Consider the following 72,089-nt stretch of genomic DNA (forward strand, 5'->3'; position numbering starts at 1 on the left):
CTACCATGCTTTCTCCTGATGATGATGGAATAGATATCTGTAAGTAAACCTCAACTAAATGCTGCCTTGGTCATGGCGTCTCTTCACAGTGATAAAATGCTAAGACATCCAGTGTCAGAGTAAAAGATATAATCATGGCACACACATTATTTGGGCTGGCTTTCTTTAGTGGCAAGAGGTCCAGGAACATCATCTTTACTTAGTTTCTTTGTTATCTGGAGAAATAATTTGCAAATGATGATGATGATGGCTGGTGGTGGTGGTGATGGTAATAATGGGTGAAGATGGTCATGGTTGTGGTGATGATGGCAGTGGTGGTAGTGGTGATGATGGTGATGGTGATGGTGGTGGTGATGATGGTGATGATGATGATGATGATGATGATGACCCTAGAACATGTAAACTCACACAGACAGAAAGAATGATGGATTACAGAGTCTTGGTGTGATAAGAGGAGGGAATGAGGAATTGTTTGATAAGCACAGAGTTCAATGTGAGAAAAGGGAATGTTCTGGAAAGAAACGGTAATGGGGTACCAAAACAATGAAAAGGTACTTAAGGCCACAAAACTGTATCCTTTCATGGTTAAAATGGTTTGTATTTTGTGTATTTCACCGCAGTCAAAACTAACAAGAGTTACTGTTATGGAGAGCGTGTGAGGCTCCAAGCAGTATGCTATGGCAGGGCATGTCTCTTGTAATTTTCTTAGTAACACTGTGACATCATTAGGATGGGTACCAGTGTCCCTCGCGGGCAGCAGAGGTCCAGGAGTCTTCACATGCTAATGGAAAAGGAAGACAGAGGTCTGTCTGTCTCTAACACTCCTCAGATGTGCATCCTTCGATCCCTTCAGAATCTGCTAATGCTTCTAGGATTTGGTCTGTGTGACCTGGGACAAAAACCAGAGAAGAGAAGAGAATATGATGACATACTTCTAGGAAAACAGCACTACACATCCCCTTAGGAAGAACCTGATACTCTCTGTGTAGGGACTGGCCTCCATAAGTGCATTATTCTTGCCATTTAACATGGTTACCAAAGGCAGAAGATACTCAGTGGAGCACAAGGTGACCGCCCTGAGACTAACTATGTGCACCAGTCAGGGGTTAGTCAGAGAAGCAGGGCTTGATGACTAATAAAGAAGAAAGGACCTATTACAACGGTTAGACCATGTGCTGAATAGGTGATAGCTACCATACTGTGTTTCCCTAGCATGGGTCATTAGTTTTGAAGCTTTACCAGAAAATTTCTATTCCATATGCAAATGCCAGGAAGTCTCTCTGGGTATCCTTGCTTTGGTATTTCCCTCATCTGCAACAGAACCTATGATATCCTAGATCATTCGTGTCTATCTTGTCTTTGGATGCTATCCACTCCTTCAGATCAGCTCTATTTTACCTCTGTATGTCCAGTTCCTGCCCTGATACCTGTTAGTTAGCAAATGAAACTGCCCCCCACCCCCAATTTATCATCATTGACACACAAATACAAGGACAAATGGAAATTCCATGCTGGGGAGATAGCTCAGTTGTTCAAGTACTTACCTCAGAAGTATGTGGGCCTGAGTTCAATCCCAAGAATCTATGTTTAAAAAAACTCTGGGCATCATGGCACATAATTATAATCCCAGAGCTGGGAAACTCAGTGGCGAGTCAACAAGGCAACCTGGCCTATTTAGTGAACTTCGAGCTAACAGGAAACCTTGTCTCAAAAATGTAAGGTGAGAATTTACCAGAGTAATAACAGCCAAGGCTGAGGTTGTCCTCTGACATAAACGCATGCGTGCACAGAGGTAATGAGCTCTTAGCATTCCAGTTGAGGATTAGACTTCTTCAGGTTGTTCTGTAGCCTAAGTTCCTTATCACATGCCTTAGCCACCCATGCACTTTTCCATTTGAGAGTGCCGTGATTGATCGCCAGCAGGTCAGGCTGCATAGCGTCTGCACCACAGTCCCGTGTCTGAGGTTGTCCATGTCTCCGTGCTGATGAGGAGTGAGGCAGTAGGTCAAATGCAGAGTCTCCTGCACTGCTTTCATGGTCTCTGGGGCTGGCAGTGTCTCCGCGTGGCTGACAAATGGCGGGCTCTGACAGGGAGGAGATGAAGTTCCAGGATAGCAAGTGTGCGGGATGGCTCTGAAGCAGGGGCACTCGGCTTGGCCCAGTCCCAGCATCATGGGGCAGCAGAGAGTCACGGAAGTCGTGTATTTCAACCATCTGTCACTTGGAACTGGTCATTAGCAACTTCTCAAACGTCAAGGAGAGCTTTAAATATTAAGAGCAAGCGAGAAAGGAAGGAAGCAGCCGGTTGCGGCCCCTGTACCTCTTGGTAGTTGTGCCTGCCAAGCACTGCTGTAGATTCTCTGTCCTCTATACAAGGTCTGCAATGAAGAGTGAGGATCGGCAGGCCCCGCTAGCCAAACACGCCCAGAGCATCATTTGAACTGGTTGGGAGGCCTGAGTTGGTGAGAAACACGATTCAGAACCTTCCAGAAGGGCACAAGTCAAGAGGCATTTCACCCAGGTCCCAGCCTGGCACTTACTGGGTTCTGATCCACCTTTCCCGCTGCTTAGGCCTAACTTCCCTCTGCCCTCTGCCGATCAAATCTGATGGCCTAGTTCCTGGAGGTCCACACTCAGCCCTGTCTGTCAGGCTTACCCACCTGAAACAGGGAAGATAAGTAAAGGAGAACTACTGCTACAGCCTGCCTCACTCCAACCTCATGCCAAGCTGCTGTTAAGTGTTAATGATGAAAAACCAGCAACTCAGAGAAAGAGGCATCTGCCCCTAGTCATAAAACCTGACAGAGGAACCAAAACCCAGGTATTACACTCCGCAGTAACACGTATCATGTATGATACATTCTGCAGTAGCACCTATCATGTATGATACATTCCGCAGTAACATGTATCATGTATGATACATTCTGCAGTAACATGTATCATGCCACACCTGTGCTGCCTTCCTGCCTTCCTCTGACTTATTTGCATACCTCAACTCCTTAATATTTTTTCTGGCTCCTTCCTCAACCCACATCCCCTCCTCAACCCAAATACCTCCACAGGTCCTAAGTGGGTTGTGAGTTCTCTCTTCTTAGTCTTTCTGGCCCCACCTGGCCTTCCGTTCTTCCTTCCTTTCACTAGGCTTCAGACATAATTAGTCTCCTACCTGAAAAAGCTACCACGGGAATAAACACCCAACAGATTGGTCCATACCACAGTTACTGTATCAGAGACATCTCTATCATCTTCTCTTCTGATGCTAGATTTTTCTTTTGATACATTAACGGTGCATTAGTTAGGTTTCTACTGCAGTAATAAACACCTTGACAAAAATCACCTTGGGAAGGCTTTATTTCAGCTTATGGTTTATAGTCCATCTTGGAGGGAAGCCAAGGCAGGAATGCGAGCAGGAAGTAGAACGCATGGAAGAATGCTTCTTACTGGATTGTTCCCCAACACTTGCTCAGTTTGATTTCTTATACATTCCAGGACTGTTTGCCTAGGGATGACACTGTCCACAGTGTACTGGGCCCTCCATATCATTTACTTAAAAAAAAAAGCCCCATAGCCGTGCCTACAGGCTAATCTGATAGAGGCATTTTTTTTTTCAATTAGTCTACTCTCTTCTGAGGTGTTCCTAGTTTGTGTCAAGTTGTCATAAAACTATCCAACACAGGGAGAAATTTCTTAGAAACTCCCATCGGTACAGAAATAAAAGTCCTAATAGTTCCAAATTTTCAGGGGCACAAACTATATATATATATACATATATATATATACATATATATATATATACACACACATATGCACGGAGATAGTGTTTGGAATTGAAGATGGCTATTATTAACCCATGTGTACATCAATGGATGATGGATTAAAAATTAAAATTAAATCTAAAAAAATTAAAATCTAAATATACATCATATTTGAGGATATTTTCACTGATAAAAATAGAATGAAATACTGTCATAGTCTATAAGATAAAGAAACCTTGAAACCACAATAAGAAATAAAATAAGCCAATTGCAAAATGCCACATATTGAATGACTCCATTGAAATGGAGCATTCTGAATAATCAAATACAGGGTCGCAAAGTAAAATAATTGGTGCCAAAGGCTGAGGAAGTGAGAAAGGGCAGTGGTTGCTCCTGGCCACAGAGGGTCGGTTTTCAGTATCCACATCAGGCAGTTCACAAATGCCTGCAACTCCAGCTCCAGATCTGATACCTTCTTCTAGCCTCTGCGGTCAGCTTTACTTACATGTAAATACCCACACAGAGACATTTAGAACCTCAGACAAAGACACGCACGTGTGTGTGTGTGTGTGTGTGTGTGTGTGTGTGTGTGTGTGTATTTGATTAAAAATAAGATAAATCTAAAAGTAGGAAAAGAAAAATATTTTAAAAGACCTATTTGATAAACAAGAATAGTGAGGGGGAATCAGAGGTACCATCATCAAACCTAGCCTGATTCAGAATCAGGGGCTTTTTTACAAAGAATTGGATCTGGACACTGCAAGTGTCCACTGTACCCACTGAAGGTAATTGCAATAGGAAAGCCGGTTGGGAAACTGCAAATCCAGACATCCAATGTACTAGCTTTGCAAAAGTGCCTTTTTCCATGTGTCATCTCAGGTAACCCTCTCAACAACTCCTTGAAGTAAGGAGAGGGAATTCTTAGAGTGTTCATGGTACACTTGAGGCTACCAATATACAGAACTTAAGTGATTGGCTTAAGGTGTCATAGCAACTGGGAAACTGACTGAGCATGCTCCAGAGATAGAGACTTCCATTGTAATACTCTTTTCATGCCTACAATTAGCTAAAGTCCAGCTTCTGTCACCTCCCAAACCCAGTGTCCAGAGTGGTGACCAACCTAGGTGTCAAGAGAAGCATCAGCTCAGAAATCTAAATGTTTGCCCTAGGAGGTCACAGCCATCTGAGGATAGACTTTTTAGAGGAAGTACTTCATTAGGGAGTATGGCTTTCAGCCAACAACCAGATTGAAGAAAACTATCTCAAGTACACCCCAGAAATGTAAGAACCTGTGTTCATGTGGCCTTGATAAAGTCCATTCACACAACTATAGAGAGTAAGTGATAACCTTTATATTTTTTTAAGTCTACTTGTGATCCCAAAAGAAGTTTTTGATGTCAACAATATAGAGGAGCTGACTATTTGGAGAGCTTCATATTATAAAGGACCTTCATACAGCAGAGAATGGCAGTCAGCTCCGGAGTTCCTCTTCTTGAAAATAACTTTTTAAGCCACTACTACGTTGTGACATCAAGAGTACTCAAGAGCAGTGCACATTGTTCTGGAACTGAGCCATGACATTATCCCTGGCATTGATTTGGCTTGTGCAATTTTCCATGATAAGTCAAGGCTGCTCAGATAGAAAAACAATGTGTTTGAAAAACTGGGATTAAGCCAACTTCAAAGGATTTGTTACTCTGTTACATCCCAAAAGGGGGGTGGCTTACTCGGCAATGTGAAGAATGGCAAGTGAGACCATCAAATAGAGTTGGTATTGCTCATGGCCACAGAAAGAAGTTTATCATGCTAAACAGCTAGTCCAGGTGTGACAAACACATGCATGCTTATCTTGATTTCTTCCTCTTTCCACAAATAGCCTCATAACCTTTAAAACACACACACATACATACACACAGAGAGAGAGAGAGAGCAATTCAACAAACTACTACTAATACATTATTAGATTTTAAACAAAACAGCATGGATGGATGAATAACTAGCGAAGCAGCAAATGAAGAGTGTTCAGACCAGAAAGACCTCCTACCTATCTTCCAGAGGAGGGATTAGGGCTGACCACCAGATTCCATTTGTCACTGTATCCTCAGCACCTTGCATAGCACTTGATAAGTGACAGACTCTATTTGCCAATGAGTTAAGCGCCCTCATCACATGGTAGTAATATTTTTCCAGTCTTGTGTTTAGGTGTGTGATATTAAGAAAAATATATGTAATTGTTCTATATGTTGGGCTTATGTTTTGTCCTAGCTTTGTAACAACTCTAATAATGAACCTATATGGAGAATCCCACTTTAACGACCTTGGCTTGAATCTCAACTTTACACTTATTTGCTGTGGAGCCCAGTGAAATGACTTCACCTCTCCAAGCTCTGGTGTCTTCTAAAAGAATTCTAGGACCAGGCCACTGTTTGAATTTTAATATCACCCCCCAAATTCCTATGCTAAAACTACTCATCAATGTGTTGGTACTAAGAGGTAGGACGTTTGGAAAGTGAGTTGATAATGAGGGCCAAGCCCTGAGGGATAGATTAATATCTCATTAAACAAGACAGGTAAGTATTTGCATCTTCTGCTGTGGTTGGACACTGTAAGTACTATCATCTTTGAAGTCACCAACTAGAGATCATAGAGTAAGTATAATGCAAAACCTCAAAGGTTAAACAGTGCAGCATACACACATGAGCAGAGAAACCAACAAAACAGAAGAGAATGCCTAAAAGAGACCTCGAGATCTAATAATGCTGTGTACTGTGTGCGTATAATAGATGATTAGTCTCGCAGAAAATAAGCTATGAGAATTTGAAAACGAGAGATAAAAATATTGAAAGCAACCAGAGAGACGTTGAGTGACTTGCCAAGTTTGAATCATGGAGCTGGCATTTGAATGCAGATATCCTGATTCTAAAGTCTCTTGTCTCTATATAACATTATGTTTTGAAAACACACCAAGTGCATACCAGAAAGAACAACATGCTACCGCCTTTGTAGAGAAAGAAAAAAGTGTCTTTGCTCGCATATCCATGTAGAACTTCTAGAAATTACATAAGAAAATAGACAATCAATTTTGGAGAACATGAGATAGGTAAAATAGCAATGGGGGTTATGGGGTTTTTGTGAAATATAATACACATATATATTTGGGGGATGGTTTTGTGTACTGTGTACTCAGATGCCCAGATATCTGATTGCATTCCAGATGTTGACATAGTCAACATCTCCAGTCCCAATGTCATGTAAAATGTGTTTTGCATCACCTCTGATTGGTTAATAAAGTGCTGATCAGCTAAGTACTGGGCGGAAGGGAATAGAACAGGACTTCCAATTCCAGTAAGGGGGTTCCAAGAGAGAAGGACTACAAGGAAGAGAAGGTATGGAGAGACCATACGAATGGACCAAGAGGATTTGCCATGAGGTCTCAATGAGAGAGCAACCATGAAGGCACATGGACCAGAGCAAGCCAGGCCAAGACCTGGTGGCAAGGAACGAAAGGGGCATGTGGCTGGGAATGGGCAGGCAGCCTAGTGGGATTAGAATAGCTCAGAACCTGCCCAGCTTAGGGCTTGCAGCTTGTTAGTAAAAATACCAGGTCTCTGTATCATTTATTTGGAAGTTGAAATGGGCTAGAATGGGTATGGAAATAGCCTGTCAAATAATGCCATAAAACATTAGTTTTACAACAACTAATTTGTTTTAGACCCCAAAATGAAATAAATGCAAGTACAGAAAGCGAATGCCCTTTCTAGGCAAGTGTTCCCTCGCTACCCCGAACAGACCTATCCTCTTTGAAGTATCCATATTAGCCGAACCTACATTTTTGTTTTGCTCAGACATTGAATGAACAGTGTTCATTTATCTTCCACTCCGCAGTTCACCTAGGCACCAGCTAATCTGTGAGCTCTTCAAAGGCAAGGCTCTGTTTCTTTCATTCTTGTCCACCCAGCACATCACGCAGAGCCTGGCATGTGGCAAGAGTCCAATGCATGGAAAACAGCAGTTGGGGGAAGTAAGGTCACCCAACCAAGTGTATGGTCTCAGCACTCTGGAAAGAGGAATTGACTGGAACTCCCATATAACCCTGGGAGTATAAAGAGGAAGTGAGGAGGAAGAAAATAACAGTAAGAGTTGCAAAAAAGATGCACCTGATCCAGTAAGGGCAAAGGGGTGAAAAGCCTCTGTGGGCCAGTGTTGACCAGGAGAAAATGTGAAAGGCAGGCTGAAGAAATAGCAAAAGTTGAACACAAAGCTAAGATCTTTAAAGACAGGGCTCAGCACTGCAGATTCAGGTCTAGAACCAAGTGAGGAGAGTAGAGGGCGTCGGAAAGACCTGCACTGGAAGAGACCCTGGCTTGCTATGAGCCATTCCCATGTTAGATATGTTGCTTTCTGCTCTGCAGTACTCTTTGTATTCACTCATACATAGGCTGTAGACAGATCCACATCAGTTCAGGTTATATTTTCCCCAGCAAAATTAATTCCAGATTCTCTGAGCAGTGAGCCTGACCCAGTAGCCAGACCATTCCCTCCCTCAGCAAGGCTGGGACTCTCTGTGAGTGGCTTTGCATGCCCTTATTGTGATTCATGAGATTATATTCCCTTGTTTAGTTGTGTTGATCACCAAAGCCACACAATAGACTTTACTCTAAAGGTTAACACTCATCTAGGTAAATACGAAGCAAAACGAGTCAGGGCTTGCCTCAGACTATCTTACAGGAAAGAAGCTTTGGCATGAGTTAGTGAATCAGATGGGCTCTGTACTGTTGATTTTTTAAAGCGAGGTGGAACCACACAGAGCCAGTTTATCACCTTCTCTGCATTTTTTTTGCACATGCTTAAAATATTCTATAATAAAATGTTAATAAAAACAGCATGTTCTGTTTTAAGTGCTGACCTAGAATTTTAGGTAGCCAAGGATCAGATCTTAATGGGCTTGCATTTATCTATGAATAGGTCTTTTAGCATTTTCCCATCATCAACTTGATAAGATGAATTATTCTGGGGCATCATAACCTCTTTTTAATTGGTCTCTCTGAATAATAGGATTACCATCTATCTTTCCTTTCGTATTCCTTTCTGAATTTTCAGAATTTTTCACATGAGTGACTATATTCTTTATCATTAGGAAAATCAACAAATTTATTATCAGTAAATAAGAATTATTAACAAATATTTGTTATCCATGTGGACTCGTGGATTTTCAACTATAAAATGGATTTATCTCATGTTTATTGTTAAAAAATTATTTGAAATTTCACAGATGGTGGGAAGGTATTTATTTCTGTTCCCTAATGAATAACAAAATAAAGGGTAAAACTTGGAAGTTTGAAAGGTCTGAGGAATAGTCATCCAGAATGGAATGTACTTTGAGTTAAAGAGGCTTCTTCTTAAGAGGTGACCCAGCTGAATAAAAAATGTTAAAAACCTGGATAGATGCAAGGACTGCGAGGACGTGTTTGCAGAGCGAAATGTTTATATCATTACCTCAGCCCTGAATGTCACTAGCAAATACTGCAAAGTAATGAAGGAGGCCATTAAAGTAGGAATGGAGAAACATCCTCCAGTGTTTCAGGAGACACTGGCATCTTAATTATATTCTGCCACCTAGTGACTAAGGAGGATTAACATACTTGCTTAGCCAGGCTCCAAGTGTATGCAGAGCAGTCCTGCATCCTTGGTTTCAAGAATCCTGGCCTGACCCATGGGGGGTGAGAGTGATTCTATTAGCACTGGTGTGTCCACTGTGGTTGGCCCACTACTCCTGTTACAACTGTAATGGAACCTACATACATGATCCACGCCACGAAGCTCTCTATTGCTCCCAGACCAAGAAGCTGGAAGTTCTCTCCTCTCCATCACAGCACAGCTCCTCAAGCTCTTTGTTGACAGCTGTCAGGTACAACAAACCGAGCCATTGGATGCTTTTAATTCCAAAGTTCCGTCATCAGGAGAAGGTAAATGTAGTGACCACTTCCAGTAAGATGGACCAAAGGTTATTCTCAAGTCTTTGGAACCTCACAAGTCTGGACATAAGAACTGGCGTGAATCTCCCCCCCCCCCATACCATATTAAAAATAAAGCAATGGATGCTTTGAAGTCACGTCCTCTGGCATACCACAATTTCTCTTTCATTGAATGCTGACCCCTTTGATGACGAGGTCCATAATGCACTGCAGTGCTATTTTCTAGGCTTGACCTTAGTGTTTTTAGGCAAGAACCACAGAATTGTGGGATTCTTCCAAAGCTCTGCAGTTGTTCCTCTGTCATTCGTTGGTCAGCCTCCTTGGTGCATTTGCTAATGGACAGACATTGTGTTACAGCTGCGGTATTTACTAAGGCTCTCCATTCTGTGCAGGAACTGAGGACAGGATCTCAGAACACAAATCTGAAGGACCAGCATCATTAAGAGGACTGTGATGCTGACCCTGAATACCAATAACAGCTTTCAGTAGCTTTCTGAACATAAGAGGAAGGCGCATGGCACCAGAATAAAGCTTTGGTTGAGAAAGTGTCTGGGACAGACTGAGCTGTTGTTCCAAATATGCAAACTATCACCCTGCTTTGGAAATAAAGTTTTATTGGAAGACAGATATATGTTCCTTCCTTTAAAATTGAGATGTGCCCCATTTATATGGTGGTTCTCACAGAGACCAGGTGGTCTACCAAGTTTAAACTATTAATTCTCCTTCCCTGTGCAGTAAGCCTGTCAACCCACAGTCTGGATGAATTACTGAGGGGAGAATCTTCTTTCTGGCTTCCAAAATCATCTCTTTTTCCAGTTCCAGTTGGCTTCTGAAAAGAATTAGGGGTTTTACTTGACATAGATGTAAGAAATCATTTTCTGAGTCAGCTGGTAACTGGTACCCTAAAACAGAGAGATAAAAGGAAAGATGATGAGGGCAGGACAGGGCTGGGAGCAGGCTGGCCATGTTTATGCCTGCCATCTTCTTTGGTATAATTCAAAATCAGCCTCAACACTAAGGGCATTTGAGGCTAGATAATTTTTGCTATGGAGATGGGGGATCTGTCCTCCAGATAACAGGGATATTAAGTGGTACGCCTGGCTCCACTAGATGTCAGCAGCAACCCCAAAATCGTGACAAAATATATCCCTAATGATTACCAAATGTCCTCTAAGGAGGCAAAATGCCCTTTGTTAAGAATGCAGAAGTTTGCCTTTAATACCAGCACTCAGCAGACAGAAGCAAGTGAATCTTTCTGAGTTCACGACCAGTCTCTAGTCAGCATTGTGAGTTCCAGGGTAGCTGGGGCTCCGCACTAAGACCCTATCTCAATAAGGAAGTAGGCATGCTATATGTATGTATAAAAATGTCACCGTGAAACCTTTTGTTTTATACAATAAATACTAACAAACATAAAAAAAAAGACCCTATCTCAAAGCAACAAGAAGGAAACCCCATTGTGCTTAAGTACTTCCCCAATGGCCAATTTCAAGCTACCAGCTCAACAACACAGAACGTGGCTACATGTAGGGAAAAGGTTATTGCTTAAGCCAAGAAGAGCCATCTCCAGCATACTGCTGTGTGAGAGCATTCTCGCATGGTGGTAATGATAGTGTCCCATTTTATAGACTGAAATGTTCCTTGCCAGGTTCTATGCAACTCTATAAACTATGGTTGGTAGGAAACATCCAAAGCACAAGTTAACAGTAATGTTTATGGTTATTGAAAACATTCAAGGGCTGGGAGATGAATTAGTGGGTAAAATGTTTGCTAGACAAGTGTGAGGACCTCTGTTCAGAATCCCAGTATTTATGTTAAGGTAGGCACAATGGCACACATCCTAATCCCAGGACTCATACAGCAACATGAGAGGTGGAGACAGGAGAACCTCGGCAAGCCGCAGGGCCAGCTAGCCTTGTGTGTACATCAGGAAGCAAGAGACTGTCTCAAGCCAGGTAGACAATGAGAATTAACAAGCAGGGTAGTCCTCTGACCTCCATATGTATCCTGTAGCCCACATGTGCCTGCACCCTCCCCCACACACACTCATATTCAATAGCATATTGGTGAAACGTGCTTTTTAGTAGATTTGATGAGATGAATTGGTCCCCCAAAACATTTGTAGCAGTTATATGGATTTGGGTTCCATTTAATGTGATGGTTGTGCTCTGTAGTTTATTTAAATAAGTTGAATTTGGGGTATGTCTGTCACAGACATCATGACATTAGCCTCAGAATAATTTGCATTAAGAGCAGTGACCATGGTTAATTACTCAGAACCAATTACCAAGGCCATTCTCAGGCCACGACATTAAAGACATTCTTCAGCACCCAGGAGGACACTTACCCTATTGTTCCAGGAGGTAAGTCATCTATTTTTATCTCCAGTTTCGGATCATTAGGATATAAGACTATTTCTATCAACCCTGAGTTCATGAGGGGTATTAAAATGCAGGTTTTGTAGAAACATCAATAATGGAGTGTCTATATTGAGTTCGTGTTACTTGAAGTCACAGGCCAATGGAAGACGAATAAAAGCTGCAGTCATATTCTGCTTCCTATATTTCTACACAAGATAATTCGGCACAGTGATCAATGGTGTTAACATTTTTGGGATTTCCTTTCCTCTTACTAGTTGTGACATTCTGGTCTCCCTGGATAATGAGAACAAAGATAGTTGGATTCAGAATCATTAGAATTTTACCAATGACGAAACATGGTGTTATATGTGCTTATAGTTCCAGATACTAATGAGGTGGAAGTTGGAGCCTCATTTGAGTGAAGTTAAAAAAGAAAAAAAAAACTTTGTGATGGCCTCTGGTATCATATGATTACAAATGACCTCTAAAATTCAGCCTTGGACACACACACACACACACACACACACACGTACATTTGAGCTTCAGTTCCAGGTCAAAGCCACTCATTTTCAAGGATTTCCTTTGACTGTTTAATTGTCTTGTGGGACATTGGCATCTTATAAAATGTTTAATAAATACCTACTCAACAAGCATTTCAAGAGTACTCACATGGACAGAGAGGTCTCCCCAACATCCTGGCATTAAGACACACTTAAATATACAGTAGCTGAGGGCACAGTTGAATGTTAGACTGTATGGTTGCATATCCAAGGGCATGGGCTCAATAGCCACCACCGAAATAAGAAAGAAAGAAATATATAAATAGGTAAAGCAGGCCCTCTCACACAATGAGCAACAATCCATAAAGTAAATATTAAAATCAATATTTTATATTTTGGGATGAAATAAAGAATATTAGTGTTTTAGTCTCTTTTCTGTTGCTATAATAAAGTAGACTGACAAAAGCTGAGTTGAGGAAGGCTTTATTTTTACTTATAGTTCCAGCAGGATGAAGTCCATCATGGTGAGGAAGGCCTGGCAACACTTAACTAAACATGGTAAGAGGACCAGGAATCTGGCCTATCACACGTTCATCAGCATTTAGGAAGAGGGAGAAAGAGCAAGAAGTGGAGCAGGGCTCTGACATCTCCACCTGCTTCCAGTGACATACGTTCCCAGCAAAGCTCCACCTTCCCAAACACTGCCACTGCCCAAGGACTGAGTATTCAAAACTACGAGCCCATGGGGAACATATCTTATTCTAATGACCATGCATACGCTCGGTATAATCGTATAACTACCAGAGGTAGATGTAGTGTAAGAAAGCCTTATGTGGTGATTTTACATGCAAACAAATAGAATATAAAAAATGTACATAAACTTTAAATCATTATATCATGACAAATCTGTCCTTTAAGCGAGATGTTAGAGATCTTACCCGAATAGCTCACCTCCCACAAATCATGTAGTAGGTAAAACTAGAGCCTATTTGTTCTACAAGTAAAATTCTCCTTCTTCTTCTTCTCCTTCTTCTTCTTCTTCTTCTTCTCCTTCTTCTTCTTCTCCTTCTTCTTCTTCTTCTTCTTCTTCTCCTTCTTCTTCTTCTCCTTCTTCTTCTTCTTCTTCTTCTTCTTCTTCTTCTTCTTCTTCTTCTTCTTCTTCTTCTTCTTCTTCTTCTTCTTCTTCTCCTCCTCCTCCTCCTCCTCCTCCTCCTCCTCCTCCTCCTCCTCCTCCTCCTCCTCCTCCTTCATCCCTCTTCTCCTTTTTTTTTCTTTTCTTTTTTCGGACCTGGGGACTGAACCCAGGGCCTTGCGCTTGCTAGGCAAGCGCTCTACCACTGAGCTAAATCCCCAACCCTTCTTCTCCTTCTTCTTCTTCTTCTTCTTCTTCTTCTTCTTCTTCTTCTTCTTCTTCTTCTTCTTCTTCTTCTTCTTCTTCTTCTTCTCCTCCTCCTCCTTCTTCTCCTTCTTCTTTTCCTCCTCCTCCTCCTTCTCCTCTTCCTCCTCCTCCTTCTCTTCCTCTTTCTCTTCTTCCTCTTCTCCTTCTTCTTTTTCCCTTCCTCTACTTCTTTCCTTCCTCCTCCCCCATACTCCTTCTTTGTGTGTTTGTTTGTTTGTTGTTCTTTTTGGAGTCTTTGAGACAGGGTCTATCTACCTATAGCTCTAGTTGTCCTGGAACTTACTATGTAGTCCAGGCTGGCCTCAAACTCACAGAGATCCCTGTACCTCTGCGCCCAGACTGCTGAGATTGAGCGCATGTGCCACTACACCTAGTTAGGCAGTTTTCTTAAGACTGGCACAAAGATTGAAGAAAAATCCAGAAAGCTGCCATAAATAATTGTCACCTTGAGAGATGGAAATTTTTCTTTATAAAAATCAAGTGGCTCATATTTAAAATGTACCTGAATTGGAGTGTGCCTGAGGAAATAGTAAAGAAAGAAAGTTCAAAATGGATCAGAGGTCATTAACAATAGTGGATTTTGAAGATCAATAAAGAAAGAGAAGATCTTACAAGGGCTTTAAGATGAGTTTTGAAGGAATAATTACTAGACTGTGCCAATAAGGCACTGTAGGGTCTCCAAAATTGGAGGTAGTTGGGGAAAATGATTCTCCATAAAGCAGTTGAATCTTCACTGCCACACTTGCTATAATTCTGTTTATTATAGATTCTCAATCCAAAGGCAGAGGCTCTCACAATTTACAGTACTCAACTTTCCTAGGTGGTCATATCAATCAAGCTAAGATAGGCATATGCACTCATGATGAACAGTTCTTAACAAATGTTTATTTCTCACCCATATGGTAAAAGCAGGTTGGCAGGGGTTCTCAGCCCATGCTCTAAACCATTGTAGGATGGAGGCTTCCCTTCAAACAGTGCTCTAACCTGTCCAGGTCAGTGAGAAGGGAGCACACAAATACATTTCAGCTTGAGAAGACGCCATCCAGAAGCAGCACACACTCTTTCCACATGCAACCTATTTGTCAAAGTAAACGGCATGGCTATGAATGGCATCATGGAGAAAGAAAGTGGAAAGAAAACTAGGACGGCGGGAAGCAGCTGTAATGCCCATGTGGAGACAACTAAGTCATAAAGACTCTAAGCGACGACAGTGTGGGTCATCTCCTACATGAAAATGAACCCCTTAGTTCACAAGGTAGATGGAGTCTGGCCATGCCCATCGTGTCATGTTTACCTTTTCTCCTGTGTGAACAATACATCGGACACCTAGTTAGTTCTTTACATTTTGCCCCATTGGCAGACATCATTTTTTAAATCTTACAGACACAGAGCTATTTTGAAGTCCTGTGAGCCTTTTTGCAGTTGCAGTCCCTTCCTGCTACATCAGTTATGGAGGAATGCTCAATTTTCTAAAGCAGAGACCACTGAGTTTCGAGTTAATAAAATTACATAAACCTCACCACTACTGACCTAAAGTCCTGTGCTGCCATCAGAAAATGTGTGTGCCAACTAGAGGTCCCAGAAAATCCAACACAGAGTAGGAGATTTCTATTCTTCGTGTACCAAATGGGATAAATTGAGCTCCACCTACCACGGTGGGCGTGAGGTGGGGAAGGGGAGACACTGGGACAGAATTCAGAAGGAGCTGGGGCAGAACAAGACTCAAAGACAGACTAGATGAAGGGATTTAAATGTAGCATCATTGTCTTTTGTCACACCTCCCTCTCTATGTTCATCTCCACTGGTTTTGGGTTTGTCAGCATGGTTTCTTCCAGAGAGAACAGAAAAGAATATGGGACACTAGAGAGACCTATACAACCTAGGGATCCCTAGGTTTATAACCAGAGGGGAACTGAGGTTCTTCATCCTTAGCTCTACTTAGAAAAACCCCAAGGAAGCCACCAATGCAATGATACTGCAAGGCGTGTGCTTGTTAATGAATCATTTAATTTATTTATTGTTTGACTTCCTCCTGCACTGCTGGGGATCACAACCATGGCTTCATACACACGTATGAATATATAATAAATGCATGCTCTAGCACTGAGCTACATCCCCAGGACCTAAGCTTATCCCCTGGCTACCTGCTTGGAGAATAGATGGGACAGAAGCAAAAGTGGAAACGTTCCCTGTCCGTGCTTCCCAGATCCTTGCTAAATCCTCTCCTCCATCGCCTTTTGTAAGAGAGAAATGTTACAGGTGTCTGGAGAGGCTAAGAACAAGCAGCCCTCTGTGTTCATCTCTGTTGCTATCAGAAAACATGTCTTGGGTAGGCTACAAGCTTTGGGACAGAAATCCCCGTAGACTTATCCTACTGAGTCTGGGGATCTAGTGGAAACTGCTCACACTGATCTTGTTTGGTTATTGCGTCTTTCCATATGTAAAGCCACGTCATCATACTTTTGTCCTGAGCTTGCTATTGTTGGAGAACAACAATTAAGACCCTCAGTCTCCCATTACTGGAAGGCTTTCCAAGCTGCGTGCAGAATGGAGGGCTTCCTTTCTCAGCCAGCGGGGCTTCCCTTTCTCTGCCTGGTTTGTCTGGAGAGTGTCCCTGATGCCTGGCCTGATCTGAGGAAGGACCTTGTGCAGAGCTACTTACCTCAGCACACAAGCCCCGCTCTGACTTCCCACCGGAATGACAATTAGGTACTGTATTATGACTAATTAACCCTTTCCACCCAAACCCCAAAAGGCCTTATACATCCCATAAGTAGGTTATAGAAAGTAGACTCGTCACACCGCTGTGGTCTCTGGAAGTCCACCCACTGGGACTCATGGCTGTTGGAAACCTCAAGCCCCCCAAAAAAATCTGGTTTTCTGTACCCCTCAACCTCGTCTTTCCCTCTACCTCTCAAACTCACTTTTATTATTTTCAGAAGAAAACCCTGGGCCTTGCACACGATGGGTAAGCATTCTACCACTGAGGTACACCCCATCTTCTCCCCCCCCCCCTTTTTAATTTTGAAACAGGATCTCACTAAGTCATCTCAGATGGTCTTGAACTCATTATTTAGTCCAGGCAGGACTTGAACTTGGAATCTTCCTGCCTCCGCCTCCTGAGTAGATGGAATGGCAGCCCTGTGTATGTCAACAGGCCTATATCGCAGTTCTATTTTGGCTGACTTTTCTCATGTTTTTTCTATTTTGATTACTCAGATTATGTGTGATCATATTTCTATAGAAGACTCAAGGGGGTTGGGGATTTAGCTCAGCGGTAGAGCGCTTGACTAGCAAGTGCAAGGCCCTGGGTTTGGTCCTCAGCTCCGGACAAAAAAAAAAAAAAAAAAAGAAGACTCAACTCAGAAATATCCAAAGCAATCGTGTCAGGTCCCTCTTAGCCTACACCATTCTCTTCTTCAGAACTGACAACTCCCAATATTCTGTTTCCTTCCAGACCACTCGTGATACAATACACATGCACGAAAATATTTTTGACAGTTTTCCTTGGTTTATTTCAAGAGAACAAAGAATCAGCCATCAAATTCTGTTCAAAAACATGGTGTCAGAGTGTATTCGGGGTCACCACCTGGGTCAGCCAGCCTCTTTCCCTTGCCTGAGCCCACAGCTTCCCCTTATTTATCAAAAACCAGGACAACCCTCCCTTCCCCTCCCCCACACACAAAAAGCTAACAAATTCTGGGGGGAAAAGATCATGAAAAATTAGGAGACCCTTAACTCTTCCTTCTTACCACTGATCCAGAAACTTGTAGGGAGCACCGTGGTCACAGCAAAGGTGGGCAGGCAGAATTGGCAGACATAGTATTTGGCAACCATGGGACTGGGATGGGACCTTGGAGAAGGGGGTAGGCCTCCACCAGCCCTGACCCAGAGAACATTCAAAACACAGTTTATAAAAAATCAGGGCCAGGTAGAAAAGAAAAAAGTCACCAGAATCAAAAACTAAATAGTGGAAAGATTTGTTTTTCCTTCTCTAAAAGGCTACAAACTGCTCAGGTCCTGAGCTCCCCAGGAGAGGGGTCTCCCATGGACCCCAAAACCCAACTGGAGGGGACAGGAGCCAGGAGAGATGAGCTCTTCACAAAGTTGACTCTGGATGGGAAGGCTCTTGGTCTCCATAGCCTTTCTTTTCTAGGCCTCCTGCCCAGCCTTGGAGAAGGCTGCTGAGGCCAAGGTTATGCTGGCAAGCTCAGCTTCTCCCCCTTTAGGACTCTGGTGATATAGAGGTAGAAGAAATCGCAGTAAAGGACTGTCTGGACTGTGCGAGCAACGAGGGCAATGAGGTCAAAGAAGCCCTTGAAGTGGTGGTGCCAGATCCAGTTGAAGAGATAGAATGTACGGTAGATACACATTAATTGTAAAGAAATCACTTAATATATTTCATTGAATGAGTTCTCGAAACTCTAACATGTAACTCTTCACCATTCAACAATATGCCTGCATTATGCATTTTCTGCTGAAGTAATGAAATATCATGACCCAAAACAACGTATAGAATAAAGGATGTATTTAGGCTTTCAGTCTCAGAGGGATAAGAGTTCACCATGGCAATGAGGAATGGCAACAAGCATCAGGTGTGGCAGCAGGAACAGAAAGCTGAGAGCTCACATCTTCAGGGTTTTGGTTTTTTGGGGGTTTTTTTGTTTTTGTTTTTGTTTTTTAAATATTGGTGTTCTGCCTCCACTATGTTTGTGTGAAGGTGACAGAGCCCCTGGAACTATAGTTACAGATAGTTGTGAGCTGCCATGTGGGTGCTGGGATTTGAACCATGGTCCTTTAGAAGAGAAGCCAGCGTTCTTAACCACTGAGCCATCTCTCCAGCCCCGAGTGCTCCCATCTTGAACTTCAAGCACAAACCAAAAGGAGCAAACTCGATAGAAGCAAGGGTTTTAGCTCTCTAAAACCTAACCTTAGCGATGTACCTCCTCCAGCAAGGTCACAGCTCCAGACAGTGCCACCAACTGAGCCTATGGGGGGAGATTCTCATTCAAATCACAATATCTTAATTTTCATTTCAATATTGTATTAGTTACAATTTTATATTGCTGTGATAAAAGACCATGATCAAGGTGACTTATAAAAGAAACTGTTTAATTGGGCTCATGGTTCCAGAGGGTGAGTGTCTACGTTGGCAGTGCAAAGGCATGAGGCAAAGGAGCTTGCATCTCTAAGGAGAAGCAAATAGCACAGTGGGAATGACATGTGGCTTTTGAAACCTCAAAGCCTACCTCCAGTGACCTCCTTCAAGGCCCTACCTCCTAATCCTTTCCAGTTTCACCAACTGGGGACCAAGTACTCAAACGTAGGAGCTGTTCTAATGTGAGCCACCACAGGTATGTATAGCTCTACTGTGCTCTCTTTAAAGACAAAGGGATATTTGTAGATGTTTTACAGTAAGATTTACATGCAATTTTCATAACCTAAAACCCTCTGAAAACTCTGGGGGAATTTGCAGCCGTTGGCAGTAAAACCTGACTTGAAACTTTCAAAAGTCTTCATTCAGTCCCCTTAGTGAATATAGCTATTTTTTCAATGAAAAATTATAATGCGTCTCATTAAGGTTATAGTCTTATTTTAGATTTAACTAATTGTAATATATAATTAACAACCAAAAATTCTAACTGTGAAACATTTTACCCCCAAAAGTTTGGGGGAAACAAACATCTTTTGATTTTTTTTTTTCCGGAGCTGAGGACCAAACCTAGAGCCTTGAGCTTGCTAGGCAAGCGCTCTACCACTGAGCTAAATCCCCAACCCATCTTTTGATTTCTTAAGAAAACTTCATGAAATATCTAAAATTTTATTAATAATTAAACTTCAAGTATTTATCCATAGCAAAGATTGTTCTAGTGTTTTCTATGAACTAATCAGTGTAATCTTTCCAAAAATTCTAATGGAGTATTACTAGGATTACCATTTTACAGATTTGAAAAAACGGTGACACCAAAGACTGGTTTCCGCAATCAAGAATGAAAAGGCCAGAACTGAACCTGGCCAGCTAGTCATTAATGCGATGTTTGCCTGGTTGCATCTGCGAATGCTATATTCAGTATCACGTTAGCTCTTAAGCCAATTGCTTGACATTGTTTTTAAAAGTAAAACCTTATTGGGGCTGGGGATTTAGCTCAGTGGTAGAGCGCTTACCTAGGAAGCAAAGGCCCTGGGTTCGGTCCCCAGCTCCGAAAAAAAGAACCAAAAAAAAAAAAAAAAAAAAAGTAAAACCTTACAAATAGAGCTGAGCCACAACATGCACCTATCCTGCCAGTGTTTGGAAGGAGGAGGCAGAAGGTTGAGGGATTCAAAGCCAGGCTTGGTTACACAGTGACTTCGAGCCAAGCATGGGTTACATTGAGATCCCATGTCTAAAGGCCAAAAACAAAGTAGCAACCAAATCTCCACACCCGAGATTCATCTGGTGTGGTCCTTGATCACTCTCCACTTTATTTACTGAAACCGCATCTCTTGCCTAACCCGAAGCCTGCCTGCTTGGCTCATCTAGCTACCCAGCCTGCTCTGGGGCTCTCTGCCTCGGTCCCGAGCTCTAGTACAACAGGCAGCCTGTTTCACGCGCCCACCCAACAGTTGTGAAGGTGCCATGGATCCGAAGTCTGGCCCTGCCTTACACAGCAAGCCTTTATTCTCCAAGTCATTTCCTTGGCACTAAAATAAAGATCGTAAGGTTTAAAAAGCTAAAATCTCCTTGAGAACTTTAAAAGTCTTGCTTTGCCTTCCTTGAATGGGTGTTGTCTTCATCGGGCTTTCTATTATTGTAACCCAAAGGGACTTGGGGAGGAAAGAGTAGTTTATTTTGTTCAGGCTCCCACAGAACAGTCCAGCACTGAAGGAAGTCAGGGCAGGAACTCACGGCAGGAACCTAGAGGCACTGAAGACTGAAGCAGAGGCCATGGAGGAATGTTGTTTACTGGCTTGCTCGGCCTGCTTTCTTATATACCCCAGGACCAGGTGTTCAGGGGTGGCATCATCCACAGTGGGCTGGGCCTCTCCACACTAATAAATGCCCTAATAAATAAATGTACTAATAAATAAAGACTGTGTCAGGTTGATTATAAAACAAAGTTTTCAAACAAACAAAACTAACTGGCACAGGTATCAGATCAATTAGTGAACCCACAGGGTTGGAGAAAAAAAGATTAACAAGAACAGTGTTTCTATTTTTGTGACCAATAAATGGGATCTACTAATGAAAGAAATAAATTTGGACAATGTTTGACAAAACCATATACAAATCCCCCAACTCTGGTCATAGTGAGAACCAGAAGTGCTACAAGAGCATTGGAGTAGAAAATATGATGTAGCCTCTTTCCTATAGGTGCTGTCCCATATTACCCAGATGGACCACTTTCCATCTGTCACCTAAATTCGTGTGTGTGTGTGTGTGTGTGTGTGTGTGTGTGTTAAGTATGTAAGTATATGCACGTGTAGGTATGCATATGGAAGCTTCAACATTATTTTTTGAGACAATTTCTCTCACTGAAACTGGAACTTTGCCAATTTGTCTAGACTGGCTGGTGACCAAACCCCAGGAACCAGTTCGCTTCCCGCTTCTTAACACCAGGATTGTAGACGTCCATGGATGTTGGGATCTGAACTCAGGTCCTCAGCCTTGTGCAGTAACAATGTGACCTACTGAACCATTTCCCCAACGCCCAACAGTTATTTTTAAAATCAAGGGTAAAGTTAAAGTTTAGAGTGTAACAGTCTATACAAAGCTATTCTGGAAGAGTGAAGAGTGAAATTGCCTTCACACCCCCAACCACCCCCACCTCTGCTTCAGCCAAAACCTAGCAGAATGAGAAAATGGAGCTCTGTTTAACTGTTCCCTACAGGTTAATAAAAGGCTGTGACCTAGTCTTTGAACAATCTCGATAGTTTTCATCAAACAGAAGGATGTGGTTTTCTAATGAGCCCAGTTTATGATTTCTAGTAAGTATGAGAAGATATAAAATGGAAATCAGGGAAGACTGATGGAAGACACTAAAAACCACCCTGTGGCACAACAAGAAAAGGCAGCTGTATTGTGAGCTGAAGCCAGCTAGCAAACTGTGAGGCAGCTGCTGGTACAGGACGTGCCTTCCCATCACGTGGTTGAATTACACATTCTCTGGAAATTAACATTCTCTTTGTGAAGAATATGCGTGTTTATGCTTATATGTATGTATGCGTGTACATGTGTGTGTGGTGTGTGTGTGTCTGTATGGTGTGTGCGTGGGGGGTGTATGCCTGTTTGGTGTATGTGTGGTGTGTGTAGTGTGTGTATATGTGTGTGGTGTGCCTGTGTGGTATGTGATGTGTATGTGTAGTGTGTGTAGGCATGTGGTTATTTGTCAGTGTACATGTATATATATGTATATATGGTGTGTGTATGTGTGGTATGTGTGTGTGGGGAGGTGTATGTGGTTTGTCTGTGTGGTGTGGAGAGATATATATGTGGGTAGGTATAGATGTGTGATATGTGTACATGTGCAGTGTGTGTGTTTGGTATGTGTATATGTGTAGTATGAGTGTATGTGTAATGTGTGTGTATAAGTGTGGTGTCTGTGTCTATATGAAATGTGTGTGTATGTGTGTATATTACATGTATAGTGTAGGGGTATATGAATGAAGTATGTGTATGTGTGGTATGTATAGGAAACATGTGTGTATGTGTATGGTATGTGTATAGTGTAGTGTGTGTAGTGTGTGTGTGTCTCTATGTGCACACGCGCACTCGCCTGCACATGTACATGCATTACCCTACAGAAAAGTTCAGAAATCTGAAATGGAGTTTTCACCTTCTAGCTTCACTGTATGCAATTTCATTTCAAATTAGTTTTCTTAATAGTTCCTTTATGTTAAGTATATTGATATTTTGAAATTATCTATGTAAAGTGATATTGCCTCTAAGTTATAATATTTGAGGATAATAAAAGTGGCATTGCAAAGACATTATGCATATGGGAACATTGGAACCTCTGAGCTGGACCTTCAGGGCAGGGGAGAAGGCAAATGGCTGCCTGCTCTACATGGAAAATAAAAGGAAAACTAAACAAAACCACCAAAACTGACCATTTTATATCACTTAAATCAAGTTAGGCAGGTAGTCAATAACACAAAAAGCAGCTGCTCATTTAAAAAGGAAAGAAAAGAAGAGGAGGAAGGGTGGGGGAGAAGGGTAAGAAAATGAGGAAGAAGAGGAGGAGGGGTAGAGGAGGAGGGTGAAGAGGAGAGGAAGGGAGAAAGGAGACAAGGTCAGGCAAGAGTGCAGAGCTTATGGCCTTCTCGCCACAACCATTCCCACCCCGTTCACCTCATTTCACTGGCCTCCTCCAGAGGCTACACATAAATAAATACATACATAAATACAATAAATAAATGCATTAATTAATTAATTAATTAATAACAGCCAGAAGTGACATCATCTAAGAAAGTGGCAGAGTAGCTACAGATGGAGGACTTTGAAGGTGATAGAATGAGCTCTGTGTGTCCCCTCATTGCTCATGGATAATGCCATAGGGCCTACCAGACCCCAAGAGTCCAGAGATGCTTGTACTCCACAGGGCTCTTGAAAAATGAGCACATAGCTTTGGCCGCAGAGGCCAAAAGCTTTACTGCTTAAAATATCTGAAAATTAGTTTTGTCCAAGTCGTTGACTGAAAGAACTACAGTACGCAGGCAATGGGGAGATCTCCAGGGACCCAGACTGTTTAGACGTTTTAAAACAGACAGACAGACGTCTGCAGCAGAGACAGTTCACAGATATACTGCAGGGGAGACAGTTCACAGTTTTGTTATTGTTTTGGGTTTGGGATTTTTGTTGTGTTTTTTGTTTGTTTGTTTGTTTGTTTTTTGGTTGTTTGGTTGTTTTTTGAGACAGGGTTTCTTTATGTAACTCTAGCTGTCCTGGAACTTACTCTGTAGATCAAGCTGGCTTTGAACTCAGAGTACGCCTGCCTCTGCCTCCTGGAGTGGTGGGATTAAAGGTGTGCTCTATTGCTGACTTGTGACAGTTCATAGTTTAAGTCCTACCCACGAATCAAAAAAAAAAAAAATCCCTAAAACTCAGGGTGAGGGGCAGGGCGAAGGGCGGGGCTGGGGCGGGGCTGGGGCGGGGCTGGGGGCGGGGCTGGGGGCGGGGCTGGGGGCGGGGCTGGGGGGAGTCCTGTTTACAACGTGCTCTCTGTAATGCACTTATGAGTTTGCATGTCTGTTATTCAATGTAAAGATGGGCAAAGGAGAGAGAACTCGGTCCATGTACAGGAAGAAACGCAAATAGAAACTGACAAAGCATTCAAAGGAGCTATACCCAAAGTGCTATAAGAAAATGTTCAAGTCTTAACTATGAGTAAACAGACGGACTTGCCACTCCAGGTCCCTCAGAACCGGTTAGAATTTTCTGTGTTGGGGTTGGGGATTTAGCTCAGTGGTAGAGCGCTTGCCTAGCAAGCGCAAGGCCCTGGGTTCGGTCCCCAGCTCCGAAAAAGAAAAAAAAAAAAAAAAAAAAGAATTTTCTGTGTTGTGGGATTCATTTCTGCCTCTGTCAAAGTGCGGGGCTCCTTTAGAGCACTGTGCTATGCGTGGCAGTCTTTGTCTTTATTCCAGTCAAGATTTACTGAGAATATTGGATCTGGAAAAGAATTTTCTTTTCCTTTCAGAAGCAGATTAGGAGAGTTTGGGGCTTTTACCTTCCCCTTTCTCCACCCTCGTATCTAGCAGAGGATTAGAAATAGGACGCATTATGATGCATATGCTCCTATTACATAAAAAGATTTCTTACAAGGAGTTGGCCCCCATCATTGTGGGCCTGGCCAGAGCAAGTCTGCAGTTGATAGGGCAACCTGCCAAGAAAGGCAGGTGGGAGACACCAAGGTAGGAGCCGGTGCTGTAGTCCATGTGTCTACTTCCTCAGAGAAGCCTGAACTCTGTTCTGAAGTCTTTTCTGCTAAGTGGTTAAGGCTATTACAGATTTTCCAGAACAATATCCCTTCCTTGGAACCACCTGACTGGACATGTCAATCACATATATAAAATGCCTTCACAGCAACACAGCCCATCCTGGAGGCCTTGTAGAATGCCTAAGGCATTAGTCTAGTCTAAATAATCTAAGGTTCAGAGATGAGTGGACAAGAGGGTAAGTTTATCTTGTGAGAAAGTTATGGGTGCTTCTCATAAACTAGAGGGAGGTTTAGATGCCAAAGATTAAAGGAGACAGGATCAGGAGTAAGCGAATGTTGCCAATGTGCAAGGCATTTCCCACACAGGCTGCCCACAGTCACTGAGAGCTGGACTCTCACTGCCAGTCCCATCCACCCCACTGACAGGCCTACTTCATGACAGAGTAGGGAAATCATACACGCCACACACTCCAAAGTTCAGAAGAAGAGCCAGGAGATGCAGAGCCTCCTCCTCAGGACCCTTTTGCAAGTTCACCAATCAGATCACTCGTCTCTTGCAAAGAGTGAAAGAAGACATGGAAAAGAAATGTTCATGCCAGGAGTTTTTTCTTTACTGCAGAAACATGGGGAGTAAGGAGTAGATTAGTTTCGTCTCCCAGTTAGTTTGAAAAAGTGAAGTGGCTGCGACTTATAAGATCTTTTACATCTATCAGTGCCAAGCAGAATGCTGAACATATAGTAGTGAACTGATTTACATTACTTGACTGTTTGCATTAATAAGACCTCCTGAAAGAATCGGAGCCTTCAGGAGACAGAGAGATAAAAATAAATGGAAAAGATGGACAAGTTGATACTTAGATAAGGATGGATGGATGGATGGATGGATGGATGGAGCCGTGGGTAGGTGAATGGGTGGTTGTATGGATGAATAGATAGATAGATAGATAGATAGATAGATAGATAGATAGATAGATAGATAGATAGACAGACAGACAGACAGATAGATAGATACTTAAGAGTCATATGGTTAGAAGCTGCACATCCCTGAGAGCTACAATTAGCTCATTAAAGACCCAGAAGTGCCCATGTTCCATTCAGGACTAAGTTTAAAAGGCTGCAAGGAGAGCTAATAACATAAGGTCCAGTCCAAAAGGCAGCAAGCCTAATATCCAAAAAGAGCCAGTTGTTTAAGTACAAAGGAAAGAAAAGGCCTGCGTCCCAGATCAAAAAGTCAAACAGGAGAAGTTCCTTTATTGGCTTTTTTTCCTAGTGAGGTACTTAATTGATTGGGAGAGGCCCACCTACATTAAAAGAATACAATCTTTTTTATCTAATATCCAACCCAGTGGTAACTTCATCCAGAAACATACCTCACACTTACATCCAGGATAGCATTTAACCAAATGTATAGCCACTGTCCTGGTTGTATTTCTGTTGCTATGAGAAAATACCCTAACAAAAAAACAACTTAGGGAAGACATGGGTTTATTTTAGTTTATAATTCTACTGGGGGAAAGTCAAGATAAGAACTTCAATTAGCTAGTCACATTGCACCTACAGTCAAAAACAGAGAGAAATGAACACTAGCCTACTTGTTAACTTGCCTATGTCCAGCTCTATTTTCCCACTTTTATACAGTTCAGGACCTTCCCCTTCCTAGGGAATGGTGACACCTACTGTAGGCTGGGTTTTCTCACATCAATTACCTTAATTAAGTCACCTTCTCCCAGAAACATCCACAAGTCAACTCAATGTAAACAGCATCATTGAGACACTCTTGCCAGGTGATTTTAAGTTGTATCAAGTTGGCAGTTAAAACTAAACCTGATATATAAAACTAAACTTGATATATAAAATTATTGTTCTATACTCTCTCTCTCTCTCTCTCTCTCTCTCCCTCTCCCCCTCCCCCTTCCCCTCCTCCTCCCTCTCTCTCTCTCTCTCTCTCTCTCTCTCTCTCTCTTCTGTGCATGATTGTGTTGTATAATGACTATGCTCATTGGCTTTCATTCTTATGGTAAATATTTGAGAAAACCAATTTCAGAGAGGATCATTTGGGCCCTGAAATGAGGATGAAAATTGAACATGGTAGACAGACAGGAAGAAATCAAAGAGAGGACACACTCTTCAAAGGCACACCTTCTATGACCTACTTTCTTGAACCTGGCTGCACATCCTAGTTTAACCACTTCCTAATAGTGTCATTGAATTGTGAATTTATCCATGGATTAATCTGTTGACTTAGTCAGCACCCTCAGGCTCAGTGATTGGATGGACCCACTGGTGGCCAAGCCTTTAACACATGGGGTTTGGGGAGGAAACTTCATGTCTAAACTATAACAATGACTAGATACAATTTTAATATATTCTAATTATAGCTAACATGTAAACGATGATTTACAGAGACTAAAGATATTATCTTTATTCAGTTTTCTCCACAACAAATATTGTGGAATGACTAAATGCGATTTTAATATATTTCAACTATGCCTAATACTCGAGCCATGCATGCTCTACAGTATATAAAACAGACCCATGAATGGTATCTTCTTGGCTTTTACAATGAAAATACCATGAGCAAAGAATATGAGGCTCAGAGGAGAGCGATAACTCACTCAGAGTCACACAGCTAACATACAGAATTGAGGCTCACGCCCATGTGACCTGACTCTCATCTGCACCATCACAAGCCACCTCACTCTTCTATTTGCTTGTTAATCATTTTGACCTCCCTAAAAAGAAAAAAAGAAAAGGCACTACACATGACATCTCGAGCTATAGCTGTATCCCCAAGCTGTCGAAATATCTACCAGGCTCAATAACAAGTGTCTCTGTCTGACATCTCACTGGGTTCCTGTCAGGCACCCACCTTGGGGAATGACAAGTTTAATGAAGAAAAAAACAACCTTCCACCTGAACTCCTAGCTTCTCGAATGCAACTGACATCTGACAGGCTTGGAGGCTCTCACTGCGGGGAGTGAGTGACCCCAGCCTCTCAGCCCTAGACTATGTGCTGGGCAGCTTTCACTGATTGGATAGCAACGTCTTTGCCCTCTCTGCCTCTTACTCTTTAGTCTCAGTGCTAATTCAGATGCAGTTCAAACAAATATTGTTTCCTCTGCATCAGACACTGGGGATATATAAAAAGATGAGTAACACACCATTCTTGCCTTGGGGAGACAATCAAAGTTCTACAGAAGAGTGGGAAACTTCACACCACTGCTATTTCTATGGAGACAATATCCACTACCAAGGCAAATGGACCCCTTTTGAACAGAGAAGCCCTAATGAGATTGCATACACACAAAAATTACATAGCATGTTGACTATTCCCTTTGGCAGGAATAACGAATTAAAATGTTACAAGAATCTCTAAATAGCAAGGGGAACTTTAAGAGCTGTGAAAAGAATACTTTACATTTGTGTTTGAGAGCCACCTTCAAGAGTTGGTTCTCTCTTTCTTAGGGATTGGACTCATGTCACCAGGCTTGGGGGCAGGCACCTTGCATTCTGTGGCATTTTTCCAGTCCCAGAACACTGACTTTGAAGAGGTAGACCGGGAATAAGAAACAGCAAACTGAACCTTGAAAGATGACTTTGCTGGGAAAGTGGTTGTCACGCAAAAATGAAGATGTGAATTCCATCCTCAGGATCCCCAAAGTTGGGTGCAATGACATGTACACAGAGTCTTAGCTCTGGGACATGAAGACAGAAGGACCCCCAGAGGTTGCTGGCCAGTCACTTGGGCCAGTCAGTTCACTCCAGAGCCAGTGAGAGACCCTGTCTCAAACAGTATGGTGGAAAGTGACTGAGGAAGGCACCTGAAGTCAACCTCTGGCCTCATACACACATAGACACACACATGAAAACTTTAGAAAGAAAGAAAACAAACAGCAAACAACCATACAATAATAATAATCATTGGACAGAAGAGAACAACAGCAAGGAACAGTATCCTAAGACTACAGAAGATGAGAACTGTATGGAACTTCTAGACACCCTAAGACTAGAAAGCCATTAGCGCTCTCTCTCTCTTCTCTCTCTGTCTCTCTGTCTCTCTCTCCCCCCTCTCCTCTTTTTTATTTATATTTTTGTTAATTTTGAGATTATAGTTTAATTACAATGATTCTCCCTTCTGTTTATCCCCTCCCCATATACCCTTCAGCACTCTCCTACAAATCCAAAGGCCATTAGGTTGCAAGAGGAAAAAAAAAATAAGGAAGGAGTAGATGAAATAAGACTGTGCAAAATGTCAGTCACTGGAGCCCTGACACGGATACATGAGTGTTGATTATAATGTCAGTTTTCTCTCTCTCTCTCTCTCTCTCTCTCTCTCTCTCTCTCTCTCTCTCTCTCTCTGTGTGTGTGTGTGTGTGTGTGTGTGTGTATGTGTGTGTGTGTGTGTGTTTGAAGATACTTCCAAATTAGAAGATGACATTCCGAAAACAAATTAACACATAAAAAGAACAAAATAAGCTCTTATTCACTTGGAAGAACATGGTTTCTGTTAAATATTGAGTCCCAAGCTGGAAATACAGAGCTGGTACTGTTGTGTTTTGTGCTTTGATGCTGACGTGGCAGGAAGGAACTAGCCCAGTGCTCGTATCATTCACTCAGAGTCACTCCAATCAGGACGGTTCCTCAGGGTTCAACACAGGAAGTGTGGAGAGTTTTTGGGGTCACTTGGCAGGAGTTTGACATTGGACCAGAACAAGAAAGTAGGACTACTCCAAGCAGGAATCTGATTTTAGGCTAGAACAAAGGAGTAGGCTTCAGGCAAGAACATGACTTTGGACAGGGAAGTAGGCTCAGATATCCTGGTCATCCTGATGAGCCACTAGAAACAGTGATCACGGGGCTTTGTTTATTGCCTTGCTTGGTCCTTGTCTATTTGTGTTTATTGCCTTGCTTGTTCCCTTAACCTAGAACTGACCTCATTACTTGCATGTAATTAAAATGGTATAAAAGCAGATTGGAAAGAACTAAACCCGCCTCAGTCTCAGAACTGGCTAGAGTCATGCTACAATTTTGCTAATCGTCTTTTTTCTTTTTAATCCTTGCTCCTGCACTGGAGAATCTGTTGACCGACTGAGCTGGCTTGGTCCAGGAAGTACTGACAGTGTAGGAACAGACGATAGACACAGGGTGTTGAAGAATTTCTGGTGGAAACAGTGGGCACTACTGCCCTTTCTCAAGTGCACTTGGGGAGATGCAGCACCAAGTACCTACTGCCCCTGGTTGCGTGGATCAACTGAAGGGAGCCATTCTTAACTGAGGACACTACTTCCGAATGGTTTCCAATTGTTCTTGACTTGACTTTGGTCAGTCCCACAGATGTTACATCCAAGGTTCCCAGTGAAGAGGCATCAGTTGTCCAGGGAAAACTCTTCCAGAGATAGCAGAGGCACACAGACACATGCATGTCATGGCTCTCAGGACAGGCTTGCAGGATAATACAGACAGTACACATGCATTAGAATGGGAAGTGAGTTATAGAGTCAAGTCTAAGGGCAAAGAGCAGCACCCTCTGCCTCTTACATGAGCATCAGCGAAGGTACATCCAGACAGAACACTTGGCTACCAGGAAGAGCAAAGACTTCAATCTATGGAATATCCCCGATGCAAGGGGAAGGGGTGCTTTGCAGGATTCAGAATTCCATGTTTTGGAGCCCTTGAGGGAAGCTCTGACCTTCTCTCTGAAAAATCCTGATGATATCCCACAGAGAAGATACCAAGGAAATACATGTTCCTCACATCCCTTAGGTCTCCTCCCTGGATGCTCACTTGAAAGGAATCCCAGACAGAGGGCACAATGCAAAGGGACCTTTTGCAAGAGTCCGTCCAGGGCATCCTCTCCAGGCATGTAGCAGTGCGGGATGGTGAGGTGGAGATGGTAGGGATATATAGAAGGTACGCAAACAGAAGGCCCTTCGTATTTCTCCAAGCACAGCCTGTGGGCTCCGACATTACAGAAAACCCTCTACATTGCTAGTGCTGCCAACCTGGGCATCTGATCCAGTTAGGCAGTGTACCAAAGTCTGAGAGAAAAGCTTTCCTGCCTAAGGAAGAGGCACAGCTGGAGGCTGATACAGACAATTAGGGCTGACTGTCTGACTCAGCGATAAAATTCCAGCTGCCACAGCGAGGGATAGTCCACCGGAGGCTGGGAGAGAGCAGAGCAGGCGATCAGTGCCAGCACAGACACTTGAAATAATCATGGAGAAGGGTCTGAATCTAGGGCCGTAGGAAGCTGTGGACGCTTGGGGACTCGTTTCTTCAGAGCACCCTGAGTGGGGACCATGAACGGGGGTGGGGAGGGCATCCTCTGATCATAGACATAAAGGGACCATTTAAGTCAACTGGGGACTCCCTATCTCCCTGTAGTATAACTAGCAGCAAAGTATACATGCCTGAAATGTTTGGGGCTGAAAAGAAACCAGAAAATGATGGCTGAGGATAGATGGACAGGACTGACAGACAGACAATTCACGGCCTTCAACAATAGCACAGATGGTCTCAGTTCAGAAATCAGGAACTGGCACTCACAGGCGTAACACACAGACATGTTTAGGAGTCCAGGCACACCAAATGTGCTTCAGGTTTTCCTTTTTTTTAAATCCTGAAAATGGGGACTTGTTACTTAGAATATTACAGCTTATGCTGTAATAATAAATGATTCAAAAAAACTCCAATGGTACACAAGTGTCTTTCTCGAGTCTATGGCCCTACTTCACAGTTTCTTTATGTTAAGACATAGGTAATCAGGGCAGTGTACTGTTGGGGACATGGCCGGTCATCATGGGACAGTGGAAAGGGAACATGACTGTGTTAGCCAAATTTTTTTTCTGTGACAGAATCAGCTTAAGTGAGAAAGCGGGTTACTTAAACCACATTTTCATAGGTTTTCATCCAGAGTCACATAGTGCCATTGTTAGGGACCTTTGAATTAGACACCATGGCTGGGAGCATGTGGTTTAGTGTGGTAGTTGGGAAGCAAGGGTGTGTGTGTGTGTGTGTATGTGTGTGTGTGTGTGTGTGTGTGTGTACTCTCTTCAAAGGCAACCCTCCAGTGGCCTGACTTCTTCTTAGCATGTCCCCCCACACCTCTTTTTTTTTTTCTGGATATGAAAATTTATTATTCTGTTTCCATTGTCAAAATTTTATGATCTTGGTCTTTCCTTCTTGCCTTTGTACAGAGCCAAAAGAGACACATTGGCTACTTTAACCACCTTAAAGCGGACTCCAGGAATATCACCCACGGCATGGCCTCTGCGACCACATCCAGCAACCAGAACTTCATCATTTTCCTCAATGAAGTTCAAGCAACCGTCATTGGGCACGAACGCTGTGATCTTCTTGCTGTACTTAATGAGCTGCACCCTGACACACTTCCAGATGGCAGAATTTGGCTGTTTGGCTTCAACCCCTACTTTTTCCAGCACAATTCCCTTTGCGTGAGAGGCACCCCCAAACAGATAGCCTTCAAGGCTGTGCCCAAGTGGGCTTTCTTGTACTGTTTATCATGCCGCTTCTGGTCCAGTCCGTGACTGTGGAGCTTCCGGGCAGTACGGAGACCGCGACACTTACCCATCTTGCCGGCGCCACGGGCCCAAGCCCCCCACACCTCTCAAAGGTTCTACCAGTTATCACTGACATTAGGTGGTGACAAAACTTTAACCCCTTTGGGAATCCCTTAAGATCCAAACCATAACAGTGAGAAAGCACACAAGGGTCTTAAAGAAGCACCATTTTGGAATTGTCTCACAATGCTTTCTGAACTTTATTTATTAGGGAAGGCTGGCTGATCATTCTTTAATTCTGCAGGGCAAGGGAGGGACGCGCAAACATCCACAGGCACAATAACTAAAGAAAGGAACCCAAATATTTGGCAAATAGTAAACGAGTTGATTACAGGTGTTGACAGAGGTTCTTCACGGGTTGCCCTGACAACCAAACAAATTACTTTTATACATGATGTGCAAGTGACACATTAATTGTAACATGTATTTGCTATGAATATGATGATTATACAGCGACGTAGTGTTGGGGCTAGTGAAATAGACCCCAGGTGTACTGAGACCATCTGTGCTGCGGTTGAAGGCAGTGAATATTTTCTGTCTGTCAGTCCTGTCCATCTGTCCTCAGCCATCATTGTCTGGTTTTTTTTCAGCCTCAAACATTTCAGGCATGTATACTTTGCTGCTAGTTATACTACAGGGAGATAGGGAGTCCCCAGTTGACTTAAATGGTCCCTTTATGTCTATGATCGGAGGACCCCCCCCACCCTCACTCATGTTCCCCACTCAAGGTGCTCTGAAGAAAAGAGTCCCCAAGCGTCCACAGCTTCCTACCAGACCTCCTACCTTTGATGTTTCTAGGAAAAAGATAATGACTTGTATACTTTCTTTTAAAGATTGATTTAGATATGTTATGAATATGTCACGTGCATGTCTGGTGGGTGTAAGAGTTCACAAGATGGTGTTGTGTCAGCTAGAACTGGAGTTTTGGAAGATTGTTAGCCACCATGTGGATGCTGGGAGCTGAATCTGGATTCCCTGCATGAGCGCCCAGTACTCTTTACTGCTGGGCAGCCCTGGATTTCTATCGTTCATTAAGCACCTGCTGTGTTCCTGACTCCTAAGACCTCCCTACACTTAAGCTCCTGGTACCCCTCAGTGGCTGCTTGTTATATAAACCATTGTTCATAGTGGCCTCCTCTTTCTTTATTTGAGCTCGCAGGTATTTGGGTCTTTCTGTGTATTCTATGCTAAATACTATTTAAAATGTCTCAAGAAACATGGGCAAATAAAAATAAAAGAGATTTCTGAAAAGAGAATCAGAGAAGTGGTGAGCTGAATCTAGGCAAGCACTTCCTTTAAAAAGCCTTAATGTAACCAAAAAACAAACAAACAAAAACAAAAAATAAACAACAAACAAAAAAACGGCCAGAATTTTTTTTTAAAATTACAACACTCTGAGGAAGGAAAATGTTTTCTTCAGTGCTGTCACTACTGGGAAGTGTTCCTGTGAGTCACCCTAAGACGTAAAACTCATTGGTTCACACACACACCAGTCAACGAAAATAGATGGGAACCTGAGGAAGCTCGAGCGGGTAGTGGGGTAGAGACGACCAAACTCCGCCGTGCACCGGCATGGACCATTGTGATGAGAACACCCCCATGCACGCTTAACATACCCTAATTTGTTTTTTCAGAAAAGAAGTGAAAGAGATTATGTAGTGTGTGGTTTCCTATTTAAATGATAGGCCATTGCCATGCTGAGGCATTGATGAAGCAAGGCCCCCAGGGGAGCACCTCAATTAGTTCTCTTTTCCAGATGATCAGATCAAGACCCTGAAGTCCGATTCTTGTCCCTGCACCTCTTCTCAGAACCAATCAACCCCGTGGACAAGCTGTGCACCGAAGAGCGCCAGCACAAATGACTGCCTAGTTTTTGCGACAGGCTGTGTCTCAGGGCTTCTTGGCTGCCGCAAGAGGATAATGAGCCCATTGATCATGGCCGGCTTTCAATAAATAACTTTTTCCTGATAATGAGCCAATTTATAACCTAAAGCCAGACATTGTCAGGCCTCAGACACATGTAATATATATGTATCACCATGATTGTTATTATTTGGTACTGCCATTTGGGTCACATTTCTTTAAAGGAGGGGTTGTCGTGCGGTTTTGAAAGCTGCTTCTTCCAGGGTCTCACGTCCTGGAGACACCGTCTCAAACCACGGCCTCAGAAATAGCAAGTCGTTGGTACAGCCATCCCAAACTATTTTCTCCTGCATGATGCCATTTCTAACGAAACCTCCAACCCATAATATCCACTTCCAACCGTGCAGCTGCAGTTTCTCCAGCTCCAGACACACCAGGCCTGGTGCCAGATGCGGTGGGGAACGAAAAGCTTTGCAAGGGACAGACTGGTCCTCAACACTCAGATAAAATGAGCACTCTTACCTGAGGCTGAGCGGTGGGTGGCAGAGAGACGATTTTGCTCTGTGTCCTTTACCAGGCCTCATTCCACTCCACCATCAAAGAAAACGGCGCTACTGGGAACAGGTCGGTTTTAATATCACTGTAAGGCAAATTGATCCTTTGAGCGTAAATGCAGGGGGAAAAAAACCAAACAAGGTTCCAGAATGCTTTCGGCTACCATCTTCTCTGATGTTCCTGCAGGATCTTCCTTTGTCCCTGGCTACTTGGGTAAAGAGGCCCGGGTGATCTGCCGCCCGGAAGAATGGAACAGAGCGGAGTGTGGAGGAAGCCAGTAGGCCCGTCCGGCCTGGCAAAATGCTTTCTTCTAGTTGCGTAGGAGAGGCGCTGAGTGCAAGGCGGTAGGAGAAACTATGCAGGGCAACTAAACTAAGAGATTGCAACTCTCCCTTAGTATCGTACTGAACTACTGTTCGCAAGGCCCGAGAGTTATTTAATTCTCAATTGAAGAGGTACCGTCTAGGAGCTACAAACACAGAACCAATGACATCACGTGGTGTCTTGACGGTTCCTGATAACAGTGAAGTAGATGATTTCTGACAAGAAGACGATGCCAAGGGCTGCCCTGTGGGACTCTTAATCTTAAATCTTTAACCAGGTTTTATATTTGACAGGTTATATATTTAACCCAGTGATCTTCCACTGAGGTCCCTCCCTTCCCGCTGTCTTCAGGCCCTGGCTGTCCTGAACTCACTCTGTAGATGAGATTGACCTCTAACTCACAGAGATCTGCCTGCCTCTACCCTGAGTGCTGGGATTAAGGTGTGTACCACCACGAACGGCCGAGGTTCCTTTCTTCAAATGCCTACCAGCGTCCTATTCTTTTTTTTTTTTTTTAATGTATTTTTATGTGAATGGGTGTTTCGCCTACATGTTTGTCTGTGCACCGTGTACATGTTGGGTGCCCACAGGGGCCAAAGAAGGTGTCAGATCCTTTGGGACTGGAGTTACAGAGAGTTGCGTGAGCCATCACGCCGTTGCTGGGAATTGAACTCGGAGTCTCTAGAAGAGCAGCCAGCACTCTTTTTTTTTTTTTTTTTTTTATCAACTTGAGTATTTCTTATATACATTTCGAGTGTTATTCCCTTTCCCGGTTTCCGGGCAAACATCCCCCTCCCCCCTCCCCTTCCCTACGGGTGTTCCCCTCCCCATCCTCCTCCCATTACCGCCCTCCCCCCAACAGTCTAGTTCACTGGGGGTTCAGTCTTAGCAGGACCCAGGGCTTCCCCTTCCACTGGTGCTCTTACTAGGATATTCATTGCTACCTATGAGGTCAGAGTCCAGGGTCAGTCCACGTATAGTCTTTAGGTAGTGGCTTAGTCCCTGGAAGCTCTGGTTGCTTGGCATTGTTGTACATATGGGGTCTGTGTCTCGAGCCCCTTCAAGCTCTTCCAGTTCTTTCTCTGATTCCTTCAACAGGGGTCCTATTCTCAGTTCAGTGGTTTAGCAGCCAGCACTCTTAACTGAGCCATCTCTCCAGCCCCAAATATCTCATTCTTTAAGGACTCGCAGTCAATTTTATCATCTGTGATATTTTAATTTTAATTAAATTTTAATTTTTAATGTATCAACTTGCTGGATCCAAACATTTGAGCAAATAATATCCTGGCTGTTCGGTGAGGTTGTTTCTGGGTGTGATTAACAATGAAATCAGTGAACTTTGAGTAAAACAGACTGTGAAGGTCAAGGAAAACAAAACCCTCGCCTTTCAAAGCCAGCACTTGACCCTCAGCTTCGAACTCTGTGTAATATCAACACTCTGGGATTTCCAGCCTGACCTCTATCCTACAGGCTACACAGTGAGATTTTGTCTCAATAGAAGAATGGTCAGAGGGGCTGTTCAGTGAGCTCCTGATAGCACAGACTAAGCCCTGAGCTGATCTCTAATGCAGCACAAAGAAAGAAAGAAAGAAAGAAAGAAAGAAAGAAAGAAAGAAAGAAAGAAAGAGAGAGAGAGAGAGAGGGAGGGAGGGAGGGAGGGAGGGAGGGAGGGAGGGAGGGAGGGAGGAAGGAAGGAAGGAAGGAAGGAAGGAAGAAAGAAAGAAAGAAAGAAAGGAAGAAGGGAAGGAAGGAAGCCATTTATAAATTGTAAATTTGACTCAAATTCCCATTCTACAATCAGACCAACCATTTCTTGTTTCTTTGTCTCTGTCATGTGGTGACATTGGGGGGGGTCAATGAGGATGGCATTCAAGAGTGCCTGGCCCCTGCAGCTTGACTTCATGACTATTAGAAGCTGTCAAATGAGCATATGTTGTCCTGGTCCAGCATGAAGCTGGATAAATAAACGTAATCTCAATAATTCTCCAAAATACAGCTCTTTAGGCCTTGCTAGTCTCTGAGGTGCCGGGTCTATGAAGAAGGAAGGCAGGGCGGTAAAGATGTGGTTGAGCTTGTCTGGCTTATGGAAACCTGTAAGGCTTGTGTAGGGTACATGTAGGTCTATCCTCACCGAGCGCGCACACGGGGCGGAGGTTGTTGAAGATAATTTTCTATGGAGACTGAAACAAACTTTTCCTTCCCCAGGACCTCCTTTCTAGTAGAAGCAATCCATTGATTCCCTCCAAGCTTCCAGGCATAGGCCCTAGAGCTAACAGGCAGCAGGTTTCTGTACAATGCTTCTGAGCTCCCAGCATGCCTCGGTGCAGAATAAAGTGGGCGTGGAAGGTGCTGGTCTGGGATCGGCGATCCTCCCTGGTGGTCCCCGTTCCTTTTCTTGTCATTCATATGTCTTACTGTGTGCATTAATTTCTCTCTGTTCATAAGAGTTTTGGATGTAGGACCGTTGTGTTGAATGTTTGCTTGATTCCAAAGAGAAGAGACTGCAATACAGGTTGGCATCAGTATTTCCACAACTTCTACTGACTAGATCTCAGAAAAGGTAGTTCACTCACAAGTGCCTGCTTTATCAAAGGCAAACAGCAGAGGGCAGTATGGGTGCTCCTTTCTGGGACACGGATCACTAGAGCCATAGTTGACCAATGGGTTGTTCTGTTTGCTTCTGAGAAGTGAAGGAGGAAGGAGAGCGAATGTGCCTATTTTCTGTTGTTGCACTATATGGCTTGAAAAGACACCCCCTCCCTCCAATAGCTCATAACTATGTAGGTCAGAAGTTCAGGGCTTGCACAATTGCATTCAGTGAACATGCATGGGTGTGGCTGCCTAGAAGGAGTGACCCAGGGCACTGCCATTCCACAGGGTACAGAGACAGGGCTAGCCAACTCAACAGTGCCAGCTACTTCAGTCAAGAAAAACAAAAGGACAGGGTCAGAGTGCTATTGAAGAGTGTAGGAGATCAGCTAAATTGGTATTTTGCTGTGTTTACGAACTCCCCTGAGAGTTCCAGAAATGTGAGCTGAGAGGAAAACTTTATTTGCTTGTGAGGACGCTCTGAGTTCAACCCCCACTACAGGAAGAAAAGGGGGGAGGGGAGAGGAGGAGAGAAGAGGGAAGGGGAGGGAAAGGAGGTAGGGGAAGGAAAGAAGGGAAGGGAAGGAAGGAGAGAGGGAGAGAAGAGGAGACAATTTAATTTTCTGTGACAAAATAGTGGGGCTGGAGAGATAGCTCAGAGGTTAAAATTGACAGCTTTTCCAGAGGTCCTGAGTTCAATTCCCAGCAACCATATGGTGGCTCTGTAATGGGATCCGATGCCCTCTTCTGGTGTGTCTGAAGACAGTGACAGTGTACTCACTCACATAAACATATAAATAAATAAATAAATAAATAAATAAATAAATAGATAGATAGATAGATAAATAGATAAATAGATAAATAGATAAATAGATAAATAGATAAATAAATAAATAAATAAACCTTTAAAAAATAGGTTGTGAAAAAATTTTAAAAACAGTGTTTACACACAGTAAAACTGTTGAATTCATCAGTACAGTAATATTTTCTGGTAATGATTAAACAAAGCGAAACAAACAAAAACTTGTGACACTCAAATTTCTCTACTCTGTTCTGGACCCCTCCAGGCTACTCTTCATTGTCCTGCCTAAGGTGCTCTTGTAGAAAACAAACACCAAGGAACTTCGGCGCTTCAGAAGCAGGCGCCCTCCCTCTGCCTTCAACCAAAGCAATTCACCTAAGTGAAATGGGACTTAGTGGACCCATTCCAGCATACAGCCTGAGAAACATGCAGCCCATCTGCCTCATCATAGTCTCTAGCACGCTATATTTTATTTTAAAGAGTAGAGGCAGCTGAAGGTAGGTCTGTGCTCTCTCATCGTGGGAGACATTTTTTAGCAACTCGGTTAGCCAATCTGGAAGCCATACTCCTCTCTTGCCTTATATTTAAGACTATGTGGTTCTGAAGCTCCATGTTGGGGAAGGACTGTGTTTATTGTATGCTTGGCTCCGGGATGTTAGAAGAGTCCACAGATCTCTCCTGCCTGGTTGGGACCCAGGGTGCCAAGCAGTCACAAGGAGAGCAGCTTGTAAATGGGCTCCTCTGAGAAAAGAAGGAAAAGGTCCTCTTTCCACTGTTCTTGCTAATAGTTCCACTCACAGGCTATGGCTGCTAACCTCCCACAGGAAGTGGATGCTAAATCTGGCAGAGAGTGAAGAAGATATTACACAGAGAAAAAAAAGCAACCTACTAGAAACTTTGTGGGAAAAGGCTTATTACTTTTGGGTAACTCTGAGACATTTCATTGCCTGCTTGCTTCTGTGCTGCCAGCTGGCTTCCCATGGACCATAAACCCTCCGAACACACTTAGTGTAAAATTGGTGTACGTCTTCACTCATTTACTCTGGTGGCCATAATTGGGACATGACTCTATAAAGACAGTCAGAGTCCCAGGTCACTCACTGATAGCTGCCTATCCCTTCCCTTCCTCTCCATGGGTGGTGGCTGCACCCCTTACCACCCTATCAGACCTGACGTTTTTCCTGCCTCGCCTTTATCTATGTGTTTCTAGTTGGCAACCAAGCCTTCGTAAGCCAGCAGCACAGTCTAGGCCACACGCCAGCTCAGAGCAAACATTTAAAATTCATTAAGTGAATCTAACACTTTCTGCTTTGCTTCCAAATCGCCGTGTTCTCTCAGCTGGATGGGACTGATCTCTCCCTTAATTTAGGTGCTATTTTCTCTAGGTGCTATCCTTTTCAATCCAAGACTAGCCACATGGATAAAGAGGGCAAAGCCCTTTCAAAGACAATGCTGCACTTATGTGTCACAAATCTGTAGAGATCTCATGCTTTTGCTTTTCTGAACCCATTTTGAGAATGTTTATACTTTGAGTCCTTGTTCTCTTATTGCAAACAAATATTTCAGCCCTCTCTGACAAGTGGATTGTCAAAGCATAGGGCTATTTTCTGTATAGATGGCAGTATAAACGTTCAAGTGGCCAATCTTTATCAAGTTGCAGTAGCATGAACTAATGTTTGTGAAGACATCTTTCCTCAAGGATGTATAGGCTGCCCATTGTTCTGAGCTGTCAAAATGTTATCTTTGGGTCAAGTCAAACCATCAGGAAAAAAAAATTGATTTGGCTTTTGCTAGTTGTATCTGGTGTTTTGACATTAGCCCACAAGGAGGGAAATTGTTTTTTAAGGGTCCATCAAAGTGTTGTTTGAGAGCTTTTTATAGGCACGTCAAAGTTGTCATGAAGAGTTTTCTTGGGAATCACACAGGAAGACGTTTCTCTCTGTTTTCAGCTGTGAGATCTGGATTTGATCTATTGAGCACTGTGAGGGGGGCCCTGGATGCTTTGGGGAGCTCACTATAGAATCAGTGGCTCGCCTCAGCAAATACATACAACCTTGGATTTTGCATCCTGGTCTTTTGTCATCACTGAAATTTTGCCTTTGCTTTCATTTTTTATTTTCTCGGGTATGCCTATATTCCTCGCTCTCTCAAGTCACAAAGCTTCTGAATAGGAGGCCTAACATGAATCTCTGACAACCTACGATAATCCAAGGATACCCATAGAGTACTCTCAAAATGCTAATACAGTCAATCAGCAAAGGTGATTCAAAGAGATTTCCCTGTTTACATTCTTTTCAGGAAGGTGTGTGTGTGTGTGTGTGTGTGTGTGTGTGTGTGTGTGTGTGTGTGTGTGTTCCACAGATAGGAACAGAGGCCAAAGGTGTGTTTTTTCCCTGGAGCTAGAGTCACAGGAGATTATGAGCACCCTGATGTGGGTGTTTACAACCAAATTCAGTCCTGAACAAGAGCAGTAAGTACTCCTAACCACTGAGCCATCACTCCAGCACCAAATTCCATTTTTTTTAACTTGCCATATTGAAAACTTTTAAGCAAATCTCCATATTTAAGGTCTATACATTTCTCTTAACTAAAATTCCATTTCTTTGTTTATCTACTTTTCTTGGACTTCTCTGGTGTATTTCTCTCCTACACCCCATAAGAATCACCCAACAAGCTGCTTCCAGCAGCTTTGGTCTTCTCCTACACTCTCCCTACTATAACTTTTCTCTATCAAATATGTTTCTTCCCCTTTTGGACAAGGGGCGAGTGAAACTGTGTCTGGCTACTAGATGATTACTCTAGCTGAGGAACAGAATCAGAAAATAAGAAGTCTAGTTTGGTCATTTGTCTCAGGCTGGCTAGAAGGTTCAGCAGCTAAAGGCACTTGATGTCAAAGATGACCTGAGTTCAATCCCCAGGACACAGGAGGTAGAAGAGAACTGAATCTCATAAAGTGTCATCTGGCCTCCATGTGTTCTCTGTCACACTTGCCATGTCATGCATGCACATTTGTGCACAGGCATACACACAATAATAAATGCAACTTTTAAAATGTATTTCATCACATAAAAATAATTATTTGATTCTTTAACTATACCCGTGGCATTTAATGCTTTATTACATGTATCTACTGAGAACACATTTAAAAAGCAAGTACTAAAGGACATAGGAGAGCCCTGAGTTCTTTGGAAGAAATAAAAGAAGGAAAGGGCTAAAAGAAGATCTGGCAAGTGGGAAAATGATTCTATATATCGAGAAGTAAGGACTAAGCAGAAGACATGAACAAAACCAAAAATTCTTATCTTCCAAAAGTGTAACACCCAAGCCAAGCATAGCGACACCTGTGTCCAGCTGTAATCCCAGCACTCAGGAAGCTGAAAGAGGAGGACCAGGAAAAGTTCAAGGCCTGCCAGCCTGGCCTACAAAACCAGGGGGTTCCTGGCCAGCCAGGGATACATAACGAGACCTTATCTCAAACAAAGTACAACAAACTGAAAGTCCAATAATAATTAGGTAAATTATTATTGAGCCATGGCTCAATGGTTAAAGAATGCCTACTGTGCAAGCTTGAGAATCAGAGTTCAGATCCCTAGAACCTACATAAATACAATGGGAGCATAGAATCCTGCCTGTAACTCCAACACTTGGGAAATGGAGGCAGGGCCCCACTGAGAGCAAGCTGGTTAGCTAAACTAGCCTCATGAGTGAGTGCTGGGTCCAGTGAGAGGCTACAGCTCAATGAATAAAGTGGACAGTCATCGAGAGAGATTCCAAAGTCAACATCAGGCCTCCATGCATATGCACGGCATGCACACATACACCCAAACACATAGAAACACACGTAGATACACACGTGCACACCCGTCATGCACAGACCTCTGAGAGAAAGAAATAATAATTATTATTAAATTATAATTAAATTATAACCTAAGCACGCAACAGAGATATGTTCATTAAATCCTATTCTGAACAGTATGTCACTACGAAGACAAAGGGGTTTGTGGTGTTTACTGGAGGGAAAATGGTAAGTGGTATTGAAGGTGAAGCAGAGACACCATGAAAAGGCATGGATGGATCATGGCATTGCAAAAGCTGAGAGATGATGCCCAGGGTGCCAGGCACTTCATGGCTTTTACCACAGCTAGTTTTTAGAAATGTCCTGGCAATAGATTCTATTATATGTAGTTTGCTATGGGCTAACTATATTCAAGAGATTAAGCAAATTGGCAGATACTCCAGAATAAGAGAGAAATGAGATTTGAGCTGAGCTCTGGCTCTAGGTACCACGCAAGCCGAGCAGCTCCAACAGGCTGCCTCCTTAAACCAATCAGAGGCCAAGGTTCAGACGGGGCCAATCAACTATTTCCTACTCAATGTGAGCAAGACACAATGTATACAAAGATACAGCGCATCTTTTGATACAAGAACAGAGGTGGCCCAGGGTGAGAGGATGGGTCGTAGGCTGAAAATTCCTGAAATTGCGATCTCCGTGCCTACAAAGCAGTTAAGGAAAGAAGAGTGGGACACTGCACTCTCCGGGCATGTCCACAGTGCCTCGAAGAGTCAGAAATGTTGGGGTGTAATTGTCAGATGTCCCAATTGGCTTACAGAAGCCCAAAATCCGGATTCCATCTTTCTTTGGAAATTTGTCAGTATTTGTCTTGGAAACAGGCAAAAATGCCTGGGGTTTTTTTTAATCTTTTCTTTCCCTTCTCTGTGTGTGGTGTACATATGTATGCATGGTTTTACATGTGTGGGTATGGAAAAAATAGGTAAGTGAAATAAACCTTCGGGGCATCTAAGTGCCCTCGGCAGACTCGTGACTAAAGCGTGTGTCTTTAGGAATAGCAAACCTCGCAGCTCTGGCTCTCTGCATAGCTGTCCCCCGGGCCGAGAAGGCATCCAGAGCTGAAGGTGGGAAAGGGAGAATATTTGAATGAACACCTTCCTCTCCATTTTCCTTCCCAGAATGATCTAATTGGTCCATCCCTTGGCTTTCCCTGACGAATGCTGTGTCGGATGCTGCTTAGTGGAATCAGAGGCATAGAGTGCGCCTTTCATCGCAGCCCCTTTTCTGGGAAAATAAATGACCAGCTCCCTGGAGTTGGGGATTTTTATGCGATGACTTTTCCTCCAGGAGATTTATCGCAGCAGCTTTGTGAGAGATTTGTAGTAAGTAGTGTTCAGGCTGTAGGTATTAAATCCTCAATGCCAGGGCCATAACTCTCCAGGCAGGAAACGATAGAAGACCTCGGTAGCTAATATTGCATTATGATGATACTGTCTCCTCGGAAATGATGGCATAGTCGCTGCTGCTGTCTTACTTAGGAAAGGCGAGCTTCGGCTGTGCCTGAGGCATCTCCTCCTGGAACGAAGTGAGAGCCAAGAGCACCTACACAAGGGGACTAGTGGCCAAGAAATAAAATAATTTCCCTCAGCTACAAAAATCACAAACCAGAACAGGCCTTATCTAATACTCCACCTAGAAACAAGCTTCTATTTTAGAAAAACAAATGCCTAAAAGTTGACAAAAAGGAATGCTCACCACACTCAGCAGGCGTGCTCACGGTGACAAGAGTGGGAAGCATCTGGTCACGTTGTGCATGAAGTCAGAAAGCAGACAGGAAGTGAGGCCGGGCAGCAAAAACTCAAGGCCTACCACTAGTGACTCACTTCCTCCGGAAAGGGTTCACCTCTCAGGGTTCCACAGCCTTCTAAAACGATGCCGACCATCTTCAGACCTATAAAGACATTCAAACCACAATACTGGCAGCCCCACTTATGGGAGTCCCGAGTCCTCAGCAGTGAAGTGCTGTGATGTCTTCTGATACCCCATCCCTCAGAAATACGCTCAATCACCACATGCTCATTAAAGAGACACAAGTCAGCTGCCCACATCCACCAAAAGGTCCAGAGTTTCCTTACTTCTAAAACTTCCCCTGGTGCCTTAGCCTTTGTCCTGAAGAACCAAAATGGCTGGCGTTTTTCAGCCCAAAAGAACTGGCATTAGGCCTGATGACTCTGCACCACAACCCAGATGGCAGTTCTAAGCCAAGGTGGCTTTCCCCTCTCAGACATATACTCTAAAACGTGAAAAGGGGGATTAAAAACAAAGACACCCAAAGCGATAGCCACTTCAAAGCAGAGCTGGGGTTACTGTTGTGGCTTAGTTGGGAGAGCGCTTGCTAGCATGCAGGACGGTCTCATTTCCTCCCTGCTCTGTGTAAGACTGGCTGTACTAGTCCATGCTGGTGGTCCGGGTACTGGTACTGGGAGGTTACCTTTGGTAATACAGCACAGTGAGGGCAAGCCTGGGACATGTGAGGCCTTGTCTCAAAAGTGAAACTAAGTTTCAAAAGGGAAATAGGGCCAAGCTCCAGCTTTGAGGGACCGGAGAAAGATTCTGAGCCTGCTTGAGATCCCTGTCTAGGCAGGTCCAGAGGAAGAGGGGCAGGAAGGGCATGTCTGGGGAGCAGATTGGTCCTTAGATATTAGTCTTCCCTGCGTTTGTGTTGTCATGGACTCCACATTTTACAGAAGGCCATTTGAGGTTTAAATATTCTTTTCCCTTCTTCCTTCCTCACGAGTCAATTAAGCCATTTTTTTTTCAGGGAGGAGTGGACCCGCCCTGCCCTGCCAGGCTGGAAACAATGTTGACTTCTGGGAGAGACTGTGGTCTGCCTAGCTCTCAGCTCACCCGGCAACCTGTTGACGAGCTTATAATTACTGGAACCCTGTGCTACACAACGAGTGTTCTTGGGAGTTTTAATGATCGAAGTGAATGAACACGCTTCAACATTTTGAAACGTGCTTGAGAAGAATAATTACCTTAAAGTGTTTCATAAATTGTTGCTAGGAGACCACACCAAGATGGGCTTTTTTTTTCCCCCTTACAACTTGAAGTTCAACTGGCAGGAAATTTTCCCATTCAAAATGCAGATAAGCAAATGGAACGATTTAAAAAGAAAAAGTAGAAAGATAAAAAGCCACAGGCGGCTAAAGAAAATCTATCCAAACAAAGCAGAGGAGGCGAAATAATGAGGATGGCAGCTACAGATTTGCATGCCAGCTCTTATTGATTACATGTATGGTGTGTGAGTGTGTCTGTCTGTCTGTCTGTCTGTCTGTATGTGTGTATGTGTCTGTGTGAGTGTGTGTTTGTCTGACTTTGTGTGTGTCTGTATGAGCGTGTGTGTTTCTGTGTATCTACACGTGTCTGTGTCTGCATATGTGTCTGTCTGCCTATGTGTCTATGTGTGTTGTGTCTGTCTGTCTGCTTGTGTTGGTGTGAGTGTATGTGTTTCTGTGTGTCTATGTGTATCTGCCTGTGTGTCTGTATATATATGTGTGTCTGTATATGTGTCTTTTTGTCTGCTGTCTGCCTATGTGTGTGTCTGTGTGTCTATGTTATCTATGTATCTGTGAGTGTGTATCTATGTATGTATCTATGCGTATCTGTGTGTGTGTGTGTGTGTGTGTGTGTGTGTGTGTGTTTCTTTTCCTGACCAAACATAGCTCAAGGAAGGAAGCGTTTATTTCAGCTTACAGTTCAATGCATCGTACATCAAGTGGGGGAAGTCAAGGTAGCAGAAGCTTGGCAGAGCTGGTCACCTCCCATCCGCAGTCAGGAAGAAGAGAGCACTAAGAGCTTGGCTCCATCTCCTCTTTCTTCAGTCTGTGCTCCCAACCCATGGGACGGTGCCACACACACACTTGGCAGGGCAGGTCTAGATATTCCCTCACAGGTTTGTCTCATCTCCTAAGCGAGGATCCACCCAACTCACGTTTTCAGATAGAATCCCTTGCTGGCCTTGAGCTCACAGATCCACCGAGGCGGAGTGGCCAGTGGGGCCCAAGACTCTGCCTATCTTCCTACCCAGCGCCGTGAGTACGAGCGGGTGTGGCTGTGCTTGGCTTTCTGCATGCTTCTAGGGACTCAACTAAGGCTCCTTATGCTTGCTTAGCAAGCACCGTAGGGATTGAACTGTCTTCCCTGGTTCCTATTTTCATTTTCTTCTGTTAATCATCTGAAAATGGGGGTATCAGCAGCTTGCTAAGAATGAAGATAGAGAACAAGTGGATGTGCCCAGCACACGGTGCCCAAATGTTTTCTTTATTTAATTATGTATACATACTTGTTCCAACACATCATTTCCCGGCACTGTCTGCCCACCCCGCCTTTCCCAGCAGCTCCTGACTGTAGGTACTTTAATTGGGAAACGACTCCCGTAAAACTCAAGAGAACATTGAAAGGAAAGTGATCAGGTTACTGGACAGGACAGTCCACCATGGGTGGGTCCTGCAGCGAGCACTCTGTGGGCAGAGTAGAACACACCCTAAAATGTCCCACTAAGTCTTGGGGAATTGTTGATGTTTACAATTAAAATTAAATCATGATGCAAACAGTTAACAGTTGTTCCTGGGCTTTCTGTAGTCTCTAACATATCCACAGGATCTGGAATGGAGGTTGGAGGGACCTCAGATAAAGAAGCAGAGGACCACAGGCGTGTCAGGTGGGGAATTAGGATGGCCTTCTGTGTAAATATGAAAGTAATCCAAACCGGCCTGGAAGAGGCAACCAATAAAATTTGCTGGTCTTGGGATTCAACAACACCAAATGAATTACTGAAAGGATCTGAAGTAAAATAGAAACAGATATTCTGCAAATACTAATGAAAACTTAGCTCCTTCAAGTTCTTCTTTAAGTTCCATACCGGCCTCCATCACACATACAAAATAAATAAATAAATGAAATGCAATTTAAAATTCCTAAACAGCAAAAAAAAAAAAAAGAAAGAAAAAAGAAAAAACTGACTTCAATAATAAGTAACTTTTTTTCTATACTTTCAATCAATAAAAATAGTATAGGAATTTGATCATGGACTCCATATTACTGTCAGTAATAATAAGCAAATTCTTGATATATGGAAACCCTTTGTTGATCAATGTTTAAGGGATCCCAACATTTTCTGGGGTTTACCTACGATAGCTGGACTTTAGACCCCAAGCAATAAATTTTGAAAACTGATTCATATTTATTTATTTATTTATTTATTTATTTATTTATTTATTTATTTATCTATTTTGTACATTTTGCCAAGGGGGTGCGTTTGAGCCACAACACTCATGTGTGTAGGTCAGATGACAACTTGCAGGAAAATTTTCTCTCCTACCAAGTGGGTCTTGGGAATCAAATTCAGGCCATGAGGTCTAGCAGCAGATGCCTTACCCACTAAGAAATCTCACTAGCCCCCAGATCAGAACTTGGAAATCAAATTTCTAGAACCTTTGGCTCAGTGGTAGAGCACTTGCCTCAGATACATGAAGACCTAGGTTTAATCTCTAGTACAGTTTTTTAAAAAGGCTAGGGAGAGGAAAGGAAATTACATCCCTGTCAGGGTAAAACACTGCTCTGACTGGAAGTAAGAGGTCATTTTTCCTGAGCCAAATATGTGGGACCATGACCTGGGAATAGAGATTCAAGTTGGTTTGAATGACGTGTTCCACCGTGGAAGTTGTTACAGGAACTCTTAAAGTCACAGAACGAAGTCATAAAATCTATGCGTTGGTCGGGCAGCAGAAAGGTTACGGAGAAGCAAGGAAGCCTCTGCTAGCAGCTTTCCGTATCATCTGATGATGTCTTCGGTCTTTATGTTGGTGGAAGCCAACGATATGCTAAATCAATACATTCAAAAAGGTCTTACGTGAGCATGGAAAAGATGTTAGGTCCGTAACAGACATTGGTCATAAATGGTCAGAAGAAGAGCTAAAGATAGACCATGATAATTTTGGCTCTCTATCTGCAATATTCCAACTCTCCACTTCTAAATGATTAATCCGTCCGCAGAATCCCAGAGCTCTGAGTAGGTCAGAGAGGAAATAGTCCGGCTGGTTTTCTACTTCACTGGTTGTCCCTCTCCCGTCTGACAGCTGTTCATCATCTGCATCACCAGATTCAGGCAGGGCTCTGACTTGGCACTCTTGACCATGAAGAAGAAAACTTCTGTCAGCATGTCTCCTCCCCACCAGGCTGGAAGGACTTTACCATCACCACGATATCCCCTGTAAGATGACAATGATCGAAGACAGGAGATTAAGGGAGCACCGACAGACGGACAAGAACACCATAATGATCAGAGTCTACCTCAATGTCCTTACCTCACTACCTGTTTAAAGACCCTGTCTCCAAACACGTTTGTGTCTTAAGCTCTTAAAAATCAGGACTTTAATGTACAAATTTGGAAAGAACACAGTTTGGTCTAACCCACCAAATAACCACTCGTCATTTGATTCCAGAAGAACGCTTCTCGTTCTGCTTCCTAAGCAGCTGACCACCAAAGGGACAGTGCCTGGGTAAATGCAGCATATATAGAACTCACACTGAGTCACGGCAATATGCCAAGCATGGCTGTCCATGCAGCTACTGTCAGTGAGAAGTCCAGTTAAGTGTAGGGAGCCATATTGGATTTGGGCCGCTTTTTGACTGCATGGCTCAAAGTGGCTAGGTGACTCTGGGCCGTTTGGCCACAGATATTCACCCCTAAGATGACTGCCATAAGTCTTAAGATTGTTGGACAAAAGCCTCTCCCATGAATTTACGGCACAGGAAGATAACATTCAAGGGATGCCTCAGCTCGAGCAGATACCAGTTATCTCCTGAGTCAACACCCGGTGTCTCCACCGCCTGACCTCATCGTCTACTGCCTGACTCATCGTCTACCGCCTGACCTCTTTGCCTCCTGCTATCACTGCCTATACCCTCGCCCCTCCATCCTTCGTGTTTCACAAAGGACACTCCCCCTACCTGAAAGCCTTAAAAGCTGTAACATTCACCCCAATAAACGAGACCTTGACAACAGAACTTTTGCTTGGTCTCCTTCTTCTCTTCACCCCCATTTGGCCCACAGGTAGAAAGCCTCTTCAGGACCCTGAATAACTGGGTCCCCGCTGGGGGGACAGTTAAGGGGATTCCTAGCATCCTAGTTCAGAGTTCAAAGAAAGATTCTTGGTGGGATTTGAGGTGTAGTGGCTTTTCTGCATGTCTGGGTCCTATTGGGCTCATAGCCCTGATATTTTCAGAGAGGGTTCTGTTATCTCCTTCCTCCTCCCCCTCGCCCCCTCTCTGTGCTTGCATGTACGAGTGTATCTGTGTGTGTCTGTGTGTCTGTGTGTCTGTGTGTTTTGAGACAGAGTTTCTCTGAGTATCCCTGGCTCTCTTGAAACTAGCTATGTAGATCAGGCTAGCCTCTAACTCTCATTTATCTGCCTCTACCTCCAGAGTGCTGCAATTAAACTCTTTCTTATGTTTTCTATGTTTTTGTTCTCCCCCTCCCCCAGCCTACGAACATCTTTTCCTAAAGACAAAGCAATTTCTTCACGTGTTCTCGTGTCTCTGTTTTTCTTTCACTACTTTACCTAACGTTACAAAGGGCGTACCTGCATTCCCAATCCCCATCCATTTCTACTGCTTTTCTTCCCCTAATTTTTGAAATCCACTAGTCATTTGGTGTGGTTTTACTGAATCTACCTAGTCTTTACTTTATATCATGTTTTACTGGCTTCTTCTCCAAGTGCAACTTGCTGATGCAGTAGTCAGAAGAAGCTGACTCATGGTCGTAGCAAATTAACTCTCAAATTTCAGTAGCTTAGCGCAACAAAGGTTCATTTCTCACTCATGTAAAACCAGTTTCTCTGGGGCTTTCCATGACCTTGAGACTCTTGTCCAAGCTGTTTCTGCCTTAGTGGCCTTCACAGAGCTGAAGTCACCCACTGTCAGCTCTTAACAGCTTCTGCCTAGAAGGGACACCTGTCCTCTGTCATTTCCACTTCATGCCCATTGGGCAGAGTCAGTCACATGTACCACTCAACTACAAGTGGCTGAGAAATATGGAGGAGCATCTAAATGCACCACCAAGAGTAAGTGGTCCGTTACAGTGACATCCCCCTCCCAGTTTTCTATCTGTGGCACTAACTCTGCCTTCAAGAGCAACCTCACAGGTATCAGCACTGACCGTGGCTTTCTCATCATCCTCCCTCTTGTCTTCTGCCTGTGAGATCATATCCTCCATGACGTCTTCGGAGACCATCTGCGTGCTCATTTCCTCCCACCCGTGCACTCCCGCTAGAGTCCCTGATCTACTTCAAACGTGCTCTGCTATGGCTTGCTTCCAGGTGATGCAGAGACTATGGAAACGCATAAACAATAATCCCCCTGACTCTTCTCCAAACAAGTCCGCTCCTCTGATGTACTTCCACTCTCTGCTTCAAGTCACCAAAGTAAAACAACAAAGGGTCTTCCTTACTAACTCCTCTTTCAATCACCTTGACATCACAAAGCCCAGGGGACCCCACTTTATGAATGTCTATAGATAAGGCCGTGTCCCCCAGTCCCAGTTACCCTCATATCCTCCTTTAGGCTTTTACTACTTCTGTCTTGATTTCAGTAATATCTCTTCCTCCTCTTCCTCCTCCTCCTCCTCCTCCTCCCCCTCCTCCTCCTCCTCCTCTTCCTCCTCTTCCTCCTCTTCCTCCTCTTCCTCCTCCTCCTCCTCCTCTGTGTGTGTGTGTGTGTGTGTGTGTGTGTGTGTGTATCTGTGTCTCTGTGTCTGTCTGTGTGTATTGTGTATATGGCTCTCTCTCTCTCTCTCCAATTGTTCATTCCATAATAAGTTTATAAATTCACCAGATAGTTTCTATGATCCCAGACAGCTCAAAAACGTGCTAATCATGCAGATATGAAACTACAGGTCTTCCCAGATGATGTTAATCTAGTGCCGACAGGGACTAGAGTTGGAAACAGATATGACACAGACTAGCGAATACTTTGAGAGCTCAAAAAGGATGGTGGCACGTAATTAGGGAGGTCTGTTTTTAAATTGATGTTTGTAGTGTGTGTGGACCGGGCTGTATACCACACATGTAGATCAGAAAACAGTTAGGGGGAGTTTATTCTCACCTTCACCTCACCAGGGCACGGTTTCCCTTGTTTCTGCCGTGCTGCGTACCACAGGCTAGCTGGCCTGCTCGCTCCTCCCAGTTCACTCTCTGTCTCGGCATTCCATCTCAGCGTTAAGAGTGCCAGCGTTACATACAGATGCACACTGCTGCATCCGGTTTTTTCCGTCAGTTACAGAGATCAAATTGAGGTCATCAGCAATTGAACCGTCCTCCCAGCCCTCAGGGAGGTCTTCAAATCAGAAAATAATTTTCATAATTTTCACCAGCTTTAAATTATCCCATAGTTCCCCAGTCCCTTTGAGTGAAGTCCAGACTCCTCAAGTAGTTAATAACTGCTGTTTCCATCCCCCTCCAATCTCCACTCCTCCCTTCTGCTGCTTTACTCTTCTGCCCAGGAGGCTACCCTAACACATCTGTGCCATAACGTGCATCTTCTGAAGTCTGTTTCAGGTACCGTTTCCCCTAAGAAGCTCTCCCGGGCTGCAGGTCTGTTACTGTGTTCTAACATCCTCTGCCTCACAGTGAGTGGCAGCATCTTCATCTCTCCCCGAACTGGGCCAGGCACATCGTGAACTCCCAGAAATGTTCAACCCTCTCGATTCTGCCCACTCAAATCCCACAACACAGGACAACACTCTGGATGCTGACGTTTGCTTGGGCTTTGAACAACCCTTGTAGTTTCATCATCTAGCCTTTGTACCCTGTTTTACTTCCATTGTTTAACCATTTTTTCTGAGTCACGGCTGCAGTGCCTGGGCACTACACCCCATCTCCTCAAACACACTGGTCCCCTCATCCTTCTGGGTCACAGTGTTCTAGAATAGTCTTAGACTTTCCTGGGCCTCCCATGGTGTTCTCACCTACTACCGGGTGGGACACTTGAATATGGGGAGAGTGCAGGAGGGAATGAAAGATGAGGGAAAAGAAATGGGGGGGGGGGAATTTTGTCAGTGGTGCAGCTCTGCTATGAAGGGTTATACTGAGCAACTGTTCTGCCATAGCTTACAGTTGGTCTCTCCTACTGCGGTCTCTCTGTCTTCCTGCCTCTTCATCCAGGAACCATCTAATTCCCATCCTCCCTCATGCAAAGCAATTTAGCAGACATACTGTCACGGTGGAGAAGGCCTTTGGGACTTCACCTTTTACCCCCAAATGTCATCTTAAAGTATTTCATCTAATGAAATAGAGCGCTTGTCCTTAGAGGGTTCTGGTGACCAACATTTTCTCTACCTCATTTCTTGCAGGTCCTTGAAGTCCTGTTGTCACTTGACTGTGGATCAATCTTGTACCTCAAGCCCCTAACAATGTGTGAGCAATTAGAGCATAAGGCTTCCTCACAGGAAGTCTCTCCCTGACTGAGTATCTACCCAGTTCAACTCACTGAATCGCCACAGTGCCCAGAACAGTGTCTAACACATGCAATGAACTATATAGTGCTATCTGTGGAATACCGAGTAGTTTGAACATAATCAGCAGATCTCACCCGACAAGGACAAGGTGATATGCCACACTTGGGAAAAGGCTCACTGGGTCAAAGGTCAGAGGCAAAAGGTAAGTACCTTAAGGGATAAAGGCGGTTTGCTATTTCTAATAGAACATGCTTCTATTTCTCCACAAAGTGACATCTACATTGCATACCTCCTTTGTTCCTTCTCACCTCAGTCTGTGCTTTGTGTCCCCTCCTAGCATTCATGCATAGAAACTTGGTCCCCAATGTGGTGGCATTGATTGGTAGGATGAGACCTGGGAAGATGCTCCAGTGGGTTAAAAACATCTGCCCAGCAAGCCAAGGAACCTGAGTTCAGTCCCCAACTCATGTGCAAAAAAGCCACAGGCGGCAATGTGCATTTGTAATCCCAGTAGTCCTGTGGACGGTGGGAGGCAGAGATGGGAGAATTTCCCACAAGCTTACTGGCTAGCTAGTCTGGAATATTTAGTACAGCAGAAATAGAGACTCGGCCTTAACAAGAACAAGGTGAAAGGTGAACTGGACTCTCCAAAGTCATCCTCTAACCTCTATGCATAGTGGCACATGCATACCCACTTGTACATTCACATGTGCACACATACAATAATAATAGTGATGATGATGATTATGATGACAATAATAATAATAATAGGTTGTTTTAATACTCTGGGTCTTTGGGAGGTATAGGTCATAAGAGCTGTGTGCTCATAAGTGTGAGGAATGTCTTTGTAAGAGTAGTTCGAGGGCTGAAATGGTAGCGTGTTTGTCTAACACACACCAGTCTCTGCATTTGATTCTTCAGCACCACATAAAACCAGGCCTGGCAATGCACGCCTGTCATCCCAGAGTTCAGAAGATTGGAGAAGAGGAAAGAAGCTCGAGATCATCCTCAGATAAATAACCAGGCCAAAGCCAGCCCGAGTCACGTGAGACCCCGACTCACCGAAAAATGGGGAGGGCCTTGAGGAACTGGCTTGATCCTTCCACATTTAAGCACTCAGCAGCAAGAAGGTGCCATTGAAGACGTAGGTACCCAGGAGCCAGTGAGATGGCTCAGTGAGTAAAAGACGGTCGCTGCCAAGCCTGAAGATCTCAATTTGACCTCTTGAACCCATACGGGGGAGGAAGAAAATTGAATCTGAAAATTGTACTTACACACACACACACACACACACCCCAAATTCATGTTAAAAAAAGAAAGTAGAGGCCTTTACCGGACCATGTATCCTCTAGCCTTTATCCTGAACTTCCTACCTCCCGAACCCTGTGCAAAAAACTGTGAGTCGTTTATAAATCGCCCAGTCTAAGGTAGCACACTGCTGCACCTAGTTATTTCATGCCGCTCTTCTTCTGTGTAAAAGTGAGCCTGTAGGGCTGTCACGGGACAATCAAGACCTTCTGAACTGACTGAAGCTGAGTTGGCCACTCAACTACTGCCCGGTTCCTAGGATAAATATCAGTGGTGTCCAGGGGTTAAAAGTAGGTCGGGCACACATTTGGTGTGTTACAACTTTCATGTCAGTGTGGTCTCCTGTGAAAGTTCCCTAGCCACAAGGAACCACAACATCCCACATCTGCTTCTGGAGGCATTGGAGAAGGCACGTTCTCTACTTCGGACACTATAAGTGACAGACAGAAGCATTACAAAGAGTGTGTGAGGGTTTCACAAGGGCAAGGTAGGGTCCGCCCATTTCTTCAGGGTCAAGGCTTCACTGAGCAGGAGGAGTACATGTCAAGGATGGCCTGTGAGCTTGTTAGATTGTCATGCTACCTCATGTGGGAAGAGTGGAGCGTCAGTCTTTCTAGCCAACCATGTCTTGAAACAGTCTCATCTTGGCCATTTAACAGACGCCATCCATCTCTCTAGGGGCTGGACATCTCTCAGTGGTTAGGACCACTGGGTGCTCTTGTAGAGGACCTAAGTTCAATTCCCAGCACCCACATGGCAGCTTACAAACATCTATAACTCCAGGACAGGAGATACAACACCTACTTCTGGCCTCTACGGTCACAGCATGCGTGTGGTTCACAGACATAGATACAGACAACACATGCCTACACATGAAATAAAGCATTTTACATCTTAACCTCTCTAACATGTCTCCTGCTGACTGAAAACCCTCACAAAGGAGTGTGATAAAGGTTTTTAAAATGTTATATATAGCCATCTTTGGGGCCTTAATTACCAGTGAGAGAACTTCTAAAGCTAACGAGTCATCCCGTGGTATGTATTAAAGTGTTCTAAACATATAGGCATCATACTTAGAAACAAAAGCATTTCAAATACCGGCATTTCAAATACATAGTCATGCAGAATTACATTCGTTTCGTGGTGAGACAGGAGTTGCATACGGTGAAAAGCAGAAGTCCCCTTTCAATGGTAGAGGCAGAGAAGCAGGAACTCAAAGAGAAGGTGGGCAGAAAAGAGAGAAAGCACAGATGTTGCTGGGGCCTGGGAAGTCACTGCAGATGCCAACGTGTGCTTAAACACAAAGTGGGCTTGCGTTTGTTTTCCTGTTTCGGGCTGTTCCACCATCACTGGGCTCACAAGAACTAATTTTAGCCCTCCTCCTGTAACACCCCACTTTAGATGGGATCGTTTATTCTGCTGTCAGCACAAATGTAAAAATTAGGAACACACCTGACTGCACCTGTACTTACCCACTGGCAGCCACAATTAGCGGCGAGCATCCTCCAAAAATGGCAAAAGCCGTTAAGCATGCCTTCAATTAAGTAATTGTGGGCATCATTAGTTACGTTGTTAGTCGCATGAGTAACTTTTGTGGTCGCCATGGCTACCCCCGATACAAAATTACCTACCTGACAAGAGAGCACTGGGGATAAACCCATCCCTCTTCTCCTTTTCCAATTTTGTGAAAATTTGTGAGAGTGAGTGAGTGTGTGCGTGTGCGTGCGTGTGTGTGTGTGTGTGTGTGTGTCTGTGTCTGTGTATGTGTCTCTCTGTGAGTGTGTCTCTCTGTGTGTGTGTGTGTGTGTGTGTGTGTGTGTGTGTGTGTGTGTGTTTCTGCGTGGTGTTTCCCCCCAGTTATTTCACACAAGTGGATAGGGGTATATTTGCAATACAAGCTATTTATGTCAATCCCAAAAGAAATTGTCACTCTGGGTCCTGCATATTATCTGTTTATCTTTGTCATTGTTTTTCTTTTTCATTTGATGTACAACAAAGCAAAGAACAGTTGTTGCCTCCCCCAATCCGAACCCCCGGGAAAATAACTCACTTGGGATATTTAGGTGGCAATATAATCCTTCATTTGTATGCTCTGTCCAATAAAAGAGTTTTCATTTCACAGCATAGTTATCGTTTCCCAATTTGAAAATCTGCTATAGATTTCCAGACGGAGAGCTCACTTCCTGAAAGAGCTGAAATGTTGAGATCTTTTCCTCAGAGCGTGTTAAGCCGAAAAGGAAATAGGTCTAGAGACCTAGGAAAATAGTTACTGCTTGAAGACTGATGATCTGGGAGGCTGTCATTGAGAAATGCCTACTTAATGAATCACCAGCCCGAGAATGAATCACCGTGTTCTGCTAAATCCCAAGAATGTGTATTCGCAGGGTAGAACAGAGCAGGGTAGAGAGATGCATATTTTATATTTACATATATAATATGCTCAAGGGGCTTCATGTGACACCAGTTAATCATCCCTCACTAACAGATGTGTTTCAGATTTAGGGGCTGAGTAGCTAGACTATCAGTTCCACCACAGAGCTGAGAAAGAGTAGAATGAATAGATGATTTTAAGCTTTGATCTTTTTTCCGGGGGGGGGGGGGGGGATTGACACAGGGTCTCTCATAGCCCAAGGTCTTACAGCCCAAGCTGGTATTGAATTTGTCAAGTAGCTACAGATTTGAACTCTTGATCCCACTGCCTCTGCCTTCAGGGTGCTGTGATTACAGGAGCTTAGATCTCAAATGTTCTCAGAATGCATGTTTGTTAAAGGCTTGTCTTCAAGCTGACAGGACTATTGGGAGCCCATAGAAAATAGTGGGAAGGGGGTTGGGGATTTAGCTCAGTGGTAGAGCGCTTGCCTAGCAAGCGCAAGGCCCTGGGTTCGGTCCCCAGCTCCGAAAAAAAGAAAAAAACAAAAAAACAAAAAAACAAAAAAAGAAAATAGTGGGAAGAAGCAGGTCACCAGGGCTGTGCCCTTGAACCTTGAATGGTATACTAGGAACTCATATTCATTATTCACTCTTCTTCCTCTTCTTCTTCTTCTTGTTCTTCTTCTTCTTGTTCTTGTTCTTCTTCTTCTTCTTCTTCTTCTTCTTCTTCTTCTTCTTCTTCTTCTTCTTCTTCTTCTTCTTCTTCTTCTTCTTCCTCTCCTCTCCTCTCCTCCTCCTCCTCCTCCTCCTCCTCCTCCTCCTCTCTCTCTCTCTCTCTCTCTCTCTCTCTCTCTCTCTCTCTCTCTCTCTCTTACTGGCTGCCACGAGGCAGACCTCCTCTGTCACGTGGCTCCCAGCCATGATATTCTGCCATCACAAGCCCAAAGCAACAGGACAAATGACCACAGACAGAAACCTCTGAAAAACACGAGCCAAAATAAATCATTCTTCCTTTCAAGTTGTTTGCCTTGGATAGTTTTCATAGCAAAGCAAAAGGAATCCAAGTGACTGGCAGCCCGCAGTTTGTCATTTGTCTATTTGGTTTAACTTACCGTGGTGGAAAGCAAAGATTATATCAAGCTTTTTTTTTTTTTTGCTCTAATTTTGAGCACACAAATGAAGGTCTTGAGAGCAATGTTGTCTAGAATTTTAGTAATGATGAAAAATACCGTTTTCTCCCATGTCTAACAAAGTAGTTGTGAGTCCTGTGGGGCTAGGGTAAGCTCGAAATGCAACAAGTATGAAGAAAGTTGAATCTCCTCTTTTATTTTAAAGTGGTTATGAGGGGAGGAGCTAACACATTGTATAATGCAGCTCTAAAATATATATGAGAAATGGGAAGATGGCTCAGTCTGTAAAGTGTTTACCTTGTGAGCATGATGAGGACCTGAGTTTATTCCCCCGAACCCACATAGAGATGCCAGGTATAGTGGCACACACATAATCCTAGAGCTGGGGAGGTGGATTTGACAGGGGCATTCCCAGGCTTCATTGCAAAGATCAACCAGCCTAGCTACCTGGCAAGTTCAAGGCCAGTGACAGACCCTGTCTACAAAAAAGTGGATGGTACCCTAGGAACAATACCAGTGGTTGGCCTCCCCTCCACACACATACATAACACCTGCACATACACATACACACAACTGCACATACATGGACATACACACACACACACACACACACACACACACACACACACACACACACACAATAGCTGCACTTCCAGATGACCTGGGTTTGATTCAAAACACCTACCTGGCAACTCACCACCATTTGTAACTCCAGCCCTGGGATATCCGATGCCCTCTTCTGCTCTCCGTAAGCACTAGGCACTCACATGGTGCAGAGACAAACATGTAGGCAAAACTCTATTCACATAACATTCTATATGTAATGGGTTTATGCAGAAAAGGCAGCCAACAGTGTGGTTCAAATACGATAAAAAGTATGGTAAATAGATGGGAAGGTATTCTTATGGAACACCAGAGGCCACGAGTGTCACCGTCTATTAGCTGTATGATCATGTATAAAACATTTCTTTCCTAGCCCAAGTTTCATCAGGTAGCAGTGTGGACACCAGAAAGGGTCCACCGCTTGGCTTTCTTGTTGCCTAAGTGGCTATCTAAACTCTATCCTTTTTGTTTTAAGTTCATAAAGGAGAAGTGATTAGGACCCTTATGACCACTTTTTCTGGTTTGCTTCCTGTTGCTATGAAGAAACCAACAGCAACCTAGGGGAGGAAAGCCTTCATCCGACTTCAGGTTATAAATACTCCATTATCGAGGGAAACCTGCAGGCACTCAAGCAGACAGGAGATGCCCAGCTCTGCAGCTTGCTTCCAGACGCACATTTGGCTCCCTTTCTTTCTCTTAGGCAGAGTTATCTTATTGCTTTGGGTATTTTGCCTGTATGTATGTCTGGGCACTGCATATGAACCCAGTACCCTTGGATATCAGAGGAGACCACCCTATCCCCAGGAATCGGAGTTGCCGATAGTAGTGAGTGGCCACTTGGGTGCTGGGACTCATGCTCTGGTTCTCTGAAAGAGCAGCCAGTGTTCTACAGGGCTAAGCCATCTCTGAGTTATCTTCCTCACACAGCTGGGGCTCACCTGCCTAGGGTACTGCCCAACTACAGTGGACTGAGCCTAACCTTAGGGGAGGTTAGTAATTAATAATCAATAAAAGTGCTTTACGGTCACACCCACAGGCTAGTCAGATGGGAGCAAGTCCTCAGTGGACGTTCCCTCCTTCCAGGTGTGTCACGTTGACGACTGTAGCTCTGTACGACAAGCCAACTAAAGGAAAACCCAGCCCACACAGTGAAAGTACAGTACAGGTTCATCTTAAAAACGACAAAAAAAGCACATATTTTTATTTCTTTATTGTGTGTGCGTTCATGTGCATGCACCACAGCACATGTATAGAAGTCAAAGGACAACTGGTGGAAATCTATTCAGGCCTTCGACCACGCGAGTCACAGAAATCAAAGTCACGTTCTCAGGCTTGGCAGCTGTGATGGTTTCTGTCTGGTTGGCCCAGGAAGTGGCACTACTTGGAGGTGTGGCCTTGTTGGGGTAGGTGTGTCACTGTGAGTGTGGGCTTAAGACCCTCACCCTAGCTGCCTGGAGGTCAATCTTCCACCAGCAGCCTTCAGATGAAGATGTAGAACTCTCAGTTCCTCCTGCACCATGCCTGCCTGGACGCTGCCATGTTCCTGCCTGGATGATACTGGACTGAACCTCTGAACCTGTAAGCCGGCCCCAATTAAATGTTGTCCTTTATAATTCCTGCCTTGATCGTGGTATCTGTTCACAGCAGGAAAACCCTAACTATGACAGCAGCACATGATCTTTACTACTCCGCCATGTTGCTGGCCCCATGGGTTCACATCTTAACTGAAAAATTCTGTACTGGTGCCTACTTCAAAAGGTAGACTTACATTTCTCTAGGAGTCATCTGGATTTACGCGTCCTGGGTTCTCCTCTTGGCTCTACTTTCTTAGGTGCTGGTTTCAGTCATGATTTCTAAAAGGTAGTGATATGACAGCCTGAGCCAACTTCCCCAAACTCTTCAGTGTACCTTCAGGGGAAAGAGTCCACGGGTGTCTTATAAAGATAGATTGTCTAGAACAACTAACCCCGCTGAGGGCCAGGGTCCCCACTGGGGCCTGAAGTTGTCTCAGACTCTGCTGGGCACAGGGACTAAGCATGAAGGCAAGTCCCCCACAGTAACGCTGAGAACTTCTCCGAGAGAGGTGAGCTGATGTGGGAACAGATGGCTTCTGGCGTCTTCCTAGTTTGAAAGATAAGATCCTGGAATTTGGGTAATCACGGCAGATAATCCAAATCAACTCATCTCAACAAATGTACCCAAAAACCACACAGGGGCCTTCCAACTCTGAACGGATGCTTGTGGTAACCATGAAAGGGTATCTCATTGCAGAAGTGTACCGGTTTCCCCACGTCATTGCATGATGTTTGCAAAGGGATGTACAGAAAGTCTGACAGAATAAGAAGCCCAGACTTCACCACCCAAATACAGTCAACAGATCTTTGACAAAGGACGATAAGCATCTTAAGGGAGACGAGATCGCCATTTCAACTAAGATGCTAAAATAATTGGATATCCATATGAAAAAAATTACTAATGTAGACACAGATCTTACACCTTTTAACTAAAATCAACTCAAATTGGATCAGACTCCTAGGTGTGAAGCCTGCTGCTTGTACAGCAGCCCAGAGTTGGTATTTTCCACCAGGTGTTTTTTAGGATTCATGCTAGGAATAGGTAATAGTTCTTGTTTCCATTTGACGGAATGACCAGAGGGGCAGAGGTTGCAGAGGTCATTTTTTGGTCATACTAATTGAAAACCCCTGACGCATTGTACTGGCTTGCCCTCGTTTAACTCCCCAGCCCCACCTCACTCCAGTTAGTCAACACAGAAATGACAAACTGAGCAACAGAACTGCTTCCTGATTCACTGGATGACAATTGTAGCATGGTTACTGTTACTTGAGTAAAAGAGCAGAAGCCCCAGGCTAGAAATTGCGGGCGATTAGAGTTGGTCAGGAATATATCCAGATTAATGATAAGAGGCAGGGACAGCAGATTTAATGAGTACGGCCACGCTGGGAAGTACAGATAAAGGGGCTCAGTGACCCCAAGTCTTTCTCCAAGATGCTGGTACGGGCTTGAGATTTAAATAGAAGGGAAAACTGGAGTGGGGGATGGGATGAATGGGTAATTAGTCATCTTAATCAGGGTGTGGTCTGCTTGACCATATCTTCATTCAAGTTCTTTAAGGCAGTTCAAGGAAGTTGTTATCCTTAAGGTCACATGACTGGTGCAGCTGATTCCCATAAAAAGTTTAATCACCAGGTCTTAACTCAGCCCGCAAGTGCCTAAGGATCCCTGTAAGTGCAAGGCTCCGCCCAAGGGTGTGCTTTTTTGCTATGCTGATAAGCCATAGGTCACTTTCTCCTTTGTATACCTGGGCCAGCTCTAGTTAGCCTTGGGGAGGAAGTGAAGGAATCTATCCTGTCCCTTGCCAGGAATTGTTTCTGATCTGTTAATTTTGTGTCCCGCCCTTTTGCCGGAACATTTAGATAATGACCAATGTTCGTTGCCTTTGGGGTCTGGAGCAGATTGTACTGAAAGCTAACAGCAAGATGCTTCAGATAACAAAGGTGCCTTTTGCCTTGAGAGGGCCTGAGAGAAGTTAGGACCCAACAGCTTTTAGACAGATTGAGAGACTAACGTGCCTCCTGGCAGAGGCAAACAGATGGCTGACACAAAGAGGAAAACAGTAACAGTGAAGGCAGAGACACCAGGCTGTTAGCTTACTTTTGTTACCTGGTGGGCCCAAGGGAGGAGCCAGGCTTCTCCACAAAGGCAATTGTACCATGGCTGCTTATTTTTTTCTCTAGCAATCCCCCTTTGCTCTAGAATTCTTTATATGACTCCAGGTGTACATATGCACAAAGTAGGTAGGAAAACGAAACATTATCATAAATAATAATTTTTGAAAAATCTTTGGCCTATGTGTGATTTGATCATTATGAAAGCCAAGTTTCATGTTACTGGCAAACATTAAAGCTAGGCGCGCCTTTAGTCCCAGAGCTCAGAAGGCAGAGGCAGGCAGATCTCTAAGTTCGAGGCCAGCCTGGTCTACAGAGCAAGTTCTAAGGCAGCCAGTGCTACACAGAGAGACCCTGTCTCCGAAAGTAAATAAATAAATCTTGTCTGAATATTTGATCCTGCAGGGCATAAGGCATCCTCAACATTTGTCAGAGTCGATCAATATTTTGATTTTATAATCAATGCAGAAAATATTGTTTCAAATAAATGTGTATATGGTGCAAGACAGCAGAAGTATGTTCAGGACCATTCAAGGCCAAAATTCATTAGATCACTGATCTAATGATCTGATGATTCGTGCTGAGGGTGGTCCGAGCAGACTACTAGGGACCTTTTCCTTTCCCATATTCAATCACTGTTCCCAGGAAAGCAGAAGACACTGTATGTACAGTAAAAACACTACAACCAGAACTTACAATAGTCTGTTCCTCAGGTCAAGGTATTTCAGGCAACATTCCTTAGCACACACGGCATGCCCACAGACTTAGTGCAAAGCACACATGTTGTGTGTTCACAACCAGGCAACACTGAAGTCTCAGAACTCAACAGGGACGAACGCTGCCAAGAGCAGCTCAGATTCACATTACACGTTTGATTTGGAATTCAGAAACCTTTTACTCTTGCCAAATGTTTCACAACCCCCACATTCAGTTACACTATGTGTTAGGAGTGGTGCTTGGTGTGGAAAATATCCACCAAGAAGCTAGAGACTATGCAGTTCTCTGGTCAGAAAAAAAGCAATGGACCTTCTTTCTGAAAAATCATTTACTTATTTGTGTCTCTATGCATGTGTGTGCATGTGTGTGTGTGCACATATTCGTGTGTGTGCATGTATATGTGCACATGTGCATACATGTGCATGTGTGTGCGCGCACGTATGTGTGCACTGTACATGTGTGTGTGTCATGTGTGTGTGCACGTGTGCGGGTGCATGTCGTGTGTGTGTGTGTGCACGTGTGCGGGTGCATGTCGTGTGTGTGTGTGTGTGTGTATGTGTGTGACAGACAGACACACCCACTGGGGAGGAGGGCAGGAGCACATGTACCCCATCAGGGATGTAGAAGCCAGCGGGTAACTTTCAGGCTTTGGCGTTTGCTTTGCCCTTGTTTTGAGACAAAGCCTCTCCTCTTTCTGCGGTTGCAGTGCACGCTCCAGGCTAGCTAGACGCTGAGGTTCAGCAGGATCTTCAGACTCTACCCACCATCTTGAAGTAAAGGAGCTGCGGCTACATATCCTTACCACCACTTCTGGCTTTTTACATAGGTTTCCGGATTCAAACTTGGGTCCTACTGATTCATCTCTCTCCCCAGCAGTGGGCTTTCCGTCAGACTTGAGGGCAGATTCTGACTTAGCCGATAATTATCACTATGATTTGGAGACAAAGGCCTCATTTGGAAATTTTCTAAAATTCCCTTGAGCTGGAAAAAAAAAATCTCATTTCATGAAATGCCATAGCCCATTAACATGACTAAGGCCTGCTGCCTGACCTTTGAGAACTAGCCCACAAACAGAAAAGTATGCCTTCACCCACGGGATGCAGCGCGTGACCCTCTGCTGAGATTTCCGCTGAAAGGCTCAAATTAAAATGACACAAAAGAGCTTTGCATTACGTTCTAGAGGCAATTTTTCTTCTTGGGACCAGCCTTTATACAAAAAAGATGTCCCCTAAGAGCCTCTCGGACACACCCCTTCTGCAGGGTGGGGTTCAGAGAAAGTAGGGAGATGCTGGGGTTTGGGGAGGACATTCCGAGCTTTATTAGGGTTGGGACAGAGCAGAACTGCAGCTGGGACCCTGACAGCAACGGTTCACCCTGGGCGTGAGGGAGTGGAGCCTCAGGGGTAACCGTGACCACGACGACCACGACGGCCTCTGCAGATCCCCACACACAACAGCTCTGAATTCCAGGATCCTGTGCATAGCTGCTTACCTAAAATCACTATGGGTGGGGGGCTCTCTGACACCCCAAAATTAGAAGTTCCAAACTGAACTCAGTCTATTTGCAAGCCTGATTTGAACAGCATGACTATCTAGGGACCACTTTAATGCATTTATTGCATTGTGCGTGACAGAAACCCGGCATCCCATCCACTGATTGCCCAGGTTGACGCCTTTGCATTTCACTCCCTGGCGTGGTCTCACAAGCTGACTAGCACTCCTTTGGAACGTTCCCACTCTGCGACTGCTTCCTTACTGGTCTCTGTGTAGCCTCCATCTGCCTGATGCGGTGGCCACTATTCCTCAGATAAAATCTTTTTGAATTTGAATTTTTATTCTTTACATACATGGCATTTCGACTGGTTTCCCCTCCCTGCCCCATATCCACTCCTCTGTTTCCCTTCCAAAAAAAAAAAAAGTGACATTTATTCTCCAGTTTTAATTGCTGTGTGAGAAGCTTACTGCCTCCATTTGGTAACCTAGGACTTGTCCTGGATGCTTCTAGCCTCCATATAATTTAATCTAGGCCTAGACCATTTTCAGACTCTGAGGCTTACTGGTAAATAAACTCAAACTTTCTAGCTCTTTCTGAGCTCTGGCTGGCTGTTCGATTCAGCTGTTCTGGTTCAAACTCCTCTCCAAGATGACTAATTCAATCTGGCTTCTTTCTCTGCCCTAACTAAATTGTTCTGCTTGGCCTAAAAATCTAACTCTGGCAATAAGTTTTAAGCTTCTGGCTTATTCCCTTCTCTGGAACAATCTGTCTTCATCTTAGAACATTTTCTAGGGGCTGGAGGCATGGCTCAGTGGTTAAGAGTTAAGTGGTTAAGACTGCTCTTCCAAAGGTACTGAGTTCAATTCCCAGCAACCACATGGTGACTCGCTACCATATACAATGGGATCCAATGCCCTTTCCTGGTGTGTCTGAAGACAGTGACAGTGTATTCACATACATTAAATAAATAAATCTTAAAAAACAAAAGATTTATTTAGAACATTGTCTATCTTGTTCCTTCTCTGCAACCTGTCTCTAACAACTGTCCTGATAAAGCTGCCTCCTCTCTCTGTCTCTCTCTGTCTCTCTCTCCACTACTCCCTCTTATAGCTTACCTTTCCTCTCTCTTTTGGTGAGAGTTGGGCACATCCTATTCTGTCAAATCTTTCTCTGGTTCAACACTTTGCCTGCCACTCAATTAGAAATCACTTTTAAACATGGCACTTCCTTCTATAAACTAAGTTTACCCTTGTTGTTTAAAATTAAATGTGTGTACTAAGTGTGTATCTCTATTCCAGCCAGAGTGGCCATGTTGTTGGGTTACAATTCCTCTACAAATATGTGCATATGACTGTAGGCGTGAATTCAGAAGATGGTGCCAGATTTCCTGGAGCTAGAATTACAGGTGGTTGTGAGTCACCTGACTTGGGTGTTGGGAACTAAACTCTGGTCTTCTGGAAGAGCTATTGTAAGCTCTCTTATCCACTGAGCCATCTCTCTAATTCTCCTTGTAAAATTTATAGCATATTCCTTCTAATCCAATACACCAAGCCCTGTATAATCTCACATCTCTGATTGAGAAACCCATGGGAACACGGATATTTTGTCAGGCTGGGACAGAGGAACGAAGCTTGAGGTGAGCTCCAAAGTTAAGTCTTAAGAAGACGATGAGAAAAGGGTCTAGACAGGGAGCGTGACTTATTTAAAGGGTTCCGAGGCAGGAGGGGGCAGGCAGAGAAAGATTCCAGCACTGTCAAGTTTCATGAGGGAAATACATTTTAAGAGGATAGAGAAACTGACGCCTGTGTAGACCATGATTCATTTAAAAAAAAAAAAACTCTTTAAAAGATTTGTTTATTTTATGTGTGTGGTGTTTGCCTGCCAGTATGTCTGTCTGTACACCATGAGCGCGTTGCCCACTGGAACCATAAGAGTGCATTGGATCCCTTGGTAGTGGAGCTACAAATTTTTGTTAGCTATCACGCAGTGCTGGGACTCAAACCCAGGTCCTCTGCAAGAGCAGCCTCTGCTCATCACCACTGGGTCACATGATACACAACTCTGACACTTACACTAAAGTAATTAAAAGTTATCAAAAAGTTCTGCAGCGCTTGATCTCAGCCAAGGGGCGGGGGAATGATCTGAAGCATTTCTCTGGGTATGATATTCTTGGCTGGCTTTTATTCTTTCGGCACTCAGAATATATTTGATCATATTGCCTTGTGGTCTCCATTGGTTTTGATGAAAAAAAGTCAACTTTTAATCTTATTAGGGTCCTCTTGAATGTATGTGAGGGGTGGTGTTTTTTTTCTTCTTTTTTTGATGTTTCAAATTTTTCTCTTTGAAATTTTCTTTCAGCATTTTCGCTGTGATGAGTGCATCTCGTTGCCTTTGTCCTGCTCGGAACCTGTTGAGTTTTCTCGAGTTATACAAGGCCTTTGATCCTCTGCTTACGTCTCGTTGTTTCCTCTCTTCTTTAGTCCTATAATCTCTTATCATTCCGTCTTCACATTTCCCAATTCATCGTCAGCCCAGTCCTTATCCACCCTAATGGGCTATGGAACCCCCTCTCTAGAATGTGTTTATTTATTTAGAATTTAGAAATCTCAAATTCAGTCACTGAGCTGCCCATTCAGACCTACAGCTCTCCACTGGGTCTTTTTAAAAAGTAATTTCTATCTCTCTACTGAAACTCTATTATAATGCTCATCTCTACTGGGCCTGCTTCCCTTTGTTCTCTGGCTATGTTTGTGATGTCAGAGCATTTTGTCGGTCAAATTTGACATCTGAGCTAGTAGCCTTCCTGTGGCACTTTCCACAGCCTACATCATTTTCTTGGGTGTGAATGACGCATTGCTCTCTCTTTGTGTGTCTTTGTGAGGACTTAGTAATGCAGTACAAATTTCAGAATATTCATTTCCTCCCTCACCTGGAATTTGTCTTTGTTGTTGTTTGCTTATTTATTAGTTTAGCGGCTTGCCTAGATTATTTTAATGAGGTCAGTTTTAATTATCGAGGGAAGCCCTTGACCTCACTCCTTAGAGGACTTCCAGAGCTGTGGACATGCGTGGCCACTGTGGATGCCAGCAGTCTCAGCTGGGCTTTTGTCTCTTTCCCTGATCTCTCTGTTAAGCTGCCTGCCTTTGTGAGACTCCACTAATTGCCAGCTGATTGCTTTATTGCTTTTGACAAAGCTTGGGAACATAATTTGCCTGAAAATTTAATCCAATTAAACCTCATCCTTCCGGTAGCCACGGAGTCCAGTGTCTAAAGTTTGTCCTGAGCCCAAGAAGGTTCTTCTTTGCTGGTTCTCCTTTCCCTCTCCCATAAACGACTTGGCCTAGTGTTTTGCCCTATGGAACTACCAGCCTTCTCTGTACTGTTTACCACCAAATCTCCATTATTTCTGAGATATTCTTTAGGCTCGAATTTTCCCAAACTGTTTCCAGTGAGGCAGTTCCTTCAGAGGGCGCTTGAGAACTTTGTTTGTCAGGACCTGCTTCCACCGGGCAACACTGCTGAGCCCTGCTCTGAAAGTGGTCTAGGGACTAGAGCCAGCCTCTTTTGTACTGACTGACACCTTTCTTCTGTGCTCAGGGTACAAGATGGGAGCAGTAGTTTCTGATCTTATTTTGCTTCTGCTTCCTTGAAACTTTCACCAAACAAACGAATCGAACAGAAAACCGAGGACCCCTTCAGCGCATATGTGTACCACAGAGCTAGGGGAGCTGGGGAGAGAAAGGAAACCTCTGATGGATTAGCTTCTCAGACTCTTCCCGTAGCAGACTCTGTGAGATCACTAACATTAATGTCCTAACACACCAGAGTGAAAGCAGGGAGGACCAAAATGGGGCTCCTATCATGCGAATCACGTTCAAAGACAAGATGGAAAGAGTCACGGCCCGGAACATCAGCTGTTCTTCCTGAGACCTGGCAGATTGTCTTTAGCAAATGTGTCTTCATTGTCTACCCTTAGGACAAGTGGATGAGCATTTTAATATTCTGTTTATTAGCCTTAGCCAATTCTCTGCAGAATGGTTCCTTCTCCAGAGCTACTCCAGAAATAGAAATCCTGGGTTTTAAGCACGAGCAAAGCATCCCTCTGGTTGTTGGAGGTGACGGAAGTGTGTCTGTGGAAGATCTGGGTGGAAGCAGACCTGCCAATTAAAGACACAAGGACCAACCAGGTAGATCAATGGGTAAGGGAGCCTGCTACCAAGGTGGAACCTCAGTTCAAACCCCAGGACCTCCGTACTGGAAGGAGAGGGCTGATTCCTGCAAGTTGTCATCTGACCCCCACATGCAAGCCGTAGTATGCCTGTGTTCAGAAGGATCACCTCATCTGAGCCAGAAAAGCTTCACGGAAAGAAAATATTTAGTCAGGAATTGAAAGAAATGAAAGCTCAGACTCAGCCTACTACTAATTTTTTTTTTTTAGGCAAAAGCAACATTTTAATTAGTAGAAAGTCTTTGAAATATCGGTTGAATTTTAACACTAATAAGTTGATGTCCGTTTCTTCCATTGGTGTCCTTAAGTAGAAATCAAGGACAGAAGTGAGCAGATTTACCCAGACGCAGACAGTTCTAATGTTCTGAGAGTCCTTGCAGCCATGAATGAAAATCTGCAAGGAATAAATCATGAAAAGAAGAAAGCGCTCTTCCTGCCATATGCTACACTTGAACCAAGACCAACCAAAGAACATGATTTGGATTATGTGGTTATCGCCTTTTACCCCTGAACTTCACCTACCTCAAATTACAGCTTAGAAGAGGACAAAGGGGAAAAAAAGATTTTAGTGAGCAAATAATCATTGGTTTGGTCATTGGCAAAAGTTTCAAAGTTCAGAAACATTCAAGTGCACAAGCATCACCCTGTTCTCCTGCCTTCTTCCTGTGGTTAGTTGATTTCTAATAATTATTTCCATTTCTTATTCCTTGTTGGAATATATTGGCTGCCCTGGGTCTTACAAAGTGTGCGGACACTAGCCGATGCACACAGGGAAATGCATTTACCTGCAAAGCATCGAGTAGTGTGAGACATTCCTCAAAGTTTAAGGGACCCCAACTCCAAAGTTTTACCAGGCCTACAGTTTACAAAGAGCACTTTTTTGTATTTTATTTAGTGTTTATAACTTTGAGAATTTCAGCCTCATCTTACTTGTAAAGAAACTGGGCTTTTTATTCTTTTCAGGGAATCAAGGGAAAACGCTATGAGACTCCTTTCTCCCTCCAGAGCATGAAGACGTTAAATATAGCTAAGGAGAAATCAAAGATGGTGGCCTTGTCTTCCCGAGACTGAGTCTCTGAGGAGGGACCCACTTACTCCAGGGAATAAAGAATGCCAAAGGGTCCTGCCTTATCCCAACAGCAGATGCTCTGAGATTATTGCTGTCTGCCAAGCCTAAGAGAGATTTTTTTAAAAAATCATTTATTGTATTTCATTTCATTTCATTTCATTTTATATGCGTGGTTGTTTTTCTCCTGCTTGCATCTCTATGCACCACATACATGCAGTGTCACAGAGGTCAGAGAGGGAGTGTGATACCATGGAACTGGAGTTACAGACAAGGTGTACAGTCACATGGCTGCAGGGAATCAAACTAGGTCCTCTCCAAGAGCAGTCAATGCTCTTAAACCAGTGAGTCACGTCTTCAGCCACAGATAAAATATTTTTAACAAGTGAGTCCCTGTTCAAACTTGCAGTCAACATTCATGTCGCTGTATTTGATAGGTTAAAAAAAATGTTCCTTCAGAATTGATTTTTTTTTTAAAGGTCTTCAGTTGTCAATGTCTTTGAACACCTGGCATAATCATTTCCTCTCTAGGAAAACGTCTTCAGGCTAGTTGTCAAAAATCTCTACATTTAATTGTGTATGTGCCTGTGCCCGTGCCTGTGAGTGTTACAATGTTACAAAGACTGAACTTTGGCAAGTGCTTTAGTACTGACCTTTAGTCACGGGTCTCATTTGGATCGTGTGTTTCCAGACAGGGTCTTCTCTCCCTACAGTGCTCAGGCTGGCTTTAAACTTTCTAGATTGTGAGAATTAAAGGCCCCACCATGCCCAGCCCTAAGAGTTATTCACCCTCCCACCACCACCAAAAAACAAAACAAAACAAAACAAAAAAAAACGAGTAGCCCACATCAAAACAAACAAACTAACAAACAAACAAACCACAAGAACTAGAAAGAAGAACCTTTAGAAATTATGGAACAAGCAGAATTTCTGATGTTAGAATTATGAGACCAAAGTTATAAAATGACTATACTTAAGACAGCTGTGCCTATTAATTTTGTTGTTGTTGTTGTTGTTGTTGTTGTTGTTGTTGTTTTCAAATAGCTGGGAAATGAAGCATTTTAAGAGATCCCCAGAGACACCATCTATTATTAGAGAAAAGTGGGAAAAAAGTGAAAGGAAAAAGAAATCTAACATATTTTTATTTTTAAAGATTTATTTATTTTACATATGTGAGTACACTGTCCCTGTCTTCAGACACACCAGAAGAGGGCATCGGATCTCATTACAGATGGTTGTGAGCCACCATGTGGTTGCTGGGAATTGAACTCAGGACCTCTGGAAGTGCAGTCAGTGCTCTTAACCTCTGAGCCATCTCTCCAGTCCCTAACATATTTTTAAAAGAATGACTGTCTTTATAAATGAAAACTAATTGTTGAAATTAAATGCTCAATAATGTATTAAATGTAATCGAAGGCAGAATAATTGGAGTAAAAACAGGTTAGTTAAAATTACCCAGAATGTGACAAGAGATAAAATAAAAGAACTCTGACCACTAGGAGGCCCAAGGCTAGAAAGTGAAAGTCTGTGCAGGTTCCAAAAGGGGACAGAGCCGCTGCAATTCCTCCTGTGTCTCTTTATTTTTATGATAAAGTTATTTAAGCACACATGAAAGAAAAAAGCAAAGAATATGCTATAAAGCCCATATGTCCACTCCCCAGATACCAGTTGTAAAAACTCTGCCACATTTGTTCATTTCCTTTCATTGTTGATGTATTTTAGAGCCGTTCCCAGAAGTCACATCATGTTGCTCTTGAAGGCAGTATTTGAATACTGAAATGCTGGAACTTTTCTAAAACGAGCAAAAGATACCATGCACAGATCCCTTATCCCCAGCCTTGCCTGATCAGGGTCAGGAAAATAAAACCACACCGAAGCATCTCTTCAGAAACCTGAGAAAAATGAGAGAAACTATGACAAGAAGCCACTAACTTGCTTAAGGTTCTTGTATACACATATGGAGAAATATTTTTTTCTGGCTTAGATGGCTGAGTCACTTTCAGGGCTACATAACTTCAAGTTTGGCATCTTCTTCCAGTAGGAAGTCACCATACTAAAGGCCCCTTAAAAAAATTCCATTCAGAGAATTCTTAATCTTTTTTTAAATTGTCTTTAACATTTTTATTTCTGTGATTGTGTGTGTGTGTGTGTATGTGTGTGTGTGTGTGTGTGTGTGTGTGTGTGTGTGTGTGTGTGTGTGTTGGTATAGTCATATGAAAAATATTTTCTTTTTTCTTTTTTCAGACAGAGTTTCCTTGTGTAGCCCTGGAATTTGTTCTATATGCCAGGCTGACATCGAACTCACAGAGATCTGCCTGCCTCTGCCTCTGCCTCTCTGCCTCTGCCTCTGCCTCTGCCTCTGCCTCTGCCTCTGCCTCTGCCTCTGCCTCTCTGCCTCTGCCTCTGCCTCTGCCTCTGCCTCTGCCTCTGCCTCTGCCTCTGCCTCTGCCTCTGCCTCTGCCTCTGCCTCTGCCTCTGCCTCTGCCTCTGCCTCTGCCTCTGCCCTGAATATAGAAAATAAATTTAAAGAAAAAGTACCAGAAGCTACGGAAGGAAGGAGGTACTG

The 72,089-nt window shown here is 43.7% G+C and overlaps 2 long non-coding RNA genes and 1 pseudogene across 5 annotated transcripts; 1 reads left to right on the forward strand and 2 right to left on the reverse strand.

Annotated features, from left to right (window-relative positions):
- Positions 1–32,009: 32,009 nt before the first annotated feature.
- On the reverse strand, positions 32,010–32,508 carry Rps23-ps8 (ribosomal protein S23, pseudogene 8; annotated as a pseudogene). The gene has a single exon (XR_015620874.1). The product of XR_015620874.1 is annotated as a ribosomal protein S23, pseudogene 8 (transcript).
- Positions 32,509–46,324: 13,816 nt separating this feature from the next.
- Positions 46,325–55,127, forward strand: LOC102551410 (uncharacterized). Of its 2 annotated transcripts, none has more exons than XR_015620877.1 (3): positions 46,325–46,499; positions 52,817–53,123; positions 53,843–55,127. It is a non-coding gene; the product is annotated as an uncharacterized LOC102551410 (long non-coding RNA). The 2 variants fall into 2 exon arrangements; XR_015620878.1 differs by having other exon boundaries at positions 46,417–46,499; positions 53,822–55,127.
- LOC120102879 (uncharacterized) lies at positions 47,702–56,466 on the reverse strand. Of its 2 annotated transcripts, none has more exons than XR_015620875.1 (3): positions 56,280–56,466; positions 55,702–55,763; positions 47,702–48,677 (listed from the first exon to the last, which is right to left on the reverse strand). It is a non-coding gene; the product is annotated as an uncharacterized LOC120102879 (long non-coding RNA). The 2 variants fall into 2 exon arrangements; XR_015620876.1 differs by lacking the exon at positions 47,702–48,677 and adding an exon at positions 51,719–51,801.
- Positions 56,467–72,089: the final 15,623 nt, after the last annotated feature.

Source organism: Rattus norvegicus, chromosome 5 (assembly GCF_021556685.1).
Source record: "Rattus norvegicus strain SHRSP/BbbUtx chromosome 5, alternate assembly SHRSP_T2T, whole genome shotgun sequence".
Taxonomy (NCBI): Eukaryota; Metazoa; Chordata; class Mammalia; order Rodentia; family Muridae; genus Rattus; species Rattus norvegicus.